General features: G+C 39.3%; 1 protein-coding gene across 6 annotated transcripts; it reads right to left on the bottom strand.

Annotated features, from left to right (window-relative positions):
- Positions 1 to 2,129: 2,129 nt before the first annotated feature.
- TAB3 (TGF-beta activated kinase 1 (MAP3K7) binding protein 3) lies at positions 2,130 to 51,397 on the bottom strand. 6 transcript variants are annotated; one of them, XM_064473700.1, is made up of 9 exons: positions 50,919 to 51,397; positions 31,242 to 31,331; positions 22,856 to 23,044; positions 18,743 to 19,877; positions 18,425 to 18,562; positions 15,090 to 15,250; positions 11,472 to 11,565; positions 9,788 to 9,871; positions 2,130 to 6,717 (listed from the first exon to the last, which is right to left on the bottom strand). In XM_064473700.1, exons 3-9 carry the CDS (start codon positions 22,955 to 22,957, stop codon positions 6,569 to 6,571), a joined length of 1,863 nt encoding a protein of 620 aa, XP_064329770.1. In that variant the 5' UTR covers positions 22,958 to 23,044; positions 31,242 to 31,331; positions 50,919 to 51,397; the 3' UTR covers positions 2,130 to 6,568. The 6 variants fall into 6 exon arrangements, with proteins under 6 accessions (XP_064329770.1, XP_064329776.1, XP_064329753.1 ...); XM_064473706.1 differs by having other exon boundaries at positions 18,425 to 18,502; XM_064473683.1 differs by adding an exon at positions 30,289 to 30,341 and having other exon boundaries at positions 18,425 to 19,877; positions 50,919 to 51,396.
- Between the last annotated feature and the right edge of the window lie 9,551 nt (positions 51,398 to 60,948).

Here is a 60,948-nt window from a genome sequence, read left to right as displayed (position 1 = left end):
CCACGACGCTTCACCGTCACGGACCGGCTGCACGTCCCGGCACGTGACACAGGGCCCTAATACACGGCCATTAAACGGCTCCAAAAGACGCCACGCGTCCCCTTCCAGCCAGGCGGTTGGCCACCAGCAGCTTCAGGCACGCTGCTACTACTCCCAGTCTTTGTAACTAATCCCGGAATTCGGTACCAATTGTTACACAGCACCCTGGTAAGCTGTATCAGTTTGGAATCAGAATATCACTTTCAAACTTATAACCTCCCTCCCCTAGCTAAATTTTTCCTGAAATATTCCGTGTTTTTCCTAAAAAGAAAAAATAAAAACCACTCCCACATGCCTAAACTTTTTTCCTTAAACACTTCCAAAAAACCAAAGCTTTTACTCAAAAACTAAGTAGCACCTGTGTTGCGTGTCTTTCGTTCAGAGGCTTTTTGGTTTTGTTTCTAAAGCAGTATCAGAACTGTATTTACTCCTTTTTTTTTTTTGAAGCAAAACTAGCAAGACAGCCTTTGTTAACTTCAATAAGATCACTATGGCTTGGGAATAAAGGACAATTAATTTGTCAAAATCTTCCAACTGGAACTTGTAAAATCAAGTACAAGGTTTTGTCTTGCCTAAGTAGAAAGAAATTATCTGCGGAGTTTTAGTTTTTGTTTTGTTGTTGGTTTTTTCTTAACCAAAACATTACTGTTTTCTTAAATATTTCATTAAATAAAGCATCACTCCTGCAAGAGGTTTTTACAGGTCTGGCCCGGTTTTTACTGCCAAACTATAACAAGTCACAACCACACACCCTCTAAAAATTAACATAGCCCCGTCTCCAACAGCTTTACAAGGTTTCCACAAAATGTCAGGTAACCCATGTAATGTAAAATGATTGGAGCCCAGCTGTCAGGCAAAATCAGTTATCTAAGTCACCTCCTTCCAAAAAGCGTATTTACGGAGAAGGTGCAATTAAAGAATACACAAGTACTTACCCAGCACTATGGATCATCCTGACTTGACTAGAAGCAGCACTTGATTCCTGGAACACTTACCAGATCACAAGACGAATCCTCTCTCCAAGTGCCACAGGCTTAAGGCATGGTGCAGGACTGTCAAAACCAAGCAATTCTTATCAATAAGTCAACTAGTTTTATGCAGTTATTTCAGGCAGATCCTCTTCCCCATGACTTCAGGGATACAACAACAAAACAGCGGCCACTGCCAGCTGTTAGATCTACTGTCTTGGCTTTATGTGCTCGCCATTAGCATAATACATTTTACAGGTACCTTAACATTGTTTTTTTTAAAGCTCTGAAACTTCAAAAGATTTAAAAGTTTTAGTTGCCGTGATTTTTAAAGTGAAAGAACAAATGCTTGATTAAAATACAAACCCATCCTGAAATGTTTGTAAATTCAATTTAGCAAACTCCAACCTGAATTCTTACGTATGTTTGCTGACAAAAGCTCAGAAACAAAGCTCCAGTAAGTTTGTCAGAGCAGAATGTGTTTAATGACTGAAACTGTATGTGAACAAAATACAGCTGTAGCACAGCTACAGAGGTTTCAAGTTTTAGGTTACAATCAAGATAACTAGAGAGGTCATACTAATAACAAGGGATTGCCTGCACGCCGATTTATGCATTTCAAATTCTCCACCCTCTCCCAGAGGAGTGCCTTTCTGTAAGAGCTTGTAGCAGAAGATGGACTTCTGTAATCCAGATACTCGGTACTACCAAGGCCAAGCAGGAACGCCTGCAATCCTGGCTACACGCGAAAGGTGAGCACCCGCTAGGGTAGGTACAGCTACTCCTTTCGTAACGACGTCTCCTTCAAAAATAAGAGAAAATTGGCAAGCTCAGCTTCACACTCTGAACATCCCAATTCTAACCAGAAGCTGCACAGAATACCCATCACCTAAATGGGACTCCTGCTCATTCAAGCTGTCCACGCTCACTGGAACAGGATTTGGACCCCAGTTCAATATTCAGCCGCTGCCTCATGAGAATCATACTGATCACCAAAAACCCTGCGACAAATTCGCTACAGCTACGGGTCCGAGTGGAAGACCAGAAACAACCAGTCTATGAAAGCAAAAAGACTATATGCTTAAAGTGTTTCCTACTACATACAAGAACAAATGCAGGATGTGATGTTTGCTTAGTTTTATTCATTTATTTTTGCAGGAATCTGCAACTCGGAGTATGCACTTTCTGGAGGTACCATGCATGCATAGCCTCTGAATGCTTTTATACAATTTCATCTCTTAGTAATAAGTTCATTCACAGCATACACAAATCTAGAATGTAGACACCATATATACAGGATTAAACAAGATCGTGTCTTCTTTTTTTAATGAAAAAATTTAACAGGGTTTCACACAGCAGGAAATATGAATTAGATACACCGGTGCCACCATAAATAAATAAGTTTCAAGAACACAGGTTTTTAAAATCTGTTCCAAAGGTATTGAAAATCGGGGATTATAATATTGCATTAACTCCATTGATTTCTGATTATTCAAAACCAAGAAAAATATTTCCATTAATATTTATGGACATAAACAGCAATGAAAGCCCCAAACTGAAGAAATCTGGCAAAGTTCAGTCACGGCTAGCTTAATATTGACATTTGGAAACGAAACAAATGCAGCAGCACATAGAGACAGTACTGACTATGAGATGTGACCTCTGTGCATGTCTTCTTTCTTTACGGGATTTAGAGTCACTGTAGTATGGAGCATGAAAATTCTGTGCTACCAAACAAGCTGATGAGTTGTTTACGTCCAACAGTCCACTTCTCGTCAGGATAGTGATTTTCACATTCTAGGGTATACCACTGAATTTTAAAACAGAAACTTTCAGCCTGATGAAAAGCTCGGGTTTAACTTATTTAATATTCTCACATTCTTTTTTAAAACATTCTTTATTGGTTTATTTTGTTTAGTCCCCATTTCAACTCAAGTACTTTTATTTTGGTTTCAAGGGGGTTTACAATCAATATTAAAGGTAAAAGTATTTAGAAATTGAAATGAGAGGTGTATAACTGGGACAGATAAAATAACTGAAAAGTTTCATTTTTTAAAAAAAATGTGATTTAGTAGCATATCATAACCAGAAAGTACTGAGACCAGCTCTTTTAAAAATTATTACACCTTTTCACCACACCTCCCGTTTTTCAAGGGAAACACACACACCACAGACACACAGATACACAATTCAGTCTAAGACTACATTTTACAAAGCACTTCCTTTTGCTTGACTTCCTACCCCTTTTCCTCTTCACCCAAACAAGACTAATAACTACATGAAATTCGAAGTAGATCCAAAGTTCAGGATTTCTTTTGGTTTACTATGTTCTGAATCATTTTCCCCACTCTAAATAAACTTTTAAAGAACTACAGTAATATTCTATAATTAAGGGGAATTCATCTTAATAGCACAGTAAATATAAAATAAGCTTTATAAAATTTCAATGGACACTGAAATAATTTTGAATATCTGAACGTCCAAGTCAGTTACAAACTCTACCACTCTAGTAGCATGGTTGAGGGAAAGCTCGGTCATTAAGGAAAAAAAAAAACCACAAGTAGTGCATTAACTCAGCACAATGGCATCAGCATCCCACCATTCACACACGCGCGCACACACACGTTTTATACAATACAGTGCATTTTGTATGCCGGCTGACATTAGGGTTTTATGTGCATTCAATAAATATTACATACACCAATCTTTTTGGCATAATCTACAATTCAGTTGGGGTGTGAACAGCGTCACCTGCTTTCATAAGGAAAATGGATCTTCCAATATTCAATATACAATTTACATTCTAACAAACTAAAAATATTCAAGCACCATGTAAAGTCTTTACTATTAATGTTTGAGTATGGGCATTTACAAGTAAAAGAATACATCAGAAGGGTTGGTGGGGCTTTTTTGTTCTCTTTTTTTTGTACAAGCAACAAATGAGAGTAATTAAAAACTGGAGAAAAATTATTGGTACAAAGGAATTAATTTGCAATTTAACGGCACCCACTCAGTCTTCCAAAAAGTATCTTGCTGTCACGGCAGCCTTCCTTCTCTTCCTCTGGTGAAACTACAACTAGGATTAGCAAGTCTCCGTTTACAGTTATTACAGTTCAGGGAATTATTGGACCGCATGCATTTTTCCCCCTCTTCAAAAACAGCATCTATTCTGTCTGAAAATGGCACAACTGTATCGATGCATGACGCACCCACTCTCATTTGCTGACTGTCATTTCAGTTGCTATCATTTTGTAATTCCAGCAAAAACAAATGCTTCTAGAACTTCAACAAGTGTACAAATGAACAGAAAATTGAAATAATACAAAGGCAAAGGCATCATGGTAGAAAAGCCATGAAGTTACTGGTATTGTTTTGAGTAATTCACTGTACAGCTGATAACAGCAACAGTACTGCTTATCCTAGGTATAGTGCTTCTGCTCATCTGTTTTCTGGTTATCCCAGTTTTGTCAGGCTGTCCATTTACATGAACAGAATTAATATTTGCCTTCTAACTTCATTTGACAGTAATTTTTTTTAACGCTTTCCACATGTGATGAGCTCCTCAGTGATATAAAGGAAGGGAGGGGAGGGAGGGGAGGGAGATTAGCTCTGATGCCTTTGACTTTGTTTTGCTCATCAGCGGTGCACACCGACTGCTGGAGATCTCTTAGCTTATTTAAAATTATGCTGAAGATTTAATTAGTGCAAGAACATATTGAAAAATGCCATATAAAATATTGGTTCCTGATCTAAGATCACAGTTTGGTTGTTACTGTTACCTTTACAAACTGCAGGGAGAGAAGACACCAGATTGAGCAATGCAGTCAAGATGAGTGCTCCTCCACCCACCCCTTGCAAATGCTGCTTGATTTTAAGTACGGTTTCAGACACATGATTGTTCTACCACAGCTTAACATGTTATCACACATCAAGTGAATTGTGGTATTCGACCATATGGATGTGGCTGCCGCGAGCTAAGAACAATTAAAATGAAGTAGTTTAAATCTCTTCTGGTAAGGTTTAGCTAGCACATTTTGCCTCACAGTTGCAAAGTCAATTACCAGAACTCAGCTGCCATGCTTCGTTGCGCCTCTGAATCTTGACAAAGTTCCGCTGTAAAAACTCAAATGCACGGTACCAGCTTCTGACCAGTACACAAGAGCACCCTACTCAGTCGCACTGTTGTGTAACGTAACTTCAGCTGCCCAAACCCAAGTTCGATGTCACAAGTATTGAGTACTTTATTACAGCAACCTGAAGCATTCAAACAAATTGAACATCACCTTTATAATACAGTATATCATATGCATAAAAGTACCAGTATGATTTTCAGTTGCAAGTCTTGTGTTCTTCAACCTGCAGCAAATATTTCCTAACCAAAATAAAAAGAATGCGGTGTGTCATTTTTCAAGATCTGGCATCTGCTATTTTATGCAGGCTGGTTTATTAACAATGTGCAAATAAACCTTTACTGAAGAGCTAATTGATTAATTATTTTTCAGCTAACTTTGAACTGGGGCACAAAGTACCTTCTGTGCTGTAAACATCGTGAATTCTTCACAAATTGGAAGCTGAAAAGGCCTAAGGAACTGGGTACAAACGCTTCTCATACACAACCGTGGCTGAGCTCAAGTCTTCCAAACCGAATTGGGAGTAGAGTCTGTGTTTGGCAAATGTCGCTGTGCTGCTACAGAGCACAGGCTTAGAAGATTATTGTATATAAAAGCATACTTTTAGCTTTGAAACACGACAGCCTAATGAAAGCATGCAGCAGTATTTTCATCCGTTATATGGTAGAATTCATTCTTAGTTTATTACCAGTGTTGACACAGCCAGGTGAGCACTGTACAAGCAAAAGGGATTGTAAAAAATTACCTCTGATTAAACTCTCTGTAACACTCATACAATATCTCATTTAGTCACCTTAGGTTACTATTTCAAACAGCAATTTTTTTGTAGACATAAGTTACCCTGAAAAAAAAGCAGCAATTACAAATACCCTTCTCCTTGTTTTTTATACATTGCAAAATTTATCGTTGCGTTTACCTGTCTTCTTTTTCAGTAGCTTACAATCTAGAAGCACAGGGAGCCTTTGTTTCCCAGCTAGCTGTGGCCAGGTTAAGTTAGCTCTGGCTCTTCAGTTTTTCCGGTTAAGTGTAACATTTCACACCATTACTAAGAGTCCTATAATTTTTTTAAAAAAAAAAAAGTTTGGATTTTTTTTTTTAGAGCCACTAAGCAGTAACTATAACCACAGGACTAAACACCAGTAGTTATTTGCTCTCCTGCATACATTCTTCCCAAAATTAATCCTTTTACATTATCAGGTTTCAGTTTCTGCTTTGCTCACTGCAATGGGATAAGAAAGAATTTCACCCTTAGGTATTTTTAGTGTAGCACAAGCAGAAACATGTTAACACATTACTCCCACCCCTTGCAATATGAAGATTGTGGACTGGCAAAGGCTGGGCAGATGGACTGAAAGGTTCCCCATGTTTCCTTCTCCTACAGCTGTCGGCTTGAGAGCCTGTTTTCAACCCAATGCAGCCCCTTCCTGATTCTCAGGTGTATCGTGGCATTTCACACTGCTCACAGCGATTTAGTGCTGGGTGATTTAGAAAGGTGCAGCTATCACAATTCCATGGAGCCCCTTCAAAGTCTTCATCTCTTGGCTGAGTCCGTGGAGTCTGCTTGGAGCTGTTTTGATGCTCTAAAAAAAGCCAAAGGAAAAAATTTTTTGTTATTTCAGAAGAGAGGGATGACAGGGAAGATAGATCATACTATCAATTTGTCGCCTCATTAAACATTCCATCTTAAAATGAGTGTGGAAACCTTTCCACTTAGGTAACATTAAAGGTCTTTTGCTAAAGCACTTCTAATTCCATTTGTGAAATCTGGATATTTAAAGTATTTCACTCCTGTAAAGAGGCACTTAACCATACTACATTAAAAACAAAAAGAGCAGTCACCACTGTTCGGTCACTGGTACTGCTAAAGGTTTAATAGCTTAACGTACTGAAAAGTTTGTTACTGACACTGTAATACCACTCTGTTAAGGAATGACTTCATAGGTTTAGGTGCAGCAGTCTATTACCAAATTCTAAATTCCAACAACCCTACTTTACCTGAAGTGAAAGACTACTTCTAATTTAGTTCTTTCGAACAGTCTGACAGACGGTATATTTTCTGCATCTCTTTCTAGCATTTATCCAGACGGAAGAAAACACAATACAAAAATAAAATGGTAGGCCTGTTTCAAAACAAGGTGATTGTTTTTCTTCCTCATGGCTTTGCAGCAGGGATGTGTGTACATGAAGCAGCACTTAAGTCCATTTTAATTCATAAAAATCAGTGTGTCTGCAAACCATACATGAGGGGTTAACCCACACAAAGACTCGGTTTTCCAATGTCTCCTACCACCACCTCAAGACCTCAGGTTATCTTATCTACTAGAAGTGACAAATGCTCCTAAGGACGTGGAAACACAACATTTTACAAAATGTTAGCATTTGAAACAACATTAGCACGCATACCTAGAAGGTAAGGTTAAGATACCCATCTGCTAAACAAACATCTGTAGAACAACTTAATTAAAAGAGAACTTATGTTGTAAAAAGGGACTGCAATTCGTAATTCAAAGTGCATGCATTGCTGTCATCTGCTAAGAAATCTAGCAGATGGCTGATGACAAAGTTAGTGCAAATAGTACTTAGGTTCAGAGACATACTTAAATAAAATAAAAGTAACCTCCTTGCTTCGATGTAAACACTCTCCAGTCCAGAATTTGCGTAGTCACTTTAACAGTGCTCAGCTTCAACAAACTGCTTCTAAGCAAGCAAGTAGTGTGGGCACTAGACTGCGTTCATGGTGACTAGCCAGATGGCAGCACAGAGCAGACCCCTTGCCGGCCCACACCTGTCTCTCTGCCCACGCCTTCAACAGCTGAATATTAAGGAAATGGAATTTTTTAAGAAAAAAAAAATATTTTGATGACTATGTTAAAAGCCAAGCTCAGAATACCAGATCTAAACCTGATCTCTAGTAAGTTGACAGGCAAAACCGGGAAGCTAGTCATAAAAGTCATACAAATCCTTACAGGACACCCTCTTTCCAACTGCCAAATAAAATAATTTATTTTGTGCAAGTTTTGCATGTTATTTTGCTTTGAAATAATAAATCAAATAGGCCAGAGTAATTAAGATAATCTCTTCGAGCAACACAAAGTAGCAGTACCTTAAATCAACCATGGCCACTGCAATTTAACATCAATCCAGGCAGCTGCCTTCACGCCACTGCTCACCTGCTGCTACTGTCTTTCCTGGACACTAGCACCTATGCAGGGAACACATCCCAGTATTTTTTTTTTTTATTTGAACCACAAGCAGTAGTTCTGGGCCTTTTCTTTTAAATTCCTACATATTAAACTTCTATTATATCAAAGGGTAAAATACCTGCTTCAAAAGAGGCGGAAAAATTTCCTTATATGAATTCAAAATTCAGCTGCAAAAACTTCTGTGAAGTGTTTATCAGTGACTAGAAGTTATATACAAAATTTGGATTTTCAAGCAGACTATATGGTTACTGATTCAGAAGAGTGACTTTTCCACTAACAATTTTAGTACATCCTAGTTACAGTAAAAAGGAGACACAATATTATCAAACTTATCACACATAACATTTTCAGAGAAAAGACCACTGTTTTCTCCATATCAGAGTACAGGATTCTAGACTGGATATTTCAGCAGAAAGATGCAAAGTGTTTAAAAACTTCGACTAACATCTGAAACCATTTTTTTTTTTAACAGATTTCAGGAAGTAAAAGCAATAAAAACCAAAAGGTCCAAAAATACCTGAGACAAAATGTAGGGTTCTGCTCCAAAATCAGCACTAAACATAGTGGAGTTAGTTCAGCGAGCTACTGAGCTACACAGCCACTAGGTGCCTACTAACGGTGAGCTGGGTCACTCAATCTCCACTGGGCAAAAGGTCAGACTAAATACATAACTCCTGTGCTTACATACAACATAAGTATCCTCCGCTGGGTATGAATGCTAGATACTATGCAATTAGCACAGAAAATTTTTGAAACCAGTAATGAACTTGTGCAAGTGGGACACTTATCTCTCTAGACTGATATGAGGAAACATGTTCTGTCTTGGTTTTTAAGACATCTGAAGCTCTTCCTGTGCTAAAACTTCAGGGCTACTGTGAAATTTATATTCTGTACAAAAAACAGGTAAAGTGTGACCAGTCAAGTTAAAATATAATTTAAAATATAAATACAAATTTTAAAAAGCTGCTGTGACCGATTAAACTTGCACAAAAGATCCCAACTAAACTATAAAATCCTAACAACGCATATTAGAACACAGCTTAAACAAACCTGACGTGGAGCTTTTAACCCGGAATATTTAAAAAAAATGTAATTATTTTAGTAAATTGTATAAAAGTAATTGAGGAAGCTCAGGTTAACATGTAAAAGTCTGTATACTTTCAACTCTTTTTCTAATAGTGAATAACAGCATTTACAAAAAACATATTAACAGAAGATTCATTTGCAACAACCTGCCTGAGGAAAACAAATCATAGCCATGATTATTGCACTTATATACAAATGTTCTGGTTTGGTTTATATTTAGAGAAAAAGTTATAAATAATCAGAATTGCTTCCTGTCATCACAGTTTCGTTTGTGTTCTTTTTTTTTTTTTTTTTTTAAAAAAAGGACAAAAAAGCTTTCTCAAAGCAGATTAGGTAACTTGAATCTCGTTTGTTGACCTACCCTTTTTATATGGCTTTGGTGGCACAACAGGACCAGGCTCTATGTTATCATAGAAGTTACATGTGGCTTTCGGATCAAAGTTCCCTGTCAGAAAAAAAAAAAGTAAGAAAGACTAACTCCAAGGTTATTTACATGCCTATGCCAGGGATACAAACATCTAGAGGCTTCAGATTTTATACATCTTTTTATTATGACATGTATTAGCTTTTTCCTGAGTAGTCTTTTGTCACATATTATCCGTTTTGTGTTAATTTTTAGCAGGCTAATCCCATATTGAAGAATCAACTCCAGCTCAATGTTCTATATTGCTTTAAACTATGTGAATAGCTAAATGTTTCTGTAGGACACATTCTTGGTAAAAAAGGAGGACTATGCATATTCTAATCGATTTGATTGTATTTATGCCAATAAATTTTCTGCGCAGAAAGAGGATTTTTAAAGACCCAAGTCAATTTGTTTGCCAACTTCTTGGTTGCAAACTGTAGTTCTGTTTTGTATTACCTGGTCAGAGCCTTTGTCAGCAAAAAGTTAAATTATTAAGTAAAGAACATTCACAATGGACTGTTATTTTAAAAAATTTGCTCTTGACAAAGTCACTTTTTAAGTCACCACTTCCTTGATAATGTAATTTAGCTTGGCCACCTGAAATATTAGCAAGTCAAATTTATCAGGTTGCAACTGAAAGACACCTTTTAGAGAGAAGTTGATATTGATAACCAAAATTGAACTTTAAAGAGTCCAAGTATCCACATTTAAGCATATGCTATATTAGAATCATAGAATCATTTAGGTTGGAAAAAACACTTGAGTCCAACCATTAACCTAGCACTGCTGAGTCCACCACTAAACCATGTCCCTAAGCATCACATCCAAATGTCTTTTAAAAACCTCCAGGGATGGTGACTCAACCGCTTCCCTAGGCAGCCTGTTCCTGTGCTTGACAACCTTTTCAGTGAAGAAATATTTCCCAATATCCCATCTAAACCTCCCCTGGTGCAACGTGAGGCCATCTCCTTTTGTCCTATCACTTGTTACTTAAGAGACCAACACCCACCTTGCTATAACCTCCTTTCAGGTAGTTGTAGAGAACTATAAGGTCTCCCCTCAGTCTCCTCTTCTCCAGAGTAAACAATCCCAGTTCCCTCAGCCACTCCTCATAAGACTTGTGCTCTAGACCCTTCACCAACTTTGTTGCTCTTCTTTGGACACGCTCCAGCACCTCAATGTCCTCCTTGTACTGAGGGGCCCAAAGCTGAACACAGTATTTGAGGTCCAGCCTCACTGGTGCCGAGGGGAGGGGGACCACCACTTCCCTAGTCCTGCACACTATTCCTGATACAAGCCAGGGTGCTGTTGGCCTTCTTGGCCACCTGGACACACTGCTGGCTCATATTCAGACAGCTGTTGATGAACACCCCCAGGTGCTTTTCCTCCAGGCAGCTTTCCAGCCACTCTTCCCCAAGCCTGTAGCGTTGCATGGGGTGGTTGTGACTCAAGTGCAGGACCCAGCACTTGGCTTTGTTGAACCCCATACCGCAGGCCTTGGCCCATGGATCCAGCCTGTCCAGATCCCTCTGCAGAGCCTTCCTACCCTCAAGCAGATCAACACTCCTGCCCAACTTGGTGTCACTTGCAACACTGCCACCCATATTTGAATTATGGTTTTTAGCTATCAATTCTATACCTCTAGATTGAAGGAGATCAACTTCTTTCAGTGTACAGTCAACATTTATCTGGAGCTGTCTGTTGAGGCTTCTCAGTCTGGTCATTTCCTCAGACTAGAAAGAAACAACCCAAAACAGTAATTGTGGGAAAGTCAGTATCTTATCTGACATAGAAATAACATTGCTATATCTTTATTAACAGCTTTATTAGAAACAGAGTATAAGGCCCTGAAAAAAAAAAAAAAGATTCCACTGTCTGTCCTATCTCCCCCTAATTTATTCCATCAAAAAACATTCTTCTATTGGCATTTGAGGAGGAAAACAAATGAAACCAATAAAAATTAACAAGTTACTTAATATTAAAATTAATTAGTAAGAGGATATAGCTGAGCTCAAGTTTATAAAGCTATACAACTTATAAAATGCTGTACAAATTGATGCCTTGCTACATGAGTTTATATCAAGATGATCAGGAAACAGAACAGAAGCTGCAGTTCACATTAATTTTTACTTGATTATAACCAGATAAGATCAGAAGTTTATTTGCATCACATGCCAAACATGCCAAACCTTCTAGCCCAGTATATTTAAATCGTGTAATGCTGCAAGACAGTAATTATTCTTAACAGAAAAAGCAGTTATTTAAGTCCATATATTTACATATCATTAAGAACCACCAAGTTACTGGAATACAAAGTGTTCTTAATGCTAGCAGCAGTGATTATTAACACGTATGTAGGAATAACTATCCTATCCTAGGATACAATTCCAGCATCAGAGTCACAAAATCAGAATGTTTGAGGTTGGAGGGGACCTCTGAAAGTCATCTGGTCCAACCCCTCTGTCCAGACAGCAAACAGCTTTTGAATATCCCCAAGGATGAAGAATTCACAACCACTCTGGGCAATCTGTGCCAGTGCTCAGTCAACCACACAATAAAAAAAGTGATTCCTGAAGTTCAGAGGACACACACTCTCCTGTGTTTCAGTTTGTGCCCATTGCCTCTGGTGCTGTCACTGGTGCCCAGTGACAAAGAGCCTGCCTCTGTCTTCTTTGCACCCTCCCTTCAGGTATTTATAGACATTGATAAGATTTCACCTGAGCCTTCTCTTCTCCAGGCTGAACTGTCCCAGCTCTCTCAGCCTGTTCTTACAGGAGAGATGCTCCAGTCCCTTCTTCATCTTTGTGGCTCTTCATTGGACTCTCCAGTATGACCATGTCTCTCTTTTGTACTGAGGAGCCCACTCCTGGACACCATACACCAAGTGTGGACTCACCTGTGCTGAACAAAGGGGAGGTAACCTCCCTCCCCTTGCTGGCAACACTCTTAATGCAGCCCAGGATACCACTAACCTTCTTTGCCACATTGATGCCCTGTATTCAGCTTGGTCTCCACGAGGACCACCAGGGCCTTTTCTGCAAAATTGCTTTCCAGCTGGTTGGCCCCAGCTTATACTGGTGCATGGGGTTGTTTCTCCCTAAGTGCAGGACTTAGTACTGCCCCTTGCTGAATGGCACGAGGTTCCTGCCAGCCCATTTCTCCAGCTTGTTGAGGTTCTTCTGAACAACAGCACAACTCTCCCAGTTTTGTGCCATCAGCAAAGTTGTTGAGGGTACACTCTGCCCTGTCATCCACATCATTAAGGGAGATGTTAAATGGAATCAGATCCAGTACTGACCGCTGCAGTATACCACTAGTCACTGGCCTCCAACCAGACTTTGTGCCACTGATTACCACACTCTTGGCCTGGCTGTTCAGCCAGTTTTTGATCCACATCACTGTCTGTTCATCCAGCCCACACTTCATCGGCTTCTCTATGAAGATCTTACAGGATGTTGAAAGACTTACTGAAGTCTAGGTAGACAATAACCACTGCTCTCCCCTCATCTACCAAGCCAGTCTTTTCATCCTAGAAATTTATTAAATTGGTCAAACTTGGCTTCCCCTTGGTGAATCCATGCTGACTGCTGCTGCTGACTTTTTTGTCTTTCATGTGCCTGGAAATGGTCTCCAGTATTAGCTGCTCCATCACCTTCCCATGGATCAAGGTCCCATGACCAGCCTGTGGTTCCCTGGGTTTTCCTTCTTGAAGACAGGAGTGACATTTGCACTCCTCTAGTCTTCAGACACTTCTCCCAAACACCATAATCTATCAAAGATTATCTAGAGTGGCCTTGCAATGACATCTGCCAGCTCCCTCAGCACTTGTTGGGTGCATCCCATCCAGGACTCATGTATGTCTGCTTTGCTGACCTAATCCTCTTCCACCGAGGGTACACCTTCCTTGCTTCAGACTTTTCCCAGGACCTCTGGGACTCGGGATTTCTGAAGGCCTGTAAAGACTGAGGCAAACAAGGCATTCAGTATCTCAGCCTTTTCCACATCCTGTGTAACCAGGTTTTGTTGAGCAATGGGCCCACATTTTCGCTAGCCTTCCTTTTGTCACTTACGTACCAGCAGAAGCCCTTGTTTTCTTTGACATCCCATGCCAGATTCAACTCCAGTTGGGCTTTGGCTCTCCTAACCTCATCCTTGCACACTCACACAACACCTCTGTATTCCTCCCAGAAACACACCTGCCAAATGCTGCCCTGAGAGAGGTAAGACATACAGTAACTATACTAAGTAAGCAGTCAACAGCCCTTACTGTGCCTTCCAATCTGTGTGCATTGTTTCACAGAATCATAGAACGTCCCAAGTTGGAAGGGACCCACAGAATCGTTGAGTCCAACTCCGGTCCCTGCACAGGACAACCCCAAAATTCACACTGTATCTCTGCAGGTGCTGTCCAAGTGCTTCTTGAATAGCATCAGGCTTGGAACCGTGACTGCCTCCCTGGGGAGCCTGTTCCAGTGCTCCACCACCCTCTGGGGAAAGAATCTTTTCCTAATGTCCAACCTAAACCTCCCCTGGCCATCCAGGGCATGCAAAAACCCAGCAGTTGCCCTTGTTAAACTTCATACTGTTGGTTATGTCAACACAGTGAGTAAGTCTGAACTGATTTGGTTAACAACTGCACAAAGTGGAAGCTATTTTTCAGTCAGATGAATTCTCTTATTAGAGCCATAGGATGTTTGGGCTAGAGTCACTTGCAGGTAGAAGTCACACAGGAGAATCAACAAGGAAAACAGCAGAGGAAGGTGCCAACGATTTGAGCCAACACCGCCACTGAAAGGTTACTTGGCATATCCTGCACGTACCACATGGGAAACGGATTGCCTAGGAGATGCAACTACTCAAACAACAAAATACTTCAATATAACAAAATACCTTTAACCAAAAAAGAAAAAAAGAAAAAAGAGTTAAACCTTGTTGCGTGACCACCAAGCTGTATATGGCTCAGGCTCTTTAAATAGACGTGAACATGCACTTTTAAAAGTTGTTAGGAAAGTAACTATCTATTGAGTCCTGTGCTCCAGAAAAGCACACGTATACAAGTTTTAGAAATTCTGTTGAGAACATTAAGAAAGCTGGACACCTATCTGTTTCTTATCATGCAAGAGCCAAGAACTTACCAAAAATCATGTCCAAAGATTGAAGATTTTACCCCCGAGATATTTTTTGTATACTACTTTAGTTCATGAAAACATAAAAAATAAATTTGTATCTTGAATTAAAATACTAACAAATTGCTTACTGTTGGAATTGCAGTTGTACAGCTAACTCTTCGAAGCCGCCTCTGCATTAGATCATGCTCCATACCATTGACTTCGGCTTTCAGGCGTTCAAGCTCTTCTTTCTCAAGCTTCAGTTCCTTTGCTAATCTCTCCATCCTTGCTCGCTGGTGTAACAGCAAGGCTAATGTTTTATATGGAAGAAACAGTTACTAACAGACAAAAACCTAGAAAACTGAATTCTTAACTTAAGCGTAAGATTCATGAGTGACCTTTCTGGGAAAAAAAAAAGTGATCGTAAACATGCAGCCAAATACCAGTGTGAAGATGCTTTCATGCCAAATGAACTACAATTTAGACAAAGTTCTTCCAGGATACAGACACGTTTTTAGACGGTAACTTGAAGTTGATATTACCATTTTGGTCAAAGCTTCTTTTTTTGCATTTGGTCTTTCTCGTCTCAAAAATACAAAGGCACCTGTACAAGGAGACAGCTTCTCAGGATGAAACAGCAACCTAGTTATACAGTTATACAGTATTAACTGTACTGACAAAAAAAAAAAAACCACACACAACAAAAAACCAGAGGTAAGGTCAGAAGGTAACACAGACTTCCTATCTGCTGCTCAATAGCAGCTGGCATGCTAGCCTTGAGACATTAGCCAAATGTCAGTCCTGAATTGTTTTCTTCACTGCTATTACACATTATGCTGTAACAACTTTAAGTAGTCTTAACTTTTCAGAGAGTACTGTAATTCTCAATACAATAAGTTTCCTAGTGTTCGAAGGCAAAACTATAGACTTCAATAAAACAGACTAGAGAATCCAGAAAATAAGAAGTGAGGACAGCTCAGTTGCTTCAAAGTCTTTAATTCTACAATAGACCTGATGTGCTGTCCTCTAACCTCTCTCCATTGTTAATCATTTCTCATGGTACTAAAATTCATGACCCAGTCACAAGCTGATGTTGGGCTCCCAGAGCAGCCAAAGAAAGGATTTTTGACTAGCCAGAAAATAATATTCCGTTTCTGCAGGAAAAGTGTTTCTCAGTATTTCATCATGATGCAAAACTGGCCAAGTTAATTAGGGTGATGCTTAGCGCTTCCTGATCTGGCTGTTTTTCCCTGATGGAAATCTACTAGGACAGACAAAAATAAGAGAAATTTGCTGTGGGTATTCAGACAAGCACACCAATCATATAACAATACTCCAGCAAACTGTTCAAACGTATGAAGACGTTGTAGAATCTGCAAAATGATATTTCATACAAAGCACCAGCCAGCGCCTGCCCTTTTCTTCACCCTTATCCAACACAGGCAAAGAAAAACCACATAGTATCTCAACAATATTTGCATACTAGCTAAAAAAAAAGTTAGAAAAATAAGCAACAATATGACACAGCTTACTGGGGAGGACAGAAAAAAAAAGCCAGGAGCATGAAAATGACAGTGTTTATCAGATGTCAGTATTCTGTGCAAAGATGCAGCACTATACTTTGGATTTTGTACAGATCCACTAATCCACGGCTAAAGAATAAACACTGAAAATCACATCCAAAAATAACATGTTTTTATAATACAGGCACCAGTATTACTGAACGAAACTGTTCTCTACTTTTTGAAGTAGCATAACTCATCCAAGTAGAGTTTAAGAGATCACGAAACTAAAGAATAAAAAATAAAAGTACAGATACCGGGCAGTACAATTTTTCACTATCAAACCTTGCCTTTGTGTGACTCCTCCAACTTACCATCTGATATGACTGCATTACATAGCTTTGCATTATCCTCTAGTACAACTCAAACGTGACTCACACTGAGAAGTAGAAGTGGAAGTACAGACACTAGAATAGATTTTTGCTAACACTTTTCACGTTTTATATTCAAAAGAAAAATAAACTTGTTCCCTGTATTAAGCTGTTAAATATACTTTTCTTTAGGACTCCTTTGTGGTAGTAGAGAATGTAATGTTTATTCTTCTACAGTTTCTTTCTATCAGGAGTTCAGAGTGCAGCAATACCAAAGGCTACAATAAAGCCCCAGCCGTAGTAGGTATTGCCACAAAAGCAGATTTAGTCTTGTTGGTTTTGTTTTCCAAATACACAAATCTAGTCAAAGATACAATGGCAAAACCAGATTTCTGTATTTCAGAATATGTTTTTCTCAGGTATGTGAAACTACTTACAGTTTTCTCACGTAACTGATGATCTCTAATGAAGCTGTAATAGCAACACTACCAAACAAAGCAAATGGCCTAGCAATTACAGACCTACTAGTGTTCATTCTCTCTAAATAACACTTCTAATTGGTTCTACCAGGTACAGAACAGCTCTTTGTTTCTGAGTTGGAATAGCTCAAAAGACACAAAGCGAAATAAGAAATCAAGAACTACAGGGCAGCATTAACTGTTATTTCAGCTCTCTAAAGTGAAAGGAAGGCTAGAAGCAGCAATGGAGGAATAGACTCTCTCTTCCAAACACAAATCCAGAAACAAAGCACATTCTTTAAATAACTGACACTGATTATCATTCTGTCATTACCCCAAATGATTAGTCTGAATGCTTGCAGACTGATTCAGTTGCTCAATTTTAAATGTTTCAAATCAATAAAGCAAATTACTCTGAGAAAAGCAGTTTTCAGCTAAAGGTTAAATTTCACTTTTTTTTTTGTTTTACTAAATTACTTAATTCTTCATTTATACATGGCATTAAGACTACCTATTCTGTCCCTAATGCCACAGAATGCATGTCCTAAAATTTGTCTGCCAATCTCTTCCTCCTCTTTGAAAACTCTAAGTGGAAGAAGTGAAGTTTTGATTAAGTTCTTAAAAATAATTATTTTAATACCATTCAAAACAAAATACCTTTTGTACTGAAACCCAAAGTAACATTAGCTGCAATCCTACCTCTCCCTCCTCTTTCACTTAATACTCTTCAATCTAAACCAAATAAATTTGATTCAAATTCCCTGCAGAAAGTAGTGTACCCAAGTACAGAGCAAATACAAAAAAATCATAAAATCCACATGTAAATTTGCAACAGTTCTTCATCACAGAGTTTACAAACCGGACGCACAGTATATGAACAAACCACTTACTCTTGTCAGCCGCAGTGTTTTCTTTTAAGGAATTCCCCTAACATCAAAAGCATAGCAACTTTCAGAACCTCAGAAATTCTTTATATATTAGACTGGAGTCTGGCAAAATTTTTTAAAGATCAGAACAAACTGTCCCATTAGATGATTTCTGGTGCAATTTCTATTCTTCTCTTTACAGGTTCAAAAACTCTCGCTTAGTAAGTAGCAAAATCAAGCTGAAAATGCATTTTACAATAATACAATTTGCAGGGCGAAACATTTACCTTGAGTGTAAGCATAGTCGTCTGATCCAGAACTAGAACTCCTCTGATATTTATGGCTTCCTTTTTCTCCTCCAGATCCTGGGATTACAGAAATAGGCTGAATAGGTTCTGGTGCTGCAGAACGCTCTTCTTGGTCCACTAAATTTAAAAGATTCTCAGTCGGTGCTCGACCTACTGTGATTTTAAAAATGGTTGGGTTTGGCTGAGATACCATTACCCGAGGAGACTGTGTTGGTGCACCTGTAGGTCCAGTTGGTTGAGTGTAGGTAATATATACCGGATTAACGCTAAACGGAGGTTTGGGTTGACCCGACATACCTCTTGACGGAGAGCTTGAAGGAGGAGTAGTGGCTGCATACAGCGGGTGCTGGTTTCGTTGAGACGGTTGATTACTTATTGGTGAAGGACTTCGGTTCATTGCAGTCCCAGGTCTTTGTGGTGGCTCAACTGTAATTTCTATTTTATTCATGGAACCTTTGGATAAACTAGGTCCAGCAAAAGGAGGAAGATACGACACAGAATGACCGCCTTGTTTTTGAAAAGTCTGGGATGCTTGCTGATACGGATGGGGTGGGACAGTTGAAGGACTAGGAGGCATGAAAACATGTGAACTCTGATGACCCAACTGAGGAGGTTGAACTTGGTGTTGAGGAGAGCCAAAGGGAGAGGGACACTGGGATGCCGGTGGTGATCGAAAAGCTGACTGAGGGATCTGGGGTTGTTTAGGAGAATACTGAGAAGGTTGGTAGTTCTGTTGATGTGGATACACAGGTAAAGGACGGGGAGTATAATGTGGAACTGGGCCCTGTGGCGACGAATGCCACTGTGTATTCTGAGGAGTCTGTCGTCCTGAAGAACTTTGAGATGTCTGTCGTATATAAATAGAGCCAGGAGTCCCATAAAGATTGCTTGGAATCTGTGGAAGAATTTGTAGAGCTCTGGGTACACTCTGTCCAGAGGGGAGGTTTTGTGATACTGTAACAGTAATGGGATTTGTACTGTACCGAGGTATGTGCATATACGTGGGAGGAGGGCCTTGCATAGCAGACGTGTTCATTCCTGGTTGTATGGAAGATGGCTGTGGAGGTGGCTGTGGAGGAGGAGTAGCTGCATTTCTATTCTGGTCATTCATGAAAAATGGATTGTAACTAGGAGAAGCTGCCACAACAGCTGGAGCAGAATGTGGTTCTTGAACTAAGCATATCAGCTGTTTACCTGCTGTGCGTTGCGGATCTATATGTCCATCGCTTGAACTGTGTACCAGTGTACGACCACCATTAAGTTGAGCTCCATCCCCTCCATGATAGCTGGTATGAGGATGAATACCCAGATTAATGTGCAAAAGGCTATTTCTGTTCATTCTGGTGTCATCAGGGCTATGGTACTCCATATATAAGTATTTGTTGCTCTCCTGTGCGAGGGCTCGACAACAGGCATCTAGGTTGTTGTTGTTCTAGGAGTAAGAATGGACACCTATTATTGTCAAGTAGCAAAAGAAAAAGCCACTGCTCAGTGTTCAACCCGCATTCAACTGAAGCTGCCATCAGGCCTAGCCTGAACATAACTAGGGACAACGCTTCACAGACATGAATTTTGAAATGAAGGTAATACCTACTAGGTCATAGTATGCAAAGAGTACATAGCTCACATTGCATCTAGCAAAATGCTATGGTAACACTAGCTACAGTATGACATATTAAAAAAAATAAAGCCCAGCTTTGGGGAAAGCAATCGTTAGAACTCCTGGCATCTTCTGCAAGGAACAGGGATGTACAATTAACTACTTCTAACAACAACACAAATGAAATTAAACTAGATCAAAATTGCAAACTCTGGGAAGTTGAAATAAAAATGCGGATGATATTTTAATGTTTACATGAGCGTTTACTGTTTTCACCTTTATTTTACTCTTTACCTGAAAGTTTAAAAGCCCAACATTTTACACCAGCTTCTCTTGGTAGAACAGAATTTAGTGCCTTAAAAATGGAGCCTGAATAAGTATTGCTTGAAAAAGAACTGGCAATTCCACAAAGCACCTTACAATTCTTACATAATCTCAACTGCCTTTAAGAATTTCAGGCTCAAGGTTAAAAAAAAAGGTTTATTCATACATCAGTGAGGAAACCAAATAACCCCTCTAAATATTTGATTTGTTCTGTGGTGCCAGCAGCTGAAATTATACAGACAATAAATTATGAATCAAATCAAAAGTATAATGGGGAATTCCCCTTCCCTTCTTCCCCTATCCACTCATTTCAGTTTAATCTAGTCTTATTAGAAGAATGACATGAATGGTAACTTTTCCAAAAGACTAAAACCACTAGAATGCATTCTACATTGTGCATTTATTTTTATTCCCCAGTTTCTCATATAACAACCTATATCAGGTGTGGTTCAGTTCTTAAATTAAACAGTTGTTAAAGAAAAAAACGATTCACTTTAAATTCAAGTACGTCTGGCCCTCAGCACCCTAACTTTGTTACAGGTGATCCAAGACTGATACCTTCTGTGACATACAGGTGTTCCTACCAGAACAAGTGGATACATATTTACATATACACACATACATCCCTACCTTCCTTAGTGTGCTAAAATTGCCAGACTAAGGAATATACATTAATAATGGTTTCGCTTCTATTTCAAACATTATCACTATAGAAAGTTAGTATACGTATCAATACTCATGTGGCCTTGTGATACAATTTTCCACAACCTATCCAGTTGGCTGAAAAATCAGTTACATTTCTTCTCTAAAGGACTGATATCTAGTCAGTCTTAACACTAAAGTGAGGATGACTTTCTGAAAATTTCGTATTATTTCACTATCAGACAGACATATTCAGCATCTTCTCAGATGAAGACTTACTACTGAATGTGACAGATGACAGAAGAGTCCAACACTTAACTATGTATGGCTCTCACTCTATGGGTACTTCTCCCTGACTACTTCCCCTTCATGCCAAATTCCCCTTCTTAAACCCCAATGATCAGTGAAAATATCCAGATGTATCACAGAAAAATATAAAACTAGAACACGTGGGAACCAGACCTTGTAGTAATAACCAGCACCACAGTGCCAAGACAGCTGTCTCAAAAAAGTTAACTGCTACCAGTTTAGATGGTAAGTGGCTTGTGGACTTCATAAAGAGAGTCCTCAGCTTCCTTAGACCACTTCATCAGAGTGGAGGTAGAAAGAACATAGGTAGGACAAGCCCTAATCTGATTTTCTCAGGGTATGGAATCTCTTTGTGATCTCAATGGACCCTCAATTCTTCACAGGTCCAAAACTCACACTGGCTTAAATCTAGTGCATGTATTGCAATAGGTCAATGGAAACCAGCTCTTCGAACAAATATAAAGTGCGTTTGGAAACAAATTCTATGCTTAAAAAATGACAGATATTTGCAATGTAATGTTAACTAGCTATCTAGAACACCGTATTATACATACAGAACACCATATGCTTCTGCAGCATTAGGGATTCTTTAATTTTATCATTTTGAAGATGTCCATGACTTAAACATAGTTCATTAAAAGGGTCACATACTTAACAGTACAGAAGAGATGACTGTCCAGATAAGTAAAGCTTTATATTGCAGGACTTCCCCTGCTTTACATTTGTCTGAAAGCAATTAATTTGTATTTGTATGGTTTAGAAGACACAAAATGCAAAAATTACAGCCACAGTTATAAGTAAACTTCCTCTCTTCTGCCGGGGACAGGTAGGATGCATATACAGCTTTGCTGCTATCCTATGCAACAGTTTATCACACAAGGTTCCACCTTAGCCATAGCCACAGAAGGCCAAAACAGATCTTACATGTTTCTATTCCACTCTTGAATTTTCCTATCAACAGAAGGTGTTCCCAGATGACCACGACTTTGAAAAACGATTATGTGTGGTCACTTATTATCATTTCCAATATGTGATTTTAGATGAAGGTGGAAGGAAGAAGTGGAAAGGAGGAAAGAAAAAAATAAAAAAAAGAATAACTGCCACCTGACTTGGAAACAGAGAAGTAAAAATAAACCTTTGGACAGCTGTGGCAAAAAGATGCCATGAAGACAGAAAACCTTTAGATTCCTTATCTTGGAAGAATGCGTCATTGTTTGCTGATATCTCCTCCAGTATATGTATGTTATTTATGTAGCCATCATCAATAATAATCCCATTAGCCACTTTCCTTATTCCCTGTATGCACACAGCCACAGGTCGCATAGACAAGGAAGAACAGTCAGAGAAAAAACCCCCACAAACATTGATAAAAGTCTTTGTACGTAGAAGACAGGACAAAATGCAAGTAATGGAGTCTTCCACCCTTTCAAAATAAAACCAGAAGAATGAAAATCTATGCTCCATGTATACTACTAAAAAGAATTTTCAAACTGGAAGAATGAAATACACAGAGTCTTAAAAACCCTTTGCCATACCTGAAGCATGCACTGAGATACCACCCCTTCAGGTATCTCAGGGAAACGTTGTCGGAGATCATGGAGTACCTGCATGTCGAGTTGTTGACTGCCCTGCGCCATGCCAGATTGATGATGTTCCAGATTACCAAAAAACGGAAGTCAACAGGCCTTCCAATGATTATGGTCTTCTGAGGGTTCTGGCATTTTCTGTAAGAAAGAAAATCAATTATATTTCAAGCCGTCACAACAACTCTTCCTCCTTCCCCAGCTGCATGTGTAAAAGAATTACTATATGACATTTTTAGATCTAGATACCAAGAGAGACAATGGCTTAAACAGAAGAGTGGGAATCATCATGTCTCAAATTCTAGTATTAAAACACTTAACATATCACAGCTACGTCTACATGACGTTTCACTGGTATGTACTAGTTCAGTTCTTTACACAGTCCCATTGTGGTACCACATAGGCATAACTTTAATTAGTCTGACCTGCATAAAATGGAATTGTTACATATTTACTCCCAGTGAAATTCTGAACAGCTTGTAGAGAAGTCTGAAATTATCACAAAGCATGCATGTCTTTGTTATCTACAACATACTAGAAATAACAGGCTGGAAAACGAAGTAGCACAATTATCCAAAAATACTCCTCTAGTAATAAGACTTAAACTATTTCCTCTTTATATCACCACAAATCCAAGAAGTTGGAAGCAATTTTTGTGAAACACAACAAGAGTTAAACAGAATTTAAAGACTACTTTTTAGGATTATGATAAGCATCTCTAAGAGTTTGGAAAGCACCAATTATATTCACACTAACATGATTAATGACAAAAAAACCCTCTACCCATTTTAGGATTCTTGTATTCCACAACACAAAGATTCTATCTGAACTTCAATAACCAAGGACTACTAGAAGGCAAATACTGCCTGAGGTAAATGGTTTTTTCACTTGTGGCTCATGATCACAGCAGTAATCAACAGGTAGTTAAGCCTTAAGTAAAGATTCATGAAGACTTTGAGTGAAGGTGGTGCATGACATAGCCCCTGTAACACACCTATTATTGCTAAGCTTCAAACGCCTTTCCAATGTCACTACTCAGTTGAATTTGTAAATGCAGACAATGTAGTGCTGTGTTCAAAAATGGAAATGAAGGTCAGGTACCAGCAGAGCTGGTGCTCAAGGTACATATTAGCTACTCAAAGTCCCAAGTTTAAATCATGCTTTTCTCAACCTCAGTGCAATGGTGGGTAGCACATAGTATAGGTATTCCAGTCAGCTTTCACTTGTAAGCTGAACTTCTAACGGCAGTATGGAGCAGTGAGCAGTACCACAGATCAGCACAAACATACACATACCTTAATGCACTAAAAACCTGCAAGTTTCCTGTATCTTTCCTAAGAATGTCTCTTAGTTTTCATAGGCAAGAAAATAGAACACATACATTCAAAGAAATATAAAACAACAGCTTCAGGGTAGAAAAAGCTTTGCCTTTTTAAAAAAAATTATTTTTAATATTCAATAACCATGCCTTCCTTTTTTCACCTCTTGCTAAACAGTACTTCCTTTCTCTGAAAAGGGGCAAAACAATAACCACCACCACCACCAAACCAGAACTCAAGTCCGCTCCACTGTCTGGATACCTTGTATGTGGACAGCTCTTAATTGACATTAGCATTCGTTAAATAACACATATGCTTACAGAAAGGGTGGCTCTCTGTCATATCTGATATATTGTAGTATCCAACATCGGTCACACTCTTTCAAGATAAATGAGACAGGTTGAAAGGACAGCGAGATATGTGAATTACCCTGCTGTGATTTAAGAAGCACTACAATAAGCTTGCATTGTATAATCACAATGCAGTTCTGTCCACTGCAGTAATGCTGCAGACTCCTTTTATTTTAAAGGAAAACAAGTTTCCACTGACTACAAAAGCCAGCTGAAACTTTGTATCTACACTCACAGTAGGGGATCTTTTATAAAACTTCTTTTCATAAATGACAAACAAACATCATACTCTGAAAGGCAGACCACCACAAGAATTCTCAAAGAAAGCTTGACAACAATTGAGCTCTGTGTGGTTCTAGACAACTCTCCTTTTCCCAAGAGGCAGCGGATGAAGTGCAGTAATGGAGGAGTACCCTACCAGAATAAATTGCAGTTAAAACCCCTGTGGAGTAATAATGACAGTATCTGAAAATGTGAAATAGAAGATAACAATTTTAAGAATTTCATTTGCACATGCTAAAGCCTTTGCATCACTTCTCCAAATGCAAAGTCAAGTGTAACATGAACGAGCAGACTGAAGATCCATCATCAACACATACAATGTTTTTCTACAATACTTTTATAATAATCTAAATTAATAATTTCTTTGATGTTTTTCTAAACACTTCCTGATTATATGTGGTGAGTAGAGGTGTAACACTCAAAGTAATTGGCAGTTATTGGCCAACTATGAATTTTATCAGAGTTCTCTTCTAAACACAAATAATGGATAACAGAAGTTTTCATTCTCATTTTGAAGAGCTGAAGCTTCTAGCCTTTACGGTCACCCAGATAGCCTTGAAAAGTCTGCAAGAAACCCAAAATAATTGTCTTGAGAAGCACGAACACACAATCATTCAGAACTCCTTGGATTCCATGGCTACACTACTGTGGAAATGTGTTCTTTTTCAGCCAATACTACAAAATTCACTACTGCCATATCTAGGAGCCCAGCATTTTGCCCTGCCTGTTCTGCTTGACCTGCCTACAGCTGATGGCATGTTTTCCACTCTAAGCAGGCACAAACTGGCTGGAATACAGTACTTGCTTCCCATGTTGCTCCACAGCACCAGGCAGGTGGAGAAGCAAGTTGTTCAGAGAGCCAAGGATTTACAGCGCAGACTACACAGCTAAGGTGCTTAGACAACATGAGCTCCTACTGAGAAACAGGAGGTTAAGAAAGCAATCCTTCAAAGCTGCTTTTTTTCACGGCAGGCACAGGCTAAGGGACATGGCAAGGTGCACTACACTACCAACCTTATCATTACTGAAAGTTTGCAGAGCAGTACACATCAAAAAACAACCCAAAGTCATAATGAAGGCAAGCCACTTCACCTGTAACTTTCAAAAATGAGTTGAGGATACCCAAACTCTAGTTGAAAATTATTTCATGAGGATGGAATAAATTAACATTGCTACATACACGGCAGTTCTAAGGGCAGAAACAAAGGATGCTGTGCCAGAATTGGTTCTGCTGTGTTAACACACAGAGATGACCTCTAGTCTCTAGTGAATCTTGGGGATTATACAAAGCATGACTCAAGTCCTAAACAAGTACACTAATCAGTTTTTCACACTTTTTATGTGCCTAAATTATATGTACAGGAAAACAGTATCTTAAATTTAATCTTCTTTCCTTAAGCCATTTGTGTACCTTGCAAGTTAATAGTCAACAGTTCCATCAATCAACTGATGCCTCTTTGCTAAAAGAATTAATAAAAAAGTAGAACTACTATAGTCTTGATACTCCCCACAGATGTGTTCATATATATATATGGAAGGAAATCCATTTCACTACTGTTATTTCTGAAGCATTAGATCACCAAAACGAAGATACATGAATCATCAGTAATGAGATCCAACTGAAAAATAAATTAGGACAATACATCCTACCTGGAAGTTTATAAATTATGTACTGGTGTGCACTTATGCACTTACAATGTATGCAGCAACTAAAATAATTCCTGAGTGAATTTCCCGAAAACAGGTTACCTGCAAGACAGTTTCTCAGGCCTCCTGAATTTAAAGTTAATTGTTAAGAGTTTTATAACAACAACAGCTGGGCCTTGAAGGATAAAATTAAAACCACAACAAGACAAAACACAGCAATAAACAAATTAGTTTATAAAAGCAACACCTCAAAGACATCCTGCTTCTAATACATGATATGTAAATTCTTTCATCTTCAAAGATTTAAATAATCTTTAGATTACAAGGATGAAAAAACACAGATGGATCTAAGTACAGTTGGGCAAAGAACCTCATTTTTTCCTCTAAACACTACAGAAATGTAATTCTTAAATTTATTGCCTTGACTTCTAATCAAATGCATGCTGACACCTACAGACAAAAAGTGGATTTCTTGAATGGCATTCACATGAACTCAACACAATATTTGTAAATTAATCTATTTTTTTCCTACTTGTTCTCCTCTGACCAAAGTGCTGAAGGTAAATTTTGGCCTTCAGATTCATAAATGCAGTAGGAACTTTTTTACTTATGCACTCATAGGGCAATTCCTTCAAACACTTGCAATGGACTGACAGGCTTTTAGACAAGAGGTAGAAAAGTGTTCAGGGAAAGCTAGCAAAGCTGGATGCTCTATTCTGTCTAAACATTGCAGGAACCGGAGTACGAAGATACCATGAAATTTAGGTGAACAGTAAAACAATATCAACATCTTAATTACTAAGTCTTCAGAACAGAAAGAACAAAATTAATATTAACACAAATCAGTAAGGTAAAAGGAAAAGTTAACATATGTAACATCTCTACAGGCAAAGGCAACTTTGACTTTAGAGACATTTAAACTCATTTGCAATAAATATGAAGTAGCAAACCCAATAAACAGTTATACAATCCAAACTCATGACAGTCATTCCTAATTTTTACATGTTTAAATATCATTTGCCAACACCAACAACTCACTCCTGTTTATATTTGCTACTAGCGTTTAGGCATAAAACTTCTGAGTAACAATGATATCAGTGCTACTCAGAACTTTATCCCTGTTCTGAGCCATACAGAAGAGCAATAACAATCTGAACACCTTCCGTGAACTGGAACTTTCCTTATTTTTCTGGTAGTGAATAGAGGGAGAACTGTGAAGAGTGAGGACAGGAACTGAGGAAGCAGAAAAAGATAGGAAATTCTAAAATTCAGTTTCATTAATCTACATCAGTACAGAATTTTACTTTTACCCAAACTGGCAGGGTAAATTACGTCCAAAAGAAAAATAATTTAAATGGAAGAACAATAATAAAAGCTTAACAGTGCTTTGTAATTGCTTTACTAAAACATGCCATTTTATTTTCAAAGCCATGCTAGACTAACTAGCTGCACAGCATGAGTTCCAAATCTGAGTGACATTTTAAATCTTTTGTTCTATATTAATTTATTAAAGGAAAAGAATTTGTGAGTGCATCTTATGAATCATATTCCTTTTGAGGTACTTTCAATCCATGAGACGTTTCTCTCAGTTTGGCCATGTTAGCTACAGTTTTTAATATTATTTTTTTCAGTTTTGTCATTGCATTTTTCCTACTCATTTATTTTCCCATTATTTTGCTGAAGTTGATCTCAGGAATAAGTTATTCCATCTTTTTCGAAAAGATCTGCTCTAGTCTGAAAAGCTTTTAGAAAAGTTTTAGAAGAACACAGACCATCCATGCTCAAAGCACAAAAAACCCTCATGTTACTAGACTTGCTCTACAAAGTAATAATACTGAAGTATGTAGCAAAATCAGAGTACACATCTTAGAAAGTAAAAAAGTTACAGATCACAACTTTTTTATATGTAATTGGGAAAATTAGTTGCTTATTAACAACATTTAATAGGAAGTTCACATTTCATGATTACTTTCTACTAGATGCCTAAATTCAAGACGCCTTCTTATATGGAAATAATCCTACCAAAAAAGTCATCCAGGTATTGAACTACAGTGTCCTCTTTTGCCAGCACATAACAGATCCTCCAAGTAGTCTATTATTTTTCCAACCGTGAAAATTATTTCACTGTGCTGTTATAACACAAACAAAAATTTAAGCTGCATTTAAAAGATTAGCCTACTTACTAGAAGTATCTTTATTAAGCCCTATGGGCCAAGAAAGACAGTGAAAACTCTCCACCTCTCTCAAAAGTAGAACATCACCTATTCTAGCTTCAGCACTCAAATTCAGCAACTAGTCCAAAGCACTTATTATCTGGGAATAAAGAAATACATTTGGGCAAGTTAAGTCTTACTGTCTTACTGGGAAAGGATTTAGAAGTTTTTATTTACATTTACATGTATATAAATTGAAAACTATTCAGCAAATTACATACTTGTTACAGTTTCTTGAATGAAGTTACCCTATAAGTAAGGGCTGCTTAGGGGACAGATGTCAATTTACCTTCTAGAATATGTGTGGACAAACTTCTAATGCCTTCAGAGTCACAGAGATTTGGCTACAGTCCTCCAAGGATGCCAAGATTTACTGCATATGAGGCAGCACGAAAAAGCTGTGAGATAAGTTTTAGTGAGTTACAACTCATACACAACTGAACAGCTTTCTCGACTATTCTTCTTACTTCAGTCAACTCAGCTGAACTAACACCACCTGCTAAAACAACATTAAAAAAAACACAACTTTTTGCTGGTTTCATAAGCTTACCCTGTACAACGCATGACCCACTGAGTGTCACATCATTGTGAAAAGGAAGAAAAAAAGGGTAAAAAGGGGAAAGGGATACAGGACCAGGAACAACACCTCCCTCTTTTCAGCACAGGTATGCCAAGTGATCAGTTAAAGCCGTAACAAAAATGCACCTTCACCTGAAGCAGGCTTAGAACAAAAGAACCAAAGCTGTTATTGTATGAACAGCACTATGTCAGGATGGAGATTTTGCCAAGGGCTGCCAATACTGAAGTTAGAGAACATGGCTGCGGCACTGCAAGAAAGCTGACTGTCAGCAGAGCTCAGAAGGTATGCCACCAGCAAGAGGTCAGAACTGAACCTGCACTTCAAACTCCATGTCACTTCCCCACAGTCTATGCAATACTGTTCTCTACAAAAATTCTTTCTGAAAACTGTGACGGACCAACTGATTATAGGCATCCAGCTCTTCACCACTGATACACCTTCTACATCTCCGTTGACGCATTGGTTACACCCTTCCAAAGGCAAGAATACCCTCATACACTGCATGCCAATAGTAAAACATGGGAAGACAAGAAGGGAATTAGCTCAGCCGACAGATATTAATACCTTGTCTAATAAAGTGCCTTCTAAATCTTTTGGTTTTTACCTAACGCTGTGGTTTTAACAAATAAATACTATTTCAGCCAAAGTTTACATTACTACATGATCACATCCCAATTCCACTTCTGTATTTCAATACACAGGCAGATGTTAAGGTTTATAATTACTGTGGTGCTTCCTACAATGACTGCAAACATACGACAGAAAAGCTGTTAAATAGCAACATTTTTGTAAATAGGCTTGTATAAAACCATGAAATGAGAAGAGGATGACTCAAATGGAGTTGCTTTGCACAAAGGATTAACTAAGCAAAACCATGTTTTTTAACATCCCACCCCATACATACCTACTATTTAATAGGCATCTGCACCCAATTATAGCCTTGTAAACATGCCTGGCATGTGACCTGGCTGCAGATGCAATCACGTAATCTCACCTCTAATCCTTGAGCAGCCTCTGGAATCGCTGTTGGCTTAAATTCAAAGGTGCCTGCAGTGGAATATTAAACTGACTGTAAATGGTTTAAAGTCACCACACACTCTACTGATACTGGGAATAATAAAAAGAACAATTTTGTACAATATGTTTCCATTTATTTAACCATTCAAATAAAGAAAAACGATTAACCAGCTCATCCCATGAATGTCAGTACACTCACATCAAGCCACCGAAGACTTTGGATTGCTCTTGTAGCAAAGGAAGGCAAATACTTTTATGGCAATGTGACACCGTTATAAAGATCTGCTAGCTGGAAGACCTTAAAATCTCAGAAATACAAGAAACTAAACTGTTGTAACAGTGCCAAGCGACCAGTTTTTCCTCACAACCATCTTTAGTCACACATTTGCTCTGTTTAAACATGATGCATGACAAAAAACAGGCATTACTTTTCCCAGCAACGGTCCAGCTAAATTAATTTTTAGGATTACATATAGCTAAGACCAACTCTCCCACCTCAATCACAATGACCATTTGTTACAGAAGTTTTTTTATTTACAGGGTGAATTATCCCACAGCTTTGGGACCGTATTGCTTCACAGAGTAGGAAAGACATAAAATAGAATTTGAAGACATTTTGTCAGTTCATACAGAGCAAAAGAGAAGCAGTCAATATTTAAAGTTGAGCTCAGCATGCTGCTGTCACTGCTCTGAAGGACTAGCTACGTCACTAAAAACACAACTTCATGGTTTGGCAAGCTGTCTTACGATGAACATTTATTCACTTCTATAAAAGAAGATCAACAGATTAATAAAGCTCCTGGATGGTAGGAAGGCAATGTGAAGCACAATAAAGAGGTATACAGTAAAATAAAACCAAAAATAAAGCTGACAAGCTATCACTGCTGACCAGCTGATCTCTTACACTATGGTAAAGTTATACAAGCTCACCTGACAATCCTTGGTTCACTATTCCTGTCCATTTAGCCATACAGTAGTTCCACAGATGTGTCATTTGATGGCCTAGAACAGCTTGGAGTACTGAAATGGAATGCAATTCATTAAAACCAGCATGACGAGAATACTGTTATCTCACACTGATGAAACAGGAGTGTAGAGCAATGAATATATTCCTTCTCTTGGTTTTGGATTTTTATTTCTTTTTTTTCCCCCCCTATTAGCTTAAATTTAATCAATGATCAGTTTTATCCATGTCTGAAACTATTTCCACAGGTTCTATAAACGAGGAATATTGTGATACAGTGTGTCTTCATCATACAAAAGCAATATGCAATTCTGAGGTAAGAAAAACCTGGATGGAAGAAATTAGATTTTGGCTCCGCAGTGATACTACCTAGAAAGAGGACGCAAGCATAATAAGGTTTCGTCTGTGGCCTGTAGGCAAGCATGCTAATGATACAGGTTGTTACTAAAATTCAGAATCAAAATCAAACACTATTCCCTCTTAGGCATGTATTTTGTGTTGCTTTGTGTGCTTTGGCATTTGATTTGCTTTTCTCCCTTTCATTGCAATCCATCATCCCTGTGAGCCATCAACATCTAAATGGACTTGTGTTATCTGTTTACTGTTCTTCCTCTTCCATCTATGATAGCAGTTACAAAAAAATGTCATGGGAAGAATATAAACAGTTTAGTGTTTACACAGATTAAAAAAAAGAAAAACAAGTTGAGGCACTGAGACACCAAGTCGCTGGGTGGAAAAGGAGTTAGAAGTATTGCTCTACAAAGATCTAACATTTTCAAAACAAGTCACACATTATTCTGTGGCCTTTAAGGTAGGATTAGTATTCAGCAATAACAGACCTTATTTATTCTACTGCTGTGGAAGGAAAAGGAGTGAAAATTATCTCTACCCTATATACAAGTCAAATGTCCACAAAGTATAATGTACTTTTAACAGCTACATGGTACATTACACCAGGAGATATTAAAAACTGAATGATAATGAGAAGACTACTTAACTGGAACAATGATACTCATTTTAGCAAGTAGCTAAGATGTTCTTGGCCAGTAACTAACTCTGCGAAGTAGATCATAGAATCATAGAATGGTTTGGGTTGGAAGGCACCTTTAAAGATCACCTGATCCAACCCTGTCGCTGAAGGCAGGGACATCTTCATTAGATCAGGTTGCTCTAAGCCCCATCCAACCTGACCTTGAATACTTCCAACGATGGGGCATCCACTTCTCTGAGCAGCCCATTCCAGTGTCTCACCACCCTCACCATAAGAAATTTCTTCCTTAGGTCCAGCCTAAACCTACTGTCTTTCAGTTTAAAACCATCACCCCTCATCCTGTCACTACAGGCCTTGGTAAAAAGTTTCCCCTCCACCTTTCTTATAAGCCTCTTATATATTGAAAGGCCACATTAGATACTAGTTAATACTTCATTACAAATTGATGGTCCTCTCACTTCAAGAAGCAACTAGAAGCAGCTCTTGCTACATAACAAAGTTACAAAAGAAGTAAGTTTTCAAGGCAGTGAGACAGTTCAGGAATGATACTACTATGCAACAAGTACTAATTTCCAGAAGAGTTCTGCAGAACACTAGGTGAAACTAGAAGTTGCAAACACAAGCAAGTATGTATGGCTCACAGATAAACCTGAGATTATCACAACTAGCATGTTAGTAGCAAAAACGATGAGGACGATGAACTGCCTTTCTTACCAGGACACATGATCTACAACTATTGACTGAATGTGAAATACAGGCTGTGGCTGGAAAAAAAACCTGCTGTGAACATACACATTGTCAGATTTCCTAATTCATAAACTCTAAGCATTGGCACTGCTAGGAACAGTTTTATAGCGATGCAAATTTTTTTTGGCTGTTATATCCTATTTTGGGAATCAAAATGAGCCAGGAAGGATACCAGAAAATATGAAACTGAGTACACACTATAAATCATAGGAAAAGGTCTACTGCAAATCCATGGATCATAAGCTTCAGCATTTTTTTGAAGTACAGTCTGCTATTAATATTTCCAGGTTTAACAATTACTAGAAGATGAGGTTCATACTAGAGGGAAACTTAGCTAACAAACTACAAAAATACTGGCATACTCTTTAATACACAAATTTCCAGAAAGTGAACTTCCTTCTCAGAGGTGAGAGATTAACGCTTCTCAAATGTCTCCAAGTATTGCTATGGAGGGAGAGTTATTTTGCAGGTCAGCAGTCTGAATCTCGACCAGCTCAATGGGAATTTAATGTTGCTCCAGCAGAACAGATGTTTGATAGCTCCTATATAAGGTAAGTAAATCTCAGCATTAGCCCCTGCTCCTACATCACAAATTCATTCCTACGCTTTGACTCTGCTTGTAAGACATTTAGAACAGGCCTTGTTCAAGATATATTTATTTACACTCATCCAAATACAATGAGTCCCTCCACAAGAGACTTCCACGAAATGAAATACTGTATGTACTTTTGCAGGAGTTCAGAGCAGTAAGTATTCAGTCTTTTTGAAAATACTAGTGAAGACAACAGTCATGATTTAAAAAAATATCAAATGGTCATGTGGTTTACCACATAGAACTTGTAAAATTTCAGAGTTAACTACACTCATAAATCAACTATTACACATTCAAATGGCTATTCACATAATTAGCCTAAATGTCTCCCTCACTTTTCTTCACCTTCTCACTTTGATTTGGGCTTTTCCCTATTAAAAATCTTTGCTCTAAAAAATGGATTGCTATCAATAAATCTGAAAGAAACTACTGTCCATTTGCAGAGTAAAAGCAACACAATTGCGTGAGTCATCTGAGCCTGTAGATACTTCCATAGAATCATTAAGGTTGGAAAAGACCTCTAAGATCAAGTCCAACCATCAACCCAACACCCCCATGCCCCCAAAACTGTGCCCTGAAGTGCTACATCTACATGCTTTTTGAACACCTCCAGGGATGGTGACTCCACCACCTCTCTGGGCAGCCTCTTCCAATGCCTGACCACTCTTTCAGTGAAGAAATTTTTCCTAACATCCAACCTAAACCTCCCCTAAAGGGGAGGCACAACATTAAAGGCACACTGCTGTACTTCATGCATTCAGGGCTATACCATTTGAATTTTTAACCAGTTATTTGGTTTACTTGGGTGGCTCAGCAAACAATTTCACAGTGAAGTTAAAGCTTGGCCATCCTCTCAGAGTCAGCTGAAGCTGTACAAGAACTACAAGATTTAAACACACCCCTTTTAGTCAACCATGCTATGAATTAACCATAGAATGAGTGATTACGACAACAGAAACTTTTAAAAATAAAATCTTATTGCTTATACTACCAAAGAAAACTTGAACTATTTGAATTAAGCCATTCCTAAGGTAGAAAGAGGAGAAAAGAGTTCTAGATCAACTGTTTAAACATCAGGTTTCCTGCTTCTGTAATACCCTTGACAGGCCTTTGTGATGACTAACAGTGAATACACTGACTGAATCAAAGATTGCTGTTTTGTTGATAACTGCATATATGGAAGAGCGTTACAGGACAGGACACAGACAATTTCTGTAACACACCATCTTAATTTTCTTATTGATGCCAAAAAATGTGAAAGTTTATCGCAAAGCATATTTATACCTGTAAAGAAGTATTCATTTTCCCGCAGAGATAAAAGGAGATACTAACTAGCATTAGTTTAAATTTAAAGTGACCTGTGTAGGTTTATTAGCAGCCCATATAACCAACAGTGCAAAAATCAACATCCATTGCAAAGACTGCCTGCATACTATATTCACTACAACCCTCATACCCAAGACGACTAGCTAAGAAAGAAAAGAAAATGGTACTGGGAAGCACAAACAGCTATGCAACACTGTTTCTGGCCTGACTACCACTTGACTCTCTTCACTTTGGCCACCTTAAATTAGAAGAAAGCCTCAGATTAGAAAGAAATGGAGTCGGGTGAGGGAATGAGAAAAACCTCATTTCATGATCCCCAGCAATCACGTATGAATGGAGGATATGACTCTACACGGAGGAAACGGAAGAGGGAAGTGGACAGGCGCATATGAACGGGAACAAAAAATAAGACAGAAATTAGGAGAGAGTACACACATAAAAAACAAGGAACAGACGGGAGTCAATACAGAGCAATGCAAAAGATTATCAACAGTACAGAGAAATACAAAGCTACACACCAGAAACATCAACTTCCGCTTTTGAAGTTTTGAATTAAGCTTTGGTGGCCTGGCTGCGTAAATTTCTTTGACGTGACTAATTGCTATAAAATAAGGTGGACAAGTTATGCAACATGCTTGTCTTTTCTAACATTCCAGAAGAATTTTTCAGATGAGGAACCATAACAGGAACCTTGCCTATTTTTTAACAAGTCTTTGCATGAATACCCACCCATAAGGGTGTCACAAAAAGAGGTCATATTAAGAGGTTACACATAACATTATATTAATTGTGTTTTTTAATCTACATATGCCTATTCCAATATAATTATAACATTAAAACATTGAGCTTATCTATAATCATATGGGTACATCTATAGATGCTTGAGCATGTGCCATAGTTGAGAAATTGCTATATCCAATTTCCTTGCAAAACAAAAAAGATACCTTACAATTAAAATATAATGTGCCAACAACGTATATACACATACACACGTAGCTATATATACACATGTATATACATACATGTGTCATATAAATGCTAGATTGAGCTTTTTCCTCCTTCCTCTCCTCCCCCCACCCCACCCGCCTTTTTCTTTTGTGGGCAGAGAGGGAAGAGTGCCTTAAAATTAGATTTGTGTTTCTGCAACCTGGTTTGTTTTCTTTTAAGGCCACATTCATCTTCTATTAACATTATTTTAAGCTGAAAAAATTTATCTCAGCTTAGCCCTAGACTGACTTTCTGGGGAGATGTGCCTTAGATACTACACAAATGCAGACATTTCAAAATGCTTTCATTCTGCACTGGCTTCAGCCTTCCCTATAAAGAATACTAATGGGATACAAAAAAAGTCTGGTGGAAGGAAAGCCGTGAGTTTCCCTCTTTCCATGAGCAAGGTCTATGTTATAACTGCTGCAGAGAGAAACCTTGGTAGTACAAGGTAATGTTTAAACAACCGTCACTCAGATAACGCTGTAGCTGCCCTGTCAGTGGAACTGCTTCAATGGCAAATCTCCATGAGGAAGTCTAGATATTTCAGACCCACTTGTTCCATAATCTTAGGCCAGAAATAGGACGAGCCAAACAGATAATGGAAAGACCAAAATATGAATACAATTGTTCATTTTAAGATGCACTGATGCATTCCTGCCAAAATTCTTGTACAGCTTCAAAGGACTTGAACAGTATCCAACAGCTTTACTTGATAAAAGCTTCAGAGTGTCCTCTCCCTCACAGAGAGTGTGGCACCAAATCAGGTGTTTTAACACCAGAAAGGGCAGGCAGAGAGCAGCAACAGGGCAGCCACCAGCACCAAACTCTTCTACAGTGTTAATTTCCACTTCACATTGCCAAATAACTTCCATGCTCTTCTGTGTGCGCTGGGCAGAGGACAGGACTGGATACTGATTTTTCTAACAACTTAACATTAAATTAGAAGCTTTATGAATTACAGTCACTCATAGGTCACTCACAGCTATATAACAGCACAAACTGGTTTTAAAGACCATGCTTTACCTCCCTCTCTCCGAGGCTTTCAGTCATGACTTTGGTAGGTTAAGGAAAACAGTGTTTGCAGTCCTGACACCTTGGTTACTCAATGACATTGTCTGCAAAGGCAGGTTGTCAGTATTCAGGTCACCAGTCATAACATTTGTTTATTTTTGTTGGTCTGGTACCAGGCCAGAAAATTTCAGATCCAAGTGATGAGATTAACGCAATTCCTGGCTGGCGCATTCATGACTTTTTATACACAGCTGAGTATAAAAAGACCAATTTTGTGATGATAGAGCTAGAGCCCTCTTTCACAGAGCCTGTGATGACAAGCTACGGCAGGAACATGTTAAACAACTCTGTGGCTTTAGAAAATCAAGCTTAGACTATAAAAATTAAAGAGAAAGAGGTCCTTTACTACTAGGCAGTTTTCGCACAGTTGACACTGCATGGCTGTCTGATGTTGAAGTGACAAACAAATTTCATCAGGTACAGCTACAAAAAACAAATAGGCCTAAATCTGAATATGAGACAAAATGAATTAACCACACTTTCTGAAACTTTCAGGAACAATTAGTATTTGGGTTTTCAAAGCCTTTCACCTAAAAGTCTGTATTCACAATTTCAGTTTGTAAAATACCTTATTTTTATTCTATATAACTTACATTTGGAAAAATATTTGTCAAACATGCATGTTAGACACTTAAAGCAATCAGCATCTCTCTAAAGCCAGATCATTTCCACACTGACCTGCCCTATTGTACTCCATTAAGGTCGGTAGGATAAACTGCTCTGATTTCATTTCCCTTTTAGGAAGCTATCCTCATAATCCTGCTTTAGAATTAAAAAAAAAAAAAGGGCTCAAAGACAGCTTCAACTTAAAATAGTTACAAACTTATTCTACTGTTTACGAGGTTTAGATTATTTCACTTCTCTAAAAGATGATGCTGTCCAGCAGCTCAAGGTAGGTGCATCCTCCAAAAGCACGGCCTTTTTCATTTTCGTTTTAACAGACCTCTCCATTCTTATGGGATATGTGGGGTCTTGTGGATAACTTGGTAAAGCAGTAGCAAAAGAGCTGCTTGAAACATACTTTACACTTCACTAAAATTTCCTTAGTATTTCTGCTGTGGTCAGTGCTATTCCCCTTCACAAGCATGGAAGGGAGCAACTGATATCCAGTTTGAGTGGTTGCAGATGCAAGCTGCAAGAACCTAAAAGTCCTTCTTTCACCTGATATGGTACAGCGGTTTCTTTGCTTAGATGCTGCAGCAAAGGAGGAGGTGTGGTATTTAGTCAGTTCTTCAATAAATCTCCCAATTTCTTTACTGCTAAGAAGTGGCAGTGTCTATGTATGTTTTGTAGAGTCTAACAATATGGAGCATGCCCAGCTCTTCACTTAGACACTAACAATTTCCATCCGAAACACAGGTCTTTTGGTCTAACTCCCTGGAGAGTTAGAAGAGCATCCATCCTTCAGTGAGAACACAGAGGAAAAGAATCAAGGTCATGTATCCCCCTGCAAATCAAATGCAGTCTTGTATACAACAGGAGGTTAGACAACAGAAAAATCTCAAGATAAAATAACTTGCAGTCACCCCCCCCCCGCCAGCCAAACACACGGCCACCAGAGTATTCCCCTGAAACCAATAACTGACAGATAGTGCTGCTTGTGCCTAGGGCAGGCACTAAGTGACAGATTTATATATTTCAGAACCAAAAAAAGCGGTTCAAAGCAAAAATACCTTAAAGTAACACTGTAATCTGATGCCTTGATTCTGAAATCATAGTGTGAGTAGTAACACCCTCTGCTTAACCAAACAGCTCAGTTACTTCTTCAGAATTCTCACAAGCATTAAACACAAACAAATCACAGCTCTAAGATTTGCATGACCTAGGCTCAAGTGTATGCTTTGGTTTTTCTCTGCTTTTAGAAGAGAGGAAGGAGACGGAAGGAGCTGAAAATCTTTGACATTTATTGTGCTGCTTAAGCACAAGCTTTATTCAGAAGGGTATCTATTTTGTTCTCTGTCATTCGGTCCCTACAGGATGGAAAGCAGTGCTGCTCTTCTGGACACTTACTCCACTATTACTTTATTTTGAGACAGAGTTCAAACCTATCTGAAAATTTGTTACAAATATACTTCTAAAATTGTACAAATAACCACATTTGAAGAATAATTCTGCTAAATGGCACTGTGTATTTAAAACTTGGTTTTCAGTACCTGAATGTCCAGATGATGATGAGCGATACTCTAACAGACCTGTTAAGTTACACTATAGCTCATATGCAGATTCTCTTGTTTCTTCCCATTGCTGGGGAAATAAGCAAATTAAGTATTTAGATACCTCTGTAAAATGCCTGTTCCTTCGATTCAGCATCAGAATTTAAAAAACAAAGATCATTTACCTTTTTAAAAACCCTTATAATACAAAAGACTGATTCTTACCTTAATGACTATTTCACATCACCAGCTTTCCATTACAGTAAGCCAAATTCAGTACTGTTTAAAGTTTGGGGTTTTCTTGGCTAAAAAAGTGGAATCTTTTTCAAAACAATATTTACCTGAGAACCACAATCAAAAGAATCCCCAGTTACCAGATTTACATAACAGTATAGTATTTTAGCAAACTTTTCTGCCAAGGTTTACTAGGCTCCATTCAGGGTATACACAAGGTCTTGGGTACTCAAGGCCCACTAATTCTCCATTATTGTGTAATCAGTTTAAGCTGTGCAGTTACTTCTAAATTCAACTATCTTATTACACATTCTGTCTAATTGTCAAGTTAATTAAAAATAAATTTCATGTAAATTTGAACACTTGTAAACAAGAGCGTATATTCAACTCTCTGTATATACTTGCTCAAATACAGGATCCCTATTACTTTGATAATCTGCCAGGTTTCCACACCCAACCATTCACTTTGATCAGAAAAGCAACTTCCTACATATTTGAAAAGTAAATTAACTGGACAGACAAAATACTCTTCTAATGAGACACTGCCTTTATTAATAACAAATTTCCAAGTTTGTGTAAGAGTAAAGACATTCTTTATGTAGCTATAAATGCTCAATTCAACTGTACTGATTCCAGAATAAACAGAAACTGCACATAAAGAAAACCAGGCATACATTTAAACAACAAGTTCAAACACTAGTATTGACTATCTACTTATTTACGTCAACATATTCACTATGTACACCAAACTTGTCAATAATTGAAAACCATCATGAAAGAATCATAACAAGCATGCTTAAATTGTATGCAGGGTGAGAATTTTTAATAATTTATTACAAAAAACAACTTTTAAAATTCAAATAATTACTTTCAAAATAGAGCCAAAGCATTAAAGGAAATACCATTACAAGAATTCAAAATGACATGTTCCCAATTTACAGAATTGTTCATACAACCACTTTTACCTAAACAAAATTGAACTCTGAAATGTATTTTACATTTTTAAATCAGTTTTTAAATTACTGACGTTAACAAATATGTCTCTTTAGAGAAAAGTGTATAATAGAATAGATATAACCTAGGCTAGTCTGGCAGTCAGTAGAAAGACTTAGAGTACTAGTAAATTCTGTAATATTAGAACTTCTGATTAAGGTGCTATTGAATGCTATTTCCAGAAAAAAGGGAGAAGAAAATAAATTCTTAAACCTCAGAAGTGAAAAATGATCACACAGAGGGAGAAAACCACCACCAAAAAAATTACAAACATAACTACACCCAAATACCAAGCTTCTTACGGACTTTTTTTAACAGGGGTGGTTGGGCTGTAGTCTACTTCCCTTCTATGCAGAGAGACAGAAATAGGCAGTTATAAGGGAAAAGAGATACTGAACACCCAAATCCATCAATTTTTTTCTCCAGCATGCAGTGTCACAACTGAGAACACCAAAAGACAACAGCAATCCCAGAAAAAGAGAGGGGGTTTTGCTATTGTTGAACTCTGAAAAACATTAAAAATTGAAACAAGTGAGCATTAGGGACAAAAACCCTTTAACTTCAGGAAGTAAGTTTTGGAGGAAAAAAAAGAATTTCTTTATCCAGGGAAGTATTTATCAGCTTAAAATGCTTAGCTATAGCACAAACTCTGGGTGTTTGCACAAGAGAAAACTACCACATAGGAAGTCTCGTCTGACTGTTTCATAATCACTTTAAACCAGCAAAAATACAGTAATTCTGAAAAAAGAATTTGCTTCTCCTTTCCTTTGAAAGCTTGCTCCTCCCAATGCATTAGAACAAATGGTTAGTGTCCAAATGGCAAACTGAACATCATTAAAGCTGGACTTTGATTTACAAACCCTAAGTATTAGCTCAGTCTGTATCAGCTCCTTGATTCACCGCAAAACTCCATGAAACCTTGTGCCATAATCAGATCCAAAATACTGAGACAGAAGCAGGCAGCCAGGGGTGAGAGAAAGAAGTGTTAGATCAAAATGGTCATGATGAGAACTACCAAGAAGGTCTCAAAAGCAGATTCTCCCTTTAGATAAGACAGAAATGACTATTACAAATTAGACTATCCCGTTATGAAAGCAGTCCAAGTCACAAATCTTTGATTCGGTTTAGCATTTTATTTCCTTTGGTGACACACAGACGCCTCATAGCTGCAACCAACTACGCAACCAATAGTTCTGGTTGCAACCAATATATTTGGTTAGTCATACTTAGTGTTTCAGACACTGTATAAAAATAGATAACATTTCTAGAAGTCTTATTTTCAAGGTTAAATGACAGAACAATCGGCATCCCTGTGAAATCCAAATGATCTGCATTCAAGCAAGCCAGGAACATAAACCTTAGAGGAACTGATTGTTCCCAACTTCCCTGAAAACCTGCCTTTCTCAGTCTTCATTTTCTTTTCTATTTGCAAGAATCAGGAAGGCCTTAGCCTTAACCAAAGCTATCAGTCCAGATTAGTTGTCAATGAATTTCAGGGATTAGCAAACAAGAATAATCACAGAACAGAGAAAGTAACCCAAACAGCAGGGCAAGCTATGCAAATACCTACTTGTGCTTGAAAAATTTTAGTATTTTAATATGAGATGTGTAGAATGATACAAGTTTAATGTAGTGCCACAAAAGAATGAAATTAAACACCTAAAAAGAAGTTTGCAGTCCTCACATATCCCTTATGAAGTTATTCGGCAGAAAGTTTTACAATTACATTAATATATTCAGAAGTTACTAATCTTTGACTATCTGTAACTTATTTCATAAAAAGAACACAAATTATATGAGCTCAAATATATGCATAACAATAACCTCTTATAAACATTACATGAATTTACTAAAGTTTAAACCTCAAGATTGAATTTTTCATAGCTAGCAATGTAATTAACCGTTAAAGGAGCCCTAGTTAAATAGTGTTTAATACAATTCCTATTTTATTGCTTTTTAAGAATGCATTCCTGAAATTCTTCATGAACATTGGAAAAAAAAAAACCAAATCCAGCATTTTTTTTTGTAGAATACATGTCTCCTGGATAGCCTTCTAGTAGCATTCTGTCATACTATACATACTATCAGGTAAACATGCAACTAAGATGCTCATACCACATGACATGGTGTCATAGCTACTCATGAACACATAATCTGAAACATTTTTTCTGATTGCTTGCTATCTCTTATAGTTTAATTAAAAATCAGATTTATGATTATGTAACATGTTTACATAATTCACAAATTCTATTATACACAGAAATAGCTTGCCCTACACTATTAAGTATACAATACACTTACTGAGAAAACAAAACAACCCCCCCGAAAAAAAAAAACAGCAACTGCAGTTAAAAAAAAAAAGACTCTGGAAAAGCAGAAAGGTCTAAGCAAGTCTAAATGCATTCCCCTAAGCACACAGAGTTTTCATTTTACAGACTAAATAGCCTGTACCATAATTCGTTCCATTTAAAAATGAATGCAGTTTATGTAAGCATGTGGCAGTCGTCATAACCATTTGTACTGATGGCAATACAATCAACAGCGGCAAAAGTAGTATATAAACATACTCAGTTCAGAAAGTAGCATTTAGAAACTAATTCAAAATATCAGTAGCCTTTACTACAAACTACTACTGCAAAGCTTAAACTCAAATATCCTGTGAACAGACAAGTGGATACAGTAGATCAATGATTATGTTCAGGAAAATTTATTCAAAGTAGACCCAAAGCAGAAATTTGCCACTGTCATGAGAGCACAACTTTTAACGTAAGACATGTCTGTACAATCTGGAATCTGTGTTCTACCACATAATAAAAATGTAAGAACAAGAGATACTAAAATGTTTATGTCATAGCTACTTTTTTCCCTGCTGAATAAAAGACTATAAATCTAAAAAATACTTAAACTTTTTTCCCTCTTCTTCTAGTACTCTAAATACCTATGAAACCCTTACCTTTCAGATCTTTCAAAAAAAAAAAGAGATATTAAGAGAATTCTTTAGACTTTACAGAAAAATGAGCTAAACGATGATCTATGATGTAGATTTTAATAGGAATCCATGGGGGGGAACCAGAAAAAGACTGGGGTTTTGTTGTTTGGTTTTATGGGGTTTTTTAAACTGAATTCACAGAAGAATAGAGTCAAACTTCTGATCCTTTCCTGCCAGTTCCCTAACACCACTTCCCCTTCATCCAGTTCTTAAGAGATATCAAGTCCATGAACAGTGAGTTCAAGACTGGCTATTAGGTTTCCTCCACCTCCCTCAACCACCAGAAGAGTAAGGAAAATTTTCTCTTTGAGAAGATATGGATTCCTTAAAAGGTGAGAGAAGTAGTTCTTCCCTCAGCTTTTCTGTTGTTTCTAGGAAGGGAATCCTCCATCAGACTGAAGGCACCTGCTCAATAATGCTGTCTTTTGACCTCTCACTAACAGATGTATGTGAGAACAAACTGCACCAGGACTTCTGCAAATGAAACGCCCAGAACAGAACTGTATAGCTAAGAACCAAACAACACAAGCTGCTGCCTCTATGCCCTGATCACATCTTGAGTAACATATGCTCTGAGAAGACCTGTCATGCGTTTTTGTTACAACTTTTACAGAAATTGGTTTCAGCTAGGGAAAAGCAGCTCTCAAGTGCCTGGGTGTTCCTCCAGAAATAGAAGTACTGTTTGTCACAGTACCAGCAATGTTTGTGTTGTTGGCACTAGTACCTCACTGAGTAACAACAAGACAGACCAGAGAAGATCCCTCGATGTCCACATTACTACAGGAAGATGTCATCCAGTTAATGGTACTAAAAACATCAAGACCTGCTGTACAGTGTTGCTGAGAGCAAGTTCCTTTCCTGTCTTCGGAAAACTTAAAGTTGAGCTCTACAGAAGCCACTAATTCATCTCCCTGTCACAGACCACTGACCCCTAGATAAAGGAGCTCTTTCAACCTTTGGTGATGTTTTGGCTCCTTCTCTCTCTTTTTTTTTTTTTTCTTTTCAGTATAGTAGAAGATCATTTCTAAAGACAGATCAAAAAAGCTGATCTCTCTTAGGTCTCTCTTAGGCCTAAGGCTACCTTCAGCCTCGTTTACCTCAACTCCCAAATCTAGAAAAGGATTGGCAGGTAGGACATTTACTTGACTTGGAACTTTCTTTAAAACAAAAGAAACATTTACTGCATCAAGAGTAAGGGCTTCAAAAGCAAAGAGGCAGATTTCATTTAAGAAGGTCTACATACTGCCATTTACAAACTTAATTCCACTGCAACAGATAAAGTAGAAACTGCTTTCCCCTTCTGTCCCCATTTCCTTTAAACTGGATATTCCAGGAAAACAATAGTAAAAGAACATTTACAAAAAATGCTAATAAGCTCAAACCAATACAGAAGGAAGCTGGATGTGAACAGGGACTTATCTTACTGTCGCTACCTGCTACTGAAAGCGGTACACAAAGGCTAACATCTTCAGGACACAAGCAAGACAGAGTATGAAATTGCATCATCCTGAACAATACATCATCCTGAACAGTTACTCAAAAAGCTCATAAGCTCACATGTGAAGCATTTGCAGACCAACAGTGAGATCTGTTTTGAAATACCTGCATAAAACACTGATGCTCATGAAGAAGGAACAGCAAGCAAACTAACCACATTTTCACAATGCTGTCCTAACAGCAGGAAACAAAGCAAAGACCCAGACTAAAATAACTGTTACCCCATGCTGCCCATTTGAAACTTACCAATGAGTTGCAAAATCCATGCTGATCTACAAAAGCACTGACAAAAATGTCTCTTTTAAAATATAATTTCATATACGTGTTCTGAGTTCAGTTATAACACTTACTTGGCAATTGCAGGATTACTAAAGTCACATCTGTACACTACCAGATCACCTAGCAGCAAAAACTTGATTTGTACCAGGAAAGGACATATAGTGGCATTTCACTAGAATTACCCAGAAAATAATAAAAAGTTTGTATCACCTTCAAGTCAGCAGTGGGAAGAAAGATGATACCCGATGTAGAAATGCTTGCTAGTAGCAATTTATCCTATTAGCATTTTTTTTAAGAAAATATGAAGCAACAGAGTGAATTGTACCAAATCAACACTTTGTCTGCTCTAGACATGCCATTTTTTACCTGAGATTAGCAGCATTACAGTGAGAATTACTAGTCCATCAAGATAATGTTAAGAATTTCAGGAAAGGCAGGCAGGTACATTTCAATAGCAATGGTCCACATAAGACCTAGTGCCTAGCTTATTACTTCTGCAAGCTGATCTTCAACATCACCATGAAAGCCAAATTTTACATTCATTTCAGAACTTTCACAAGCTCCAGGTGAAAAAAATCAAACCAAACCAAACTCCCCTGAAATAAACCAAAACCACCAGACCAACAAAACCCAACCACCTCCTCTACTTCCTCTGAACTATTATTGATCCCATGCCCAACGCCAAAAAACAAAGAAAACAAATCCATAACTCTTTCAAGTGCTAGGAACAAATGTCCACTGCTTGAGTTAAGCCAAAGTATACAAACTCCCCACAGAACAAAAAGAATGGCACTTGAGGATTTATACCAATGGGACAAATGCTATGACATATATAGAACAAAACAAGCCTTTTACCAGCTATTTTCAGTACGTTGTGACACTGTAAACCTGTACAAAGTGGTCAAGCATATGAGACTTCATGACAAATTACATTAGAGCATAACCAAGGAAGGAAAAATGAAAGCTTAAACATGCAACGAGATTAAAATACTAGCACTGCTGTGGATCTTGTTACCAAATTTGCTAACAAGAAACAGTCGACACTGAATATAATTTAGAAAAGTATCAATTTTTTTTCTGCCAGGACATCCAAGACAAATACAGGTTGTGTTAGAATTTTTTCTAAAAGTATCCCTAGATCAACCATGATTTCACAGAAATTGATCCACTCCTCAAATTAATACACACTTTAGTGGATATACAATTTCATTAGAAAGCAAGTATTTCATTACAGTGTATTGAGTGTGGAACATGACTGGTAGAACCTAAAAGGTGTTTTTAAGAAAACATTCTTCATTATCCACCAGCAAGCCCACATGCAGGTGGGAAAACTTAAGTTGCATACTCAAGCTGTGACAGCCAGGTTACTGAACACCGCTATAGCAGAATGACTTTTACCTCTACTCTGTAGCTTTACTGTTTACTTATGAAACCATCCTGCTTCATACAACCCTCTGAAAAGAGCAAAAGGAGAAGGAATTTTCCTTACAACAGAGCTAGGTTAGGATGAAACCTGGTAATACATTGAAGATTGGTTTTAAAATACCACTACTTTAAATTCAGGCCCTGAGTAAAACAGAACCCATCTGGAATTCAAGAACTAATGCGTCTTAAGAAGGCAAATCTGTATATAACCTTAACAGAGATGACAGTTTTCACTTTTGTACTATAGTGCTATGCTGGCTATTATGAAAGACCTTGAAGAGGGAGAAACATAAAACATAGTAAACACTACGCTGGATGAATATTGAAATGTTAGTTCCACTCCGACTTTAAACTGACAAACACACACAGAGTCTGATCTACCTAGTATATTTAATCTTCAAAAAGAGAAAAAGAACAAGAAAACCCCCAAATATTAAGAACGCACTGCCCCTCTAGATCGGTATGGTTTATTAGCAACATTGTAACTTTGTCTCACCTTATTACACACTGATTTATTTTTTTTTGCCAGATGTATTTCAGCCTCTCATGTCAATAAAAAGGTTTCAGTGATGGTTTTTTCTGGTAGTTGTGCACACATCTCCCGGATACTAGTACCACAGTGTCATCTTTTAAGCACTGACTGACACAGCACAGCAGTCGCTGACCAGCTATCCATCTCATACAGAATAAGAGATACTGAGAATGGACACTCAGTACCACAGAACTATCTAGACTACCAGGTCGAACTTGTATCGTTTGTCTGAAGCTTGAGAGAGAAATTTCTGTAGTATTACTAGCATATTTACAATCTGAAAGCCTTTCAAAGGACAACTTTGATACTTCAAGGTTTGGAGAGTACAAGAACCTATTCTGGAAATGTTTCCAAACAACACCTTCAACATTTGCATACATGAGTCTAAACAAGTATTTCAAAACCCTCACCTTTCCATTTAGAAAGAATGCTTCACGGATGTGAAATGGCACCATGACATCACCACACATTCAATCTCAACAGAACGATTCCTGGTCTTTCACAAGAACACGACAGCTACTACCAGCCTTCAGACAATATTTTAGTCTACTATGCCCATAGAGAAATAACAGTCTGCAGAAAATTTACATTATATAGGTAACTGAAGGATAGCACCAACTTGCAAAAAAGGACAAGTAATACCAGGAGAAGCTTGGCAAGGATTCAAAAGTAAATACCTAATATCAGTTTACTGCACTAGGCAGCACCACTTTAGCTTTATGCTTCTGTTTGAGTAAAGACAGTAACAGGGACAGGAAAAAATATTGCAAAACCACAAGTCACAGATATCTCTACCTTGTAACTTGAAACACTTTCATTCAAAAGTAGTCCAAAAGGTGCTTATGAAAAAGTTTGAGGCTTTGTATACACTCTTTTAGTTTCACTCTCCATTTGTCACTTGCCTTTTAAATGTACCATACAACAAAAACTCCATCACTGCAAATACCATTACTTACATTTATATGTGCACACACAGGTACACACAGGCCAGGCACTACACCTACTTCAGCTCACAGCAGTGGCAAGAAGAGCATGATACAGATGCTCCTAGAGCAAAACGCCATAGTCGAGTGGGATGACTAAGCATACACAATAGATCTGACATTATCAAAATTTACTAGATTTGATCCTGTACTCAATGTTTGGATCATCACCGAAATACCTTTGGTGTCAAAGAAGTGAGTCAAAGGCTTTTGCTCACATTGTTAGTGATTTTGCTAAAACATTGCAGCTGTAGAAGTAAAGATTTGAACTATCATCCTACTTGAAGATACAGCTCTTAGAACAAAGCTCACTAAACCATCTTAAGTTTCACATTTATTATGCACTGCAGTACACAAGGAAACATGTAACTCTGAACCTAACCAAGAATACTTTTGCAGGTCAAACTTTGAGGCTACTTACGCTATTTAAAAATACAGACAAAACGAATCATCACAGGATTAAAGTCAGGAGAAAGCACCTACAGACCAGCGCAACTGAAAACTTCACTTCAGCACTACATAATTTTTCAGAGGGGACAGAAAGAGTCTAACTATTACCAGATAACCTTAAGGATCATATTAATGTATTCTTGGGCAACTTCAATGGAATCCTTTACCGTTAGGATTACTATTTACCATCACTCCTCTGCAACTCAGTGGAGAGATATCAGCACAGACACATCACCAAAGTTGGGTGGAAAAGACAACACATTTTCACACCACCTATTCAATTTATCTTGTATTCCTCAAGATGACAACTAGCGGAAGGAAAAAGGAGCCTCAATGAGATCCAGGAAACAACAAGAAAGGATGGACACAGATCTCTCAATACCCTCTTTACATTTATCTGCAATCACTTACAGTGAAGGTTATGACCCAAGGCAGATAAAAATGCATCATAAAAGTACAGTTTCATAATATGCAACCATCACACTTATCCAACTCACTGTACCTAAGCCAAAAGATTTAAGATTAAAGGCAGACTTAAATACTGATTTTCTTATCCTGTACTAATGTGTGCAAAATCTGATATATTAGTAATTTTACGGATGAACTGAGACAGTCTATATACACATTAACACAGGCTGTTACGGCATTCTTCAGATCACTGCTATCAACTGACATCATTCACAAGACGGGACAAAGGGCAGGCTTTAACAAATGTTGTGAAATACTTTATTTTTAAGAATCCTGTTCCTCTCTCGCTGCTGAGAGGAAATGAATTTAACATTTCTTCTTTTTACATGAAATATGTTAACTGAAAATATACTTGACAAGGGGCAGAAGAAAGTAGTGCGTTTCTCAGATCTGAAAAACAAAATTAAAGCTATCAGAACAAACACTGACCTTTGACCATGCAGACTTTACCTGTAAGTTTTATGAGTTCTTTTATACTAAGCCCTCTGAAAACAGAACTGGCCAAGTGGACCCGTTACAGAACGTAAGCCTGTAAACAAACAATTACTACTCAATTTTGTAACAGTGAACACCAGCACTAAAAATAACAGACACCTATCAATACATCAGTGGGATAGGTTGGCCTATCCACTCTCAGTATTTATTTAGAACGGAAAAAGACGGGACAAGGAAAGCTACCACACAACACTGAGCTAAAAAAAATCTTGAAATGTGGTTATGTTAAATGCAAGTATAAAAGCATTACAAACATCTTTTTAGCTCGTTTCTTTATTTAGCTGATATTTACTGTATTAATTAGCTATAAAGATATTAATAGACTACTAATAGCATCTTCAAACTAGTTCCCAAAACCTTCAAAGACAGTTTTATCCATATTTACCTGAATATAGTGTCTTGCTTTAAGTTTTCCCATTACCTTCCATTGTGGCACACCCGGGGCCATTCTTTTTTTTTTTTTTTCTTTTTTGGTGACAGGCATTCTTTATCAAACTCCAAAGTATAGTTACTCTCAAGCCATCTAAGCAACTGCCTTTCCTCTCCTCATTTTCTCCTTGCTAAAGCAAGGGAAATAACCAATATTACAAGTCATGTTTGAACAAGGGGAAGACACACCAACTGCACCGTGAATCGCTAACACTGGAAGAGTATCAATCCATAAATAAGAATAGCATCCTTCTACCATATCCACCTACACTGAAAAACAAACCTGAGGAAAACCCAAGCTATTCTTCCCAACAGCCAATATAAACAACCGGAAAGGTCTCAGATCTGACCTGAGGACAAGACTCTGGACAGAGCATAACTAAGGCCTTGCTACCTTTGGGGGCCTTCTGTCTCCAGAGCCAAACCACAACAGCAGCAGCATCATACTGCAGTCAACACGTCGAAGAGGCCAGTAGCAGCTCTTCTACCTGTGAATTTATTCGTTTGTTTTTTCCTTTACACAGCACACGCAGCATCAGCGGCCCAGCAGACACCACGGCCCCCGCTGAGCGGGCACCCACATCCCACCTCTGGCGGCCACCCAGCCACCCTCTCCAAAGGGCTCCAAAAACAAAGACCAAAGTTTCTTTCTGCCGGGTGCGTGGGAGTGCGGCAGCAAAACAAGGGCCAGCACCAACACCGGCAGCCTCCCGTCACCACACCCCTGCCCCCGCACCCCAGAGGGGACACCCCCACCTCCCCCCCCCCGCCGGCGCTGGGGTCCTCTCACCCCAGGCAGGCTGTCTCCCCTCAGCTCCAGTCGCTCCCACCCTGCCTCTCCCTTCGCCGGGAGGGCGTGGGGGGTGTCACCCCACCGCCCGGCGGGACGGGGCGCGGGGGAAGCACTGAGGTACCGCCTCACACACGCACACACCCCTCCCGGCGGGGCACCCCCGGCCCTCAAATTCAACCCCCCTCCCGGCCCCTGCACCCCCTCACCGTGCTGCGCTGGGGGCTCGGCTCCGGCGGCTGCATGCCCGCTCGCCCGCCAGCCCCTCGGCCCTCCCGGCCACTCGGCTCGTCCCCGGGCCTCCGGGACGGCGGCCGTTGCGGGGAGGGGGCGGCGCGCCGGGCGCCCCGCGCAGGCACCCCCCTCCTCCTCGGCGCGAGCCGGGCGGGGGAGACGGGAGAGGCGAGTGCCCCCTCCGGTGCGAGCGCGCGGGGAAGGGGGGAAGGGGCGCTCTCCGGGCTGCACCGGGTCTCTGCGGGGGGCGGCGAGGAGGAGGGGAGGGGGCCTGGAGCGCGGCGTGCGGCGGGGAAGCGCTTCCGGGATAGGCGGGCCAGGCCGCACGCTCCGCGCGGGGCGCTGGGGCCGCCGGGCGCGCGGCGGGGCGGGGGGGGAGAGGCCCGGCCTGCGCCCAGCAGGCTCCGGTACGGCACGGCGCGGCCCGCGCGCACCGCCTGCCCCCGCCCTCGCGAGACTTGGCTGTGGCTGGGGGGGGGGAGGGGGCGGGGGTTTGAACGCGCGCGGCAACCAACGGCTGCGGGGGGAGGCGGGGACCGGAGTCGGTGCAGGGGAGGTGCCTGGGCGTGGGGTCGCGTATGTGTCCTGTCCCCCCTCAGCGCCTACGCCCGTGCCGGGGGGTTTCCCTCAGCTCGTCTCAATAGAGGCTTCCCGGGGCCGGTCTGGGGGCGGTGGAGGCCGCCCGGCTCTGCTCCGCCCCGCCCCGCTCCGGGGCTCTGTGAGGGTGCCGCCAGCAGTGTGTGGCGCACCGACGGCGCGGCGCAGCGCAGCGCAGGGAGGGCGGCGAGGGGAGCCGTGCCTGGCAGCGGCGGCCACGGGAGTAGCGACCGCGGCCGGGCCGCCGTGGGGAGCCCGGCCCGGCCCGGCCCGGCCCGGCCCGACCCTTGGCAGCCAGCGGTATTGGCGGCCCGGCTGTGGGGGCGGGGAGCGCCGGGGTGCCGTGGGCCCGCCCAGGGTCCCCCGAGTGCAGCCAGCGGGTGGGAGCTGGCGCCAGTGTCCCAGGGCTTCCCCCTTGGCACAAACCTTCTGAGCGCGGTTTGGCGGCCGTCGAAACTTTGGGGCGTTATTTTCTCAATATGGCCAGCAACAGTAAGGTGTACGGACCCGAAGTGTACAGCGCAGTTCTTACTTGGAATAGCTATCAGCATAAAAATGCACGTCTGCGGTGCTCCTACCCTAAACTCTCATCTTCCCATGCCATTCCCAGTAATGTTTTTTGCGTCCCTCTGCTTGCAGGACAGGCTTCAGGCAGTTCTGATGAAACACACTGATCCAACGTGGACTTTTCATTAACGTCAATGGAGGATGAAATCTTACTATTGAAGCAGAGCCTTGCAGATGGTTTAGTGGGTGTACATTGCTTTTTCATCCACAGACTGGGCCTTAGTCTGAGATTACGTTCTTCTGCTTGTTTGCACGTGTAAGCTGGTCTAAAGCATCTCCTCCCAAATGGCGAAGACCATGATTTGTGTTTCTCATTTCTTCTTGTGTTCAAACAGTTTTCTTTGTTTAGCTAGCATCTGTCTCACATTGATCCTTTTTTATTCTTCTTAGCGCTGTTCATCAGAGCCACAGAAATACTAGTGCACCGAAATTAATCAGAGCAGATGCAGAGTTCCTTTAACCACCTTCTGTCTCTGGCAGAGATCTGGGAAGTGCAGGGTGAAGGAGGAGAGGAGGGGGCATGTATCATGTATTGCCATTACTGACCCTCCATGTCGTCTTCTGTACGCAGAGGCCTTCGCTGCTGTGTCAGAAATTGTGTGAAGTTAATTAAGGAATTCCTGTATTCTAATCCGTACATCGGAAGCAAGCCAAGCCTGACTAGCATTTCTGGGGAGGCAGGATGCAAAACCAGAAGTAAACAGGATCTCGGTGCAGCAAAACGGTTACTTAACAGACTGATTCTTATCCTATGATTGGAATTAAAATCATGATGCTGAGGTGCACATTCCTCAGCAAAAATCCATAATTTCCAAATATAAATGCATGCTTTTGGACCCAATAAATACTTCCAGTAGCTCTATCTAGTCTTTCTTGAAATGTTAGAAACAACCCTTTGTATGGCTGTTGATCCTTATGCATGTTGGAGTCTCGATTGCACGTACTGGCCCTGGCTTGTTCAATGTTTTTTTGTGTTGTCCAGCTGCTGTCTTAATTCATCCTGTCATTTGTTGCTTCCAGATCTTTCAAATCAACATCCAAGTCAAACCTTTCCTCTGCTGTTTCTCACTGTCTGTCCATAAACTCCCTGTACTACAGCTCCAGGGTGTCTTGGCTAGCCAGTGTAGCATCATGTAAGTAAGCTCCATGGCTCCATTTCAGTTCAGCAGCAAACAATCCTTTATTTTTGTTTGGAAATGATGCTTTTCCTCTGCAGTCCTTTGCAATGGGCTGTAACGGAAGGCTTATCATCTAGCAGTTGCTTGATATATCTGCACCCATCCCACTTTCAAAGCAGGAGTGTTTCAACAGAAATTGCAGAGGCTTCGTGTTTTTCATCTGTCCTTAGCTAGTCATAGATTTTAAAGCAGGATTGTGCTACTGGCAAATTAATCAGCCTCAAACTTTGCAATTAATTGCGGCAGAGCCAGTGCTCTGCTCAAGAATTTAGAGAAAAAATCCTCATGGGTATTAGGTGCCTGATTACCCCAGAAATCAAAGATTGTATATGTTTCAACTCTGCTGAACACATCTCTGAAAGAAGTTCATTTGATTGCTGATCCAGTTCTTCTGTTCCCTCTTATCCATATGACAACTACAACAATTGGTTGTGCGGAAAATGAATATTAGGAAAGTATTTAATGTATTTTTAGCCGCTTCTAATGGGATTTAGCAGCTGGAAACAAGGAGAGCTTGCACTGAGTAATCAGGGCAGTTCTTAGACAGCTGTGTGAGAACCAGTGTATCAGACAGAGCTCTGAAATACATTACCGTTTTTTTCTGTATTTTAAAAAATGTAATAAGTGCAATTAAAAATTTGAAAACTAAACCTCAGTACTTGCAGTTAGGACAGTTAAAGTAGAGTGGAATTCGTTGTTCAGTCCAGTTCTGTAATAAAGTCCAGATAAAAATGCCCTTGGGTTTGGTGTGACTTTTTTAAAAAAAAAATATTTAACGCTTATGGCAGGTCTTACTACCCATCTTTGAAAGGCCTCAGGTTGGGATTTAAGTTCCATGCTGCATTCATTTCTAAGCAGAACAAAAATATAGTTATTTCTGCTCCCCTTTTCTCTTTATGAACAGCAGTCTAAGAGACCCATTTTCCTATTTTGGAAGAAAGACATTTTCTGCATGTTTGTGCTGAAGAATTGCAGCCAGAAAAGTATCTTGATAAAATGGCCCTCTAGTATTTTATATGTTTTCTGTCTGAATAGTTTCTATGCTGAGTTAGTTCCATTTACAAATCAAAAGAGTAATTTTTCAATGTACACACTGTAAACGGAGTCTTGAATCTGGAAATCAAACTCAGTTCTTTCTCCGTGTTACATTGTGATCAGTAATGTGTATTTTGTCACTGAAATATGCCTAACGGTTTTATCTGATGATGTGTAAAGTAGAATACTGTATGAATCCATTTGTCATAGTTTTACTTAGAAAAAGAAGTAATATTTTTGGTCTTCGTGTACTTGAAGTAATTAATATCATTATTAAAAAGCCAAGAATGTGTTTCTAGAGTAAGGAGGTGCCATTTTTTCATACGGTTTTCCATATGGAAGGGAATTATGTTGGGATGAAGTCTACGCAGAGTAATCTATAGGCCTGTGGCAGTACCTTGTGTTAGTGTCAGATCTTGCCGACTCCTGTGATCATTTACTTGTGTATGAGAAGCTGCAGGCTTCAGGGTCTAATCAGAGTTATTTAGGTGAACGCTTGTAGAACCAGAGCTCACAGTGAAGGATATCCTTTCTATAACAATTTTAATTCCGCCTGCAGAATTAAATAGAAAATTTTAGTCCTGATACGTCAGTTTAAACTTCTTAAACTGTCTAGCTATTCTTCAATAAATCCTGTGTCATTGGTTTATAAGGCCACCTCACTTATCTGTCTTTCATTACATTTTAAGGAATGTATCCTTGGCCTTTCCTCATCTTAAGGTGAATTCTATCGCCTAAAAACAATTAATAGAGGACAATTCATCTACTAGATTCCAGATTTAGTCAGAACTTCGTGGACCTATGCATCACCGTTTGTACTTTTCCTTTTGCAGTAAAGCTGTTCCCACTCCATTAGGTACCCTGGTTATTTTTCCATTTCAAGTTGGTGTCAGCCATGTGCCTCAGAGAACAGGAGAAAATGTTTATTGTTTTAACAGGGATCATGGAGCGAGAAGTTGAGTTCAAAATGAAGGTATCTTGGAAATTAAGAGTAAACACAGCAATACTACAGTCAGGAAGTCAAAATAAACCTTGTCACACCCTCTGAAGGGCAACTCAATGCAGTTCGGGGAACCTGCTGGTGTATGTGTAGAAGTACCTATATATGTCCGGTCGATGAGAAGGCATTATCCCTCGCTATTATGTTTCCTGTGCCTAGTGGTCTCCACCTTAGACGTACAACACTGCAATCACATCTGTATATACACCAGAAAGTTTTCAAGGCCTGCCTTTCTATTCTCAAGTTCTGTGAGCAAGTCTAGCAAGTGGGGACAGAACCCTGCTGCTGTTTGGAGAATGCTCTTTTGACACAAAGTACAACTCAGACACCAGGAAGAGCAGTAGAGTTAAGTGCCAGCATGCACCTTTTAGTTGGCTTTCACTTTTCTCAAAGACAAAGCATGTATTAATAAAACCCTATAGAGCAGTCCCCATTTTTCTTTTTGCAATTTCCATAATTAAATTTGCTGCTTTATAAATTTCTAGCCTGTGACTTGGAAGAACTTCATCCTACAGAAATACAGGTTCTCCATAAGCACACTTAAAAACTTAAGAAAAGTTTCAAGTGTTCCTTTGCAGAGCTTTCTTAACCGCTGCAGTCCTGGTGTAGTCATTGTCACGAGAGCTACTTGGTGCTGAAAAGCTGATGAAGCAAATCAGTAATATAGTAAGTGTCGAGACAAAAGTGTTTTCTGAATGTTTGATGGGATATGTAGTGTGAGGGAAGTGAAAAGACATGCTTTCATGTATGCCTTTACGAGCATGCCTTTTTGTTGTTAGGGTTCAAAGACTTCAACAAGACAATTCAAAGAGGATTTGTAATTTTTTTTTTTTATTCTAAAGGAACATAAAGACCGTATTTACCTTTTGGATGATAGATATAATTGATTCCTTTGGGGGTATTTTTCATTAAAATTAACTTTGGTGCTCTGGTCAAAGCCAGTTTCTAAATAGCTAGGGTTTCCCTGTGGTAGCAGGAATTTAAATGGATTATGTCATTTGCTCCTTCTGTGCCAGTGCTATTGTGTGGGACTACTGTATTCTATAAAGTTTGCTGTCCTTTTTTATCTTAGGAGTGGCTGAACTTCCGCAGTGGACACAATGACTGGGCTATAAGTCTGTTTTACCATTTATGACCTACACGTGTTATATAGATATACCTAGATTAGCGAGTATGCAATTTGTAAAATTGCAGGTAAAGGATTTTGATATTCTTAGGGATAAAAGATATACATTTGTAGATTATCTTGATAGAAGATCTCACATGCTTTTCTTAATATAGGATGATTTAGTGGTTTGCTGTCCGTTCAAGATGAGAGTAACATTTTTGCCACAATTGCTATAATTGGATGTAGTAGTATCAGGGTGATGTTTCCAGTTCCCAGATTTTTCACTGGGGTATGACATTTGAAAGGGAGATAGTACTTTTGAATTATACTGACTGCTTGTCTAAACTCATCATCACATACTGTCAGTGGCCCAGTCATTGCTTGGTGCTAGCTTATCCTGTGAACAGGAATATGGGCAGATGGCAGATTACCATATCACATCAGATACGGTTGCTAGTAAGAGCAGTCAGAACAACTGGGTCAGAAAAACCAATCTGTAGAAACTAAATACCCTTATAGGAATGCGTGAGTTCTGCACAACATATAGAAAGCACTGCTGCCTGAGGATCAAATGTTTGTTACATTCTTTTGTGTTTTCCTGCTCGTATCTGTTGGGCAAGAGATATGTAACGGGTGTTAGAGCTGTGTGGTTTGTTCCAGGGGGGAGGAGCAGTGTGTTTTGTCTGTGACAAAAATACTTCCTTTTAGTATCTGATGTTATATTCCTGGAAAGAGACACAAGTAGAATTGAAAATGCTTTTCAAACCATGCTCTGTAATACTACAGAAAGTTGCAACCGTGCTGTAGGATGTGAATAAAAACCAAATACTTATGTGACGTTCGGAGGGTTTCCTACTCATTAACTAAAATACAATATATCTCATTCTGTGATCGTTTTGATTGTATTTTACAGCCTGATGTGGTATGTTTAGTTTCAGCTCTACTAAAATATTTTGGGGCAGCAGGACTGCTTTAGTAGGGCAAAAGATTTGCGGAAAACACTTTTAGCATTCATAGAATCACAGAATGGTTTAGGTGGGAAGGGACCTTTAGAGGACATCTCATCCAACCCCCCTGCAGTGAGCAGGGACATCTTCAACTAGATCAGGTTGCTCAGAGCCCTGTTCAGCCTGACCTCGCATGTTTCCAGGGATGGGGCGTCTACGGCCTCTCTGGGAAACCTGTGCCAGTGTTTCACCACCCTCGTCATAAAAAATTTTTTTCCTTATATCCAGTCTAAATCTACCTTCCTTTACTTTAAAACCATTACCCCTTGTCCTGTCACAACAGGCCTTGCTAAAGAGATTGCCCGCATCTTTTCTATAGTCCCCCTTTAAGTACTGAAAGGCTGCAATAAGGTCTCCCCACAGCCTTCTCTTCCCCAGGCTGAACAACCCCAACTGTTCTCAGCCTGCCCTCGTAGGAGAGGTGCTTCAGCCCTTGGATCATTTTTGTGGCCCTCCTCTGGACCAGCTCCAACAAAAGTCCGTGTCCTTTCTGTGCTGAGGGCTCCAGAGCTGGGCGCAGCACTCCCGGTGGGGTCTCACCAGAGCAGAGTAGAGGGGCAGAATCACCTCCCTTGATCTGCTGGCCACACTGCTTTTGATGCAGCCCAGGATAACGTTGGCCTTCTGGGCTGCAAGCGCACATTGTTGCAGCTTTTCCTCCACCAGTACCCCCAAGTCTTTCTCTGCAGGGTTGCTCTCAATCTCTTCATCCCCCAGCCTGTATTGATATTGGGGGTTGCCCAACCCAGGTGCAGGACCCTGATTCAATCTATTGAGCTAGCACTTAAAGTATCTTTATGCAGTAAATGATGGGGCATAACCAAACCAAGTTTAATCTAGCTAGCATGCAATTTAAGTGTCATAAAAACATAGCCCTGTAGGTTTTAGTGAGGGTTCACAAACTTCATATGTGTGTATATATATATATGTGCAGGGTTTTCTGCAGGTTTATATAGTCAGTGATGAAGTGTGAGCTGCTGAGTCTATTCTGTTGCTGGTTCTAGCTAGACAGAAGTTAATGTGAGCGTGCCCAACTACACTACAACCAACTGTTGTGGACGCATGTGCACAGAGGCTGCGCTGGTGTCATAGTACATAGGCTGGGTTAGTAGCCAGAGATTAATGTAATTTATACCCTGCATGTGTTCGTGGGTAATGGCAAGCGTTTTTGTCTCAAGTCACTGGACAGAGCATATAACTTCTTAGACCTTGAAAAGGAAGCTTTAAAGTAGACCCCCATAATTAAGTCGTTAAAAAGGTCTTCATCACTGATTTCCAGTTTATGATTATCTTGCTAGTACTGTGTAATACCATACAGCCAGAGTAGTTCTGTAGGTCAGCAGCACCACTTGTAGAGGAAGGATGAGGTTCTTGAGGAACACTGGTTGCTCAGGGAGAGTTGAGGCTAAGACATTTTTTAAGTCCCAGCTTGTGCTGCAACACTTTATTGAAATAGTTCCGTCAGTTCTTGAGAAGCTAACACTTAACTCTGAAAACATCTGTGACTGTGTTCCCTATTCTGATCTCCCACCTCAGGACAGTAATCAGTGAAGTAATAAACTCCCAGCAGCCTGTGACAGCTGTGAATATTGTAAAGGTCTAATGATACTCTAAGGTCAAAGCAGAGCGCGAGACAGTGTTGGTGGTTCTCAAGGACTGCACACAATATGACCTCTGTGTAACACTGTCCTTCTGCAGCCTTGGCACTATGGACTATTGTATGCAACAATGAGATTTTGCAGGGTCACTTACAAACGTGTCTCATGTACAGCTGGGGACACATAGCTTCTATTTGACAAAGTTATACCAGGTCATACATGGTGTTTGAGTTGTTTGCAAACTTGTTGAGTTGCATTGGCTTCCAAGTGGGGCTTTTTTCATCTCCAGCTAGCTGAAAATCATTGTCCCTTCTTTCTACCTGATGCTGTGGTCAATAGTAGCAGGTGCTTCCAACCCTTCCAATGTGGTTTATCCCAAATGCAAAGACAGCTGATGCAAAAAACCATCTTCACTTCTCCTAACATCTGTCTCTGCTGAGGTGCTTTTGCTAGCTGCTACACATTCCTTGGTAATAACTTGAGAGCAATTAGTGAATCAAGCCACACAGCATCAAGTCTGTTTTGATCCACAGACCGCTGGTTGTTTGGGGAAAGCTAGTTACAGGACCTAATATAAAGTATATGAAGACTGGAAACAAACACTGCTGTCCCCAGGCAGAATTAGGTGAACGACGAATAAGCCCATTTTTATGGAAGTTCCAAATGGTCTATGGGAAAGTCTTTTTACCAAGACACTCGTAATAAAGTTTCAACCCCTTCTGCTCTCATTAAAGACTCCTCAACTTAGTCCACTGTTTTTCTTCTTAATGAAAAGGAGCAGATTCTGTGAAGACGAGGAAGAACTTATTGCTGCTGGTTTTGTATGAAAGACTTAAATTTTATAGAATTGGGTAACTATTCTAAAATGCATAGCTTAGAAATATTTGTTCTCTACTATTCAAGGCTGTCACACTCCTGCCTTATGTATTTTTCTCTATACCGGTTAGCAGAGCATGGAAACAAGTTCTGATTAACCTTCAGCAGCAATAAGAGCAAGGAAAAGAAAGAGAATTGTAGCAATTCTCCTGAGTTGTATGACAGGCAAAATTAAGGTGGGTGGTTTCGTTCAGGCCAGTAGTTTGAAAATCTAGGCAAAATTCTCAGGGGGAAAGGGGAAGAAAGAAAAAAAAATAAATGAATGCTGAATATCAGAGATACATAACTCAGGGAACTAATACCTTTTAAATAACCCTTTAATCTGACATGCAGCTTTCTACTGGAGAAATGGAATGTACTTTCCAAGCAATGCATTTTCCTTTGTGTCAAAGTCTATGCCAGTACAATAGTAAACACGGTGAATGCAAGTTAAAAGGAATGAAAATGTTAATTATGACATTGAAATTAATGGAGAAGAGAAAGTGAATACTCCGTATTTCAGAGAAATAAGATCAGGGAACTAGGTGAAGCAGTAAACAAATTAGGGTAAATATTTCACTTGTCATTAATGATAGTGTCACCATAAAGAATAATATTTTTCAACCTCTCCCTAGAATTGTTGTCTTAACACACACTTTCAATTATATGTAAAGTGAGGTAGCTACTCATTTCCAAACAGAGATAGCTGTGTATTTTAACATTGCCACAAGGGAGCCACACAATCCTTTATTGCAATAAAACACAAAAGCATCTTCTTGACATGGATACATTTTTCACACTAGCCAGTGGCTCATGGCTACTGTTGAAGACTGTGCTTTAAATGGTCTGCAGGTATGGAAAGTTACATTTTGTTGACCTTGTTCCCAAGAAAACATTCTGTTTCAGAGTCTAGGTATGCCTTTGAAAATGTACCTTCAGCAATATAATAGCTGGAATTATGTTACTAATCCTTGGAAACAGGGACCCCACTCCAAAACTGTCACCCAAAGTTGCAGGCTATATTGCGTCTGGTTTCAAATGAAAGCCATTCAGTTTTACA

The sequence above is a fragment of the Phalacrocorax carbo genome, chromosome 1 (genome assembly GCF_963921805.1).
Source record: "Phalacrocorax carbo chromosome 1, bPhaCar2.1, whole genome shotgun sequence".
In the NCBI taxonomy this organism is placed as follows: Eukaryota; Metazoa; Chordata; class Aves; order Suliformes; family Phalacrocoracidae; genus Phalacrocorax; species Phalacrocorax carbo.
Note: the sequence above shows the minus strand (reverse complement) of the source record. Positions and strands in the feature narration are given on the sequence as shown.

Bases quoted from the DNA above. Each gene is read 5' to 3' on its own strand.
- TAB3 (XM_064473683.1), bottom strand. From the start codon at position 22,957: ATGGCGCAGGGCAGTCAACAACTCGACATGCAGGTACTCCATGATCTC. The intron at 15,251-18,424 runs GTAAATGTTTCG...ATAAAACATTAG, and splicing joins CGACTATGCTTACACTCAAG to CCTTGCTGTTACACCAGCGA. The intron at 9,872-11,471 runs GTATAGAATTGA...TTTTTCTGACAG, and splicing joins TGATCTCCTTCAATCTAGAG to GGAACTTTGATCCGAAAGCC.